Source organism: Copadichromis virginalis, linkage group LG1, assembly GCF_057382275.1.
Source record: "Copadichromis virginalis isolate Kocher_CV1m ecotype Utaka linkage group LG1, C_Virginalis_male_GT1.1, whole genome shotgun sequence".
NCBI lineage: Eukaryota > Metazoa > Chordata > Actinopteri > Cichliformes > Cichlidae > Copadichromis > Copadichromis virginalis.
This window is the reverse complement of record NC_140618.1, coordinates 11,470,958-11,542,321: the sequence shown is the minus strand read 5'-3', so window position 1 is coordinate 11,542,321 and position 71,364 is coordinate 11,470,958. Positions and strand designations below refer to the sequence as shown.

Sequence of the window (71,364 nt, the reverse complement as noted above, 5' to 3'; positions counted from 1 at the left end):
AAATGAAAAAACCCTCAAAACTCACCTCTCTGACCTGATTTTCTTTAACCACATGCATGGTAATGTAGCGAATAGACTCCAAAGCAGCTTCTAGGTTGTGTCGAGTGTAGAGGAGCTGAGTGAGCTCAGGTGTCGAGCTCTTTATCCCTTCCAGTCCCACCGCTTCTCTAGCCCTGGCTACTCCAGCTGTGGCATAACGATCCACATGGCTGCGCATGCATAACAATTTAGGAAGTCGATGCAGGAAAATTTTCCTCACCCAGGGTGCCATACTGTGATGTGTAGAAGAAGAGCGGTGGTGGATGTTGATGGCAAAGACAGTAATAATGATGGAAAGTGTGACAAAGATCATGGTAAAGACCAGGTACTCCCCAATGAGTGGGATTGCTTTTGAAGAGGAGGGGATGATCTCCTCAATGACCAGGAGGAAGACGGTAAGCGACACCAACACTGAGGTGCAGAGAGAGATCTTCTCACCACCATTTGAAGGCAGATAGAAAACAAGAATGGTAAGAAAGGACAAGCCAATGCAGGGAATGATGAGAAAGAGGGTGTAGAAAAGAGGCAACCTGCGGATAATGAAGAAGTAGGTAATGGTGGGATAGGAAGAACTGCCATCAGTCCTCAGACCACGGCTGCCTGTGGCTTTTACTATCTCCCATTCACCATTGTCAAAATAGTCCTGCTTGTCTACGTGGAAGTCCTCCAGAATTATGTCCACCTGTTAAATCAAAAAGGGAATCTAATTAATCAGTGTTTATTACAATATTAATGTACTGCAGATGCTGTTATATAATAGAAATTCACCTGGGAGCCATCATAGGTCCAGGAGCCAAACTTCATTGAGCAGTTCTGGAGGTCAAAAGGAAAGAAGGTGACATCAATGGTGCAGGCTGACTTGTAGTTGGCTGGTGGTGTCCACAATATTGTACCATTGTACTTCACAACGGCCTTGGTGATAGTTCCCTCAAAGCGTCCATCAGAACTATTAAGAAAAATATGCCCACATTTTAGCTAACAGCTTCTTTAAGAGTACTCCTACAACATCCAGAACAACAACTTCCTTTACTTCATTTTAATCTCCCCACTTTTTTTCTTTGCTTTATATACTATGAAAATCATTTGGAAAATTAGGAAAATGTAAGAAAAAAAGAAAAAGCTTTTCATTATATCTTTTAATAACCTATTTATATACAGTACAGTGACATACTTATCATACAGTACAACATCCGGCAGCCATAGCCTGTCTGAGGGGACACGGATCGATGTGATGCCCAGGTATTCATCAGGATTCCATCTGAGTTTCATGTCAGTCCATTCCTACGTGAGGGAAAAGAGTCCATTTAACAATTAAAACCACAACTAATCTATCAATGGGTTGCTAAAATACATATTAAACTTATTTGAAAATTCATATCCTTTCTTGAAAGTCAGTTTTTGTAATAATTTCATGGCACCTGAGCTAGTAGCTGGTTGACTTAGCGCAGAGACTGGGAACAAGGAGGAACCGCTAGTTAGAAGTGACAACAACTTATTCTTTAGACTAGAGAAATTTGGTAGTGGTGGCAAAGAAAATGGAAAGTGATAAGGACTGTAACAAGATGACTGGATAGAAGAAAAAAGGACGGTTACGAACATCTGGTTTCCCTCAAGCTATCATAATGGAGGGAGATGACAGCACAACAAATCCTGTCTTTAGGTAATTGGTATTTGGCTGGTAAGAGGTTCTGAGAAGATAGTTTGGTGGTAGAAATACGATCCAAGCCATAAGTCATTGCCAATTATTATTTAACCAGTTAAGAGATAAAACAAGGAACCATGAATACACTGGGAACATGGCTCCATACAATGAACAGCTATGTCAGTTTTATCTGGCAATGTACCAGACTATGATAAAAATAGAATAGAATAGAATTCAACTTTATTTTCATTGCACATGTCACAGGTACAAGGCAATGAAATGCAGTTTGCATCCATCTAGAAGTGCTTTAGCCATGACTGTCAATATAGATATGTAAATATATTACAGAAATGGGTCTATTATGGTATGTTATAATGTACACGGTATGAAGGTATGTTATGAATATGCTATAACTATAAGTATGTACAGGCTGTAGTGAGTACGAACTATGTATGAACAGGATATAAATATGAAAAACTATGAAATAAAAAAACTATAGAGAAATATGAGATATACAGCTATACAGAAATGTGAACTATGCAAGTTATAAACAGTGTTGAATTATAAATTATTGTATTGTACAGAATGATTATTTACACAGAAGCAGGCGTGTATTCAGCCTCCCCTTACGAAATCAGGTTTATAGGGTGTTAGTATAGCTTGCTGGATTGAGAGTGTGACTCATATGCCTCAAGGCTATTGCAGTAGTCTAGATTCAAATCTCCTTTGGGGCATTTCCCACTTAACTTTCCTGGCTCTCTATCCCAGCTTTCCTGTCCAGTCTATGCTCTTCTGTTATAATACATCCTAAAAAGCCAAAGCAGCCATTCCCAGAGTGAAGACTGCTACTTCTATCCAGTTAATACAAAGTGTTAAGGCCCATGTGTGACCCACCTGTCACTGGCAAACAAACTTCAATACAAGACCACTAAAACTTAGGCCAGAGTAATATCACAACTTAACCACTAACCACCACCCATTCCTCCTGACTATATTCCTAATAGTGTAATTTCCTGCTGTTGGACAACAAAATCCTGAGACTATTAACCCTTCAATCTTAATCTCTACAGATTATAAATATTGCCAAGGTCAGACAGAATATAATAATATAATTGAATGCTGCTACTCATTTAACAATGCAGCAGTTTTCCATCTACATTTAGTACGAAACACGGCAGCAACGCTATTCACAAACACTCAATGCAAGAAACATTTTACTTCAGCTCTTGCAGAGCTACACTGGCTTCACAATTCCTGCAGAATCCAATTTAAGACTGTATTGATTACTTTTAAATCACTAAATGATAGAGCTCCACTTTATATCTCAAAATACTTAACTCTTCATTAAGCAAGCAGATCTCTCAGATAAGAGAATCAATTGCTGTCACAGCTTCCACATTCAAGCCTTAACACAAAGCCGGTGAGTACCTTTACTGTTTTGGCCCAAAGACTGTGGAATAAGCATCCTCCTATTATTATATGCCGTCTTTTTATTCAAGGGCTTTATGTATTTTTTAATATTTCTTGTAAGTTTAGATTAGAAAGGTGCTATAAAAATATTAATGGCGCAACATGATGTTACATCATTTTGTAAGTACAGATATAGAGGTACTTGCCTGTTTCATCCAAACATTAGTTGTCATTAACTGATTTTTCTCATCCTAGAATTGTAAAACAACACATTTTGTACAAAAAACATTCACATTTTATATTAAGTGATACATTATATTTTTAGAGAGCAGAGAACAGAGCAGTGATTTAAATGGCATTTAATCTTTGAACAAACTATTTTATGTCCTTTATATGATTTCTTGGTAACAAATAGATAAACATTATCACAGTAATAATCAGTGCTGATTTATACTCACCACATCAACAAGCTGTGAAATAGCTAGTCCAAACCTCACACGGATTGTCTGGTTTAGGTATTCCACTGGACGAACCCATTTCTGGTAGTTTTTAAAGAGATATTTGAATAGTTTGTCTTCTGCTTTTGCGTAGGTGGAGAGTTTTGGAATACCTAAGAGATGGAAAAGACGTGATTTTTAATATATCTATATCTATCTGTCTATCTAGCTATACTGGTTTATTTTAAGGTAATTCAGAAAATATAGCATTACTTATTAACAGGCATGTTAAAAAAAGTTAAACCATTCCCTGTATGTTTTCAAACAGCACTGCATTTACCTTTCTGAACTTATATTAGTTTTATGTGTAGCGCTTCTGGCTATGACCTCTGCAAACCAAAGTTAGGAACCAAACTCATACTGAATATATAATTAAGATTACTACATCAAAAGAGAATGTATGAAGCCTTTACAATGAGTGCCAAGCATGGTAGCAAATATTTTCTACTTAGCCTTTGCTAATGGAGTGATCAAAAAGAAATGTATTTTTGAATATAGCATTCAAAATACATTTTTAGTGTTTAGCTGGGATGTTCTGGGTGATGATGGGTTAGCTAGAGACAAATTTAAGCAATAGTTTTTTTTCTTTTAGGTTCCCAGTCTGTAAGATGCCATCAGTTAATATTTGCAGAGTATAGCCTCAGAACGATATCCAAATAAAACACTGCAGTTAGACTGTGCTTCATGCACGTGTACTGATGAAATGTATGTCTGCAATTTAAAATGTAATCAGAGGAAGCACTGCAGCGATTTGGCTCAGTTCCTATTTACTTTGTACCATTCCTTCACTAGTGTGAGTACCTGATATGTCTATACACCTTTCTCATCACATCACTGCACTGTGAGTCATATGCAGCAACGATTGTAAATAATGCGGACATTCTCATTTGAAGGATAATCCTATTCAATAAAAGTCACTGCTTTCTAATGTATCCCGCCATCTTTACTGCATATGTAACAAAAGTAAACATAAGATGTGAACTTTTAAACATGACTTGAACTTGGACTGTTCACGGTGAATTGTGGAATTGCTGTTGATGCCAAATTTTAGGAAAATAGTTTTAGGCAAGAATATCTTTAGGCATGAAGTTTTTCTTCAGCTGACTTGTTAAAACACAAACAACTACAGGGTGCTAAAATACACTGAGTGTTTAACAACCATTTTAATTCATCTAATCCTAGTTTGTTCACTATATAAACTAAATTTCTTTATAATCAAAGCACTTATAGAGTGGGTGGCATAGATTGTGGTCATGGCATTAAACCAATTCCACCACATTAAGGGTTCAACTGTTTTACAACTGCTGCATCGCTTTGCTGTATCAGAATACCAGTACAAACAAAAAGCTACTGATTCTTCACTTCCATGGTAATAAACTCAATTTATGGATAGTGAATGTGGCTCCAAATCTACCTCAAGACTGACCACAAATATGTGGTGTCACTCTCAGGCTGCGTGGATCAATAAAGACAAGGCTTCAAACAGCCTCAATCAATGACTGTGTGATCAGCAAATTCATCATCTCTCAGAGCTTCTTCTGCACTGTCACCAGCATCCTGCTTGGGTGAAAAACAGGCAGGAGAATCTTCTGGATTCTACATTCATCACTGATGACTTATTGGTAACCTGGGAATGTGCTCAGTCATAAATGATGTAGTAAAAAGTTGGTGTTTAGTATATGAGAAAAACCTGGAGCTCATTCATTATCAGTGTCAGCAAATGTTGAATTCTATCAGCAAATGATATTTACACATAAATACTGCGTAAAAAATATTTCATGTTAAATCATTTACTCAAATGAATGCTAGCTTCTGCTTGTTCAGTGCAATAGGAAGCATCTCAAAACACTAAGCATGTAATGCAATAAACATGGAATATATAATGTGAGTTGCTGAGGATTCCAGTGATAAATTCTCTAAAGATCACATGCTGCCACAGTCAGGCAAATATGTAAAACATTAATAACAAGAGATCACAAAATAATGGACAAATAAAGTATATTTGTATATACGTTAATGATGGCAGCAGATCTTTCTTCCCTCCCGTTGGTATAGTTTATATTATTATTCCTGTCCTTTCTCACTTTCTACTGTTCCTCACCTGTCCACCAATAACCTCTACTAAGTTAATTCTCCAAGAGTGACTTCAGTTATTCTTTTGTCATAACCAAAGGTTATCTTTTCCATCCACTTATCCACACAGACCCTCTGTTTTCAGTCAATGATAACGAATGAAAACAGAGTGTTAATTATTGATGTAGGTGAAAATCGTGTGTCATAGTAAAAAGTAAGCACTCTGTTTCTTCAGAGGAAGTCTATTTAAAATTGAACAGTCTTTTAGTTACTAGCTTTAGAATTTTTTACATATTTGATCAGTAAGAGGATAGCTAACTTGTTTTTCTAAACTCACAGCAAATGCACAAATTATAAAATGTTATATTAACATGCTGACACAAGTCACTCCTTGTAGCTGAACTCTTGCAATTTTTTTTCAATATTCTGTAGAAAACTCTGCTACTCTGTCATCAGGCATCCCCAGGTCATAAAACACTCACGTAGTGAGTGGCACAGGTAGCACCAGCACACCAATGGCAGCAGCAGTGTGAGAGAGGTGGCTGCCCCTCCTGCTCTCCACATCATATCAGAGGTGGCACTCGATCCACACAGCTGGTACCTTGGGCATCCCAGAGCTGGAAAATAAAATATTCAAAACAATAGTTATTAAAAACCGTGGCTTCTTTATACATCTGGGTAAATAAATCTTGCCTTGGGTAAACGCTCAAATCCCAAGTTATTCGTCTTTATTAAAGCCGAATAAAATCTTATTTAGGGATTTCAGGGGAAAGGCTGTGAAAAACAAATAAGCATCATCTACACTAAATAATAAACTGCAACCACACTTATAACATCCAGAACAACATCTGCATAAGTCAAGAATATGTTCTACCTTCACCTTGCTAAGATGACCCTCTCCAAGATAAAAATGACATTTTAATATGTGAGCATGCAGCTGCTGTATCCATACCTGCTCTGAGGTTGTCCCATTAAGAGTGATTAACAGTGGATGTGAAGGTAGTTAGTGTCCAAACAACAGCGGCAGTGCTGCTGTACTGCTCCTCCATTACATGCAGGTTCTTTCTCTCGCCTTACACAGATGCTGCTTCACTCCCTGCTGCCTCCAATTGTGAACAGGCAACGCATGCTCATCCCCTCCTCCTCCTGTTCCTTAGGAGAGTCCGCCCCCAGCCCCCAGCACCATCACCGTTTTCCATCCTTCCCGTTTCTCTAACATTCTCGTGGTCACTAATAACAGGCAAGAATAATTGCACCCTCCATGCAGCCACCTCATTGCCTCTCCACAGCAGCTAATGGTAAGCTCTGCCACTGCCACTCTGCTTTGCATCTAACCAACAGTTTCCAGATCATTACCTGGTGCCCACTGCCACACATGATGATGTATTTTGTGATACTTGTCCCCCCCCCCACAATTCTGTGTCAATATGTTTGCTTCCATGGTGACAGCATATTGTGGGATGCAGAAATGTTAACATGCAAGGGGAAGATAAATATTAACCAAATTCTGTTGGAAAACCATTTTCCAAAGTCAGTGCAGCATATTTACATTTTACTGTCTTATCTTTTGTTTTATAAAATACTAAATACATAACAAAACACAATTTTGTGTGAGTATGCAGGGCTTATGTGTGTAAAAGCAGTCTTGTTATTTAGTATTAAAACCTGTTAAATATAACCTATTATACTTTTCATAGCATCTGTGAAACGGTAATGGGAGACCTTTCTGAAAAATATCAGAATTATCTGTTACATGCAAATCTTTACAAAAAAAAATCAAATCCTGGAAAAAACATTTCAGGATTTGCAGATGAGCAGAAGACATTCATCTCTTGCAGTTATTTCACAGCCAAAGATTTAGTATGTGCAATAAACCACCATAGATGCACCGACATGCATCTACATAGGCTATATATCGACATATGAAACTCTTATATATTATAAACCAATAAATTTAGAATGGTTGCAAATTTAGAAACGATCAAACCTCATTAGGGTCGCATAACATTTACATGACATTACACAGAAACAAATATAAAGCTAAGAATTAAGAATCATTCAAACAAAATTACAAAATGAATACAGAATGACTTATCCATTAAGAAATGCAGCTTCAATATAAACCTTTCAATGCATAACAAAAAGAATCTTTATAATGGTTAACGCCTACAGACTGTGCTGACAAAACACTGGAATTTAATTCCTTATTCAGTGAAAATGAAAGTGTACAATTTCAGTTAATTCATAAATGACGCACTAACTTTGATCCAGAGTACATAAACACACCTTTGCTTTCCAAGTATCCCCGTCACCTTTGAACACAGATAGATAGGGTTATTACTTCCTGCCTTCCAGGCTTCAACGTGCATCCTGGATTGTGATTCAGTTCTTCTCTATCCTGCATAGCAACATTAATTGAACAGATTTCGTTCATTGGCGCTCTGGAAAACAGGCTCTTTACATTTCTTGTGTGGAGAAACCAAACGTCCAGCAGTAAGTAGAAACGCTCTGTGTTAATGTGACTGTATATACGGGAAATTAACTTAACCTTGCTACTCCACGTAAAAGCTCTGCTCAAATTGCGACTGGAGTTAGTGGCCTACTCTTAAGCTTTGTGGGTTTTTGTGGACCCCCCGCCCAAAAAACGGTGTTGAAAACCACCGAGGGTCTCTGCTCCAGTCCCCGGGTAGTTGGGGCTTCCTGTTTAGCTGCAGAGAGGGTTTATTGTCCTTGGAAGCAGTGTCAAAAATATGTGGTACAACTGGTGTGTGGGCTACGCATGCTTATGCTATTGTTGATCCATCAGTCAGACACGGAGAAGAGCAGAGTTATAGCATACAAAGAGCCGAAGCAGAACGTTGAAAACAATGAAAAGTATCGATTGCAGCCACCGTCTGCACTTTCAATACTGCAGTTTTTAATCTTTATTGTTTGTTTCGTGCTTCTTCCGTTCCCGGTGAACTCTGTCGTAGCTCCGTTCTCTACATTCAGTGGCTCTGCTTCTCTATTTTGTCAAACAATCAACATTCGGTAGACTCTTACGTCATCCGCTTTCAGCAGCTCGCTGTCAGTATCTTTTTATTAATTAAATAAAAAATAAAATAAAAAACCTCCCAATTATGCAGTTACACGCCTTCTTTTTTAAAACGTGCAACCTACCTCAAGCTAATAAATTATCTGCACCAATGACAAAACGTGTACCAACTTCAAATATGTTATTATAAATATTATTACAAATTCAAAAATTTCAGTGATGAAACAGAAAGTTGCTTAATAAATCATGAAAGTGCAAGAGCATATATGGATGGCTTGTGATTGCATCACTCTCAAACTTTTCATTGACAAAGTAAAAAAATGTAGTTTGAAATTTTCATAGTCCGTTTCCACTGTGAACATCTTTTTCATGTCAGTAAATTCATTTTTTTTTCTTCATTTCAGATGAGGGTGATCTATTGCTGCACTGCTTTGCTGCTGCTCATTTCTATTCCCAGAGCCTGTGAAGGAGGTAACATCTTAGTGTTTCCTTCAGAAGGCAGCCACTGGGTAAATATGGATATTCTACTAAAGGCTTTGCACTCTAGAGGACACAGCATAACAATTCTGTGTTCCAGTAAAAGCTGGTACATCAAGGATATTTCCTCTAGTTATAATATTTTAACAGTTCCGGTGGAAAACCCTGTGACTCAGGAGATTATGTCAAAAATGGTGGCTAAGCTCATAGAATCTGAACAAGGTGCTCTTTCCTTGTCAGGTTTTATCCACATGGGTGTAGGGCTGTTCAGCAAATTTGTTGACATTCACAGAACTATAGGTGAACTTGTAACAGCAATAGTAGATGACAAACTGTTGATGAGAAACTTAAATGAAAGCAAGTTTGACGTGATACTCGCTGACCCCTGCTGGGGTGGTGGAGTCATTGTGGCCAAATATCTCAACCTTCCTTTGGTTTATAATGTTCGCTGGGTAATAACTGCAGATGCTCATTTTTCCATAGCTCCATCACCATTATCTTACATTCCTGTGACTGGAACTGGGTATACTGACAAGATGACCTTTTCTCAGCGAGTTACAAACGTGGTTTTACACATCATAACACAAACACAAAACAACCTGATGGCTAAACTAGTATACCAGAAAATAACTGACAAATATCTTGGGCCTGGTTATGATTTTAATGAGTTAATGACTGATGCAGACATTTGGCTGATGAGAGTGGACTTTGTGTTTGAGTACCCACGGCCCACAATGCCTAATGTCGTTTATATCGGAGGGTTCCAGTGCAAACCTGCTAAACCTCTGCCTCAGCACTTGGGGGACTTTGTGCAGAGTTCTGGAGACTATGGCTTCATCCTCATGTCTCTGGGGACTTTTGTGACTGAACTTCCTGCTGACATGGCAAATGAGATCGCTGCAGCTTTTGCTAAACTACCACAGAAAGTGATCTGGAAGTATAAAGGTGACAGACCAGCCGCTCTGGGCAATAACACTTTACTGGTGGACTGGATGCCACAGAATGACCTTTTAGGACATCCAAAATTAAAACTATTTGTGGCACATGGAGGAACAAATGGAGTCCAAGAAGCTATTTATCATGGAGTCCCAGTTGTGGGTATACCTGTGTTTTTTGATCAGTATGACAACCTGCTACGTCTGAAAGACAGAGGAGGAGCTAAGATACTTACATTAACTACAGTGGACAAAGACAACAACTTCCTGAAGGCCATAGAGGAAGTCCTGAATGATCCCTCGTACAGGACGAACATGCAGAGACTTTCCAGGCTACACAGAGATAAGCCAGTAAAGCCACTGGATAACGCCCTCTTCTGGATAGAGTTTGTCATGAGGCACAAAGGAGCAGCTCACCTGAAAGCACAGTCCTACAGAATGCCCTGGTATTCCTACCACTCTGTAGATGTAGTTTTGTTCCTGACTGGAGCTATGCTGCTTGTGCTTTTAACCACTTTCTACTTTATTAGGTGTATATACACTGGGATGTGTAAACGTAAAGTGAAACGTGAGTGATGGAGGATTTCAGTAATGCAGCACTTTGACAAAAACCCCATTGTATTTCTATTGTATTTTATTGAGATTTTATTCAGAATTATATTTTCATAAAATATTTCTGAATGCATATTGTGATTTCATAATAATGAGCACAAATAAAACACTTGAAATGATTTTCCAACCACAAGATTTACTTTTTTGGTAATAAATACTTACTAAATGGAAGCCAGTGCCCTCAGCTTTGCATGTGCCTGCATGGGAGTGGGATCACTGACTGCTGATGCAGATGGTGCATAAAAGTCAACAACACTCTGCTGACTAAGTAACTGCAGGCTTCCAAACCTCCTCTGACATTAGTATGAGCACAAAACTGTAAGCTGGAATGGGTTTCATGGCTGAGAAGCTCATGTAAATATAGTATGTAAGCAGCCTGGTATTTTTTTTAATATAATATATAACACAAAAGGTGGAGCTGAGAAGGAGGTGGAGTGTAAAGTGAATTCCACATATGCCAGCAACTCTAGGCAGAGTAAAGCAGTTTCAATAGTGTAAAGTGTGTACTCTGCATGAGATCTCGCAATGAGATATTTCCTGGGTCATCAGCTACTATAATGGACTTGATATCAGCTATTTTCATTTTACCCAGTGACAGGTGTGATTCTAGGTTCAAGCTTTTAGGGGGGCTCAGCTCACAATCATAATGTCATACATGCCTTGTAATTGATATTAAGGGAATATGCTGATTGAAAATTGAAAATTCACATTTAAAATTGGATACACATTACAATGTTACCTTCCAAAGCAACCTAATTAGTTGGATGGCCTATTGTAGTTTCTAAGAATAATTCTGAGTGAATAATCAGAGATTCCAATCTATTCCATCAGTTTTAGTGTGGAGCCTTTAGTCATCAAACCCAAGGCAAAGGCTCAGTTGTGAAAGAAGTTAAATCAAAATTTGTGGCAAAGCAGACAAGAATAAAAACATGCACAACACTATTTCAGTCTCTTGATCACACAGTTCACCAACTCATCAAGCACTTCAAGTAGCATTATTCAGCACAAACACTGGAAAATCACCCTGCCATTCCATAGACATATACACAGAGCAAACTGGTAATAGAGTTGTTTCATATTAAAATTTTTGAATTCATAAAACACCCTCTCTTTATTATGCAGAGGCATCACAGAGCATCATGTACACCAATGTCGAGAGTGGAGAAAAGATTCTGTCACATCAATATAGTGGCAGCCATCGTGTTCAAGCCATGTTTACAGGGAGTGCAGAATTATTAGGCAAGTTGTGTTTTTGAGGAATAATGTTATTATTGAACAACAACCATGTTCTCAATGAACCCAAAAAACTCATTAATATCAAAGCTGAATGTTTTTGGAAGTAGTTTTTAGTTTGTTTTTAGTTTTAGCTATTTTAGGGGGATATCTGTGTGTGCAGGTGACTATTACTGTGCATAATTATTAGGCAACTCAACAAAAAACAAATATATACCCATTTCAATTATTTATTTTTACCAGTGAAACCAATATAACATCTCCACATTCACAAATATACATTTCTGACATTCAAAAACAAAACAAAAACAAATCAGCGACCAATATAGCCACCTTTCTTTGCAAGGACACTCAAAAGCCTGCCATCCATGGATTCTGTCAGTGTTTTGATCTGTTCACCATCAACATTGCGTGCAGCAGCAACCACAGCCTCCCAGACACTGTTCACAGAGGTGTACTGTTTTCCCTCTTTGTAAATCTCACATTTGATGATGGACCACAGGTTCTCAATGGGGTTCAGATCAGGTGAACAAGGAGGCCATGTCATTAGTTTTTCTTCTTTTATACCCTTTCTTGCCAGCCACGCTGTGGAGTACTTGGACGCGTGTGATGGAGCATTGTCCTGCATGAAAATCATGTTTTTCTTGAAGGATGCAGACTTCTTCCTGTACCACTGCTTGAAGAAGGTGTCTTCCAGGAACTGGCAGTAGGACTGGGAGTTGAGCTTGACTCCATCCTCAACCCGAAAAGGCCCCACAAGCTCATCTTTGATGATACCAGCCCAAACCAGTACTCCACCTCCACCTTGCTGGCGTCTGAGTCGGACTGGAGCTCTCTGCCCTTTACCAATCCAGCCACGGGCACATCCATCTGGCCCATCAAGACTCACTCTCATTTCATCAGTCCATAAAACCTTAGAAAATTCAATTCAATTCAATCTTTATTGGCAGACTTCATGTCCATAAAAAACAAGACAAAAAACACACACACAACACCCCCCCCCCCCCCCCCCCAACACAAGGTATAAACCATTAAACATATATATGTATATAAATAAGTATCTAAAACATTTGTAAAAATATAAAACCATAATATACATAAAACACAATTACTTAAAATAAATCAATAAATACACAAACACTTTAACCAGTGCTTTCTGAGACTGGATGAATAACGGGAACCACTCAGTGTCGGATCTGTAAGTGCTACAATTATACTGTTACTCGAACCATCCAGTCGTTCTCTAAAACTGAACATTAACTTTCTTAAAAGTGCTTTAAAAGTCCAAACACCCACAGCTACAAACATCTGGCTGGCACTACCACTTCTAGGTATCCTGCAAAGGATTCTCATCGCATCATTATATGCAACATGCAGCTTCTGCATGCTACATTGTTTGTAGGATGACCACAAGGGGGCAGTATATAGCGGTGTGCAATACGCTTTAAACAAAGCCACTTTAACTGGAAGTGAACAAAAGCTGAATTTGCGTGCAATAGTATTTGCCTGCACATAGAGCTTACATCGTTGTCTGTATATGTCATCATCATCATTCATATTTGCTCAGTAATAAAGAAAAATCAGTGTGAAGAGAAAATTGTAGAAGGCAAAGGAACTCAGACTCAAGATATCTCATACATGTGCACACATGGACGATCCCCCCCTCATCCCCCGATGCATCCTGCAGCAACGTGTGCAGGACAGATTTGAGAGAGAGGAAAGACCGCCCAGGGCTTTCAGAACTCTCTTTATTTATACTTAAACAAGTTTCCAGGGAAGTAGGAGTGGCAAAAACATTTTCATAAAAGGAGAGACTGTTCGCTTGTCAACTGAAACAGGAGATAACTTTGTATGTATAGATTCCCATATAAGGGGAGCGAGAGAGAGAGCGCGCTAGTTTGTCTGCACAGGAAATAGTGTCGTATGTCACAGCATTCCTCTGCACATACGTCTCCACTCCCCCTCTCTATAGTGGTTCCAATTCACAAGCTCTTCTTCCTTTAAATGAAGCTACAACTAACCATAATCACAAAACTCAAAAATCTTTCATCAATCAGTCTTGAGATATTTCTTGGCCCAGTCTTGACGTTTCAGCTTGTGTGTCTTGTTCAGTGGTGGTCGTCTTTCAGCCTTTCTTACCTTGGCCATGTCTCTGAGTATTGCACACCTTGTGCTTTTGGGCACTCCAGTGATGTTGCAGCTCTGAAATATGGCCAAACTGGTGGCAAGTGGCATCTTGGCAGCTGCATGCTTGACTTTTTTCAGTTCATGGGCAGTTATTTTGCGCCTTGGTTTTTCCACACGCTTCTTGCGACCCTGTTGACTATTTTGAATGAAACACTTGATTGTTCGATGATCACGCTTCAGAAGCTTTTTGAGACTGCTGCATCCCTCTGCAAGATATCTCACTATTTTTGACTTTTCTGAGCCTGTCAAGTCCTTCTTTTGACCCATTTTGCCAAAGGAAAGGACGTTGCCTAATAATTATGCACACCTGATATAGGGTGTTGATGTCATTAGACCACACCCCTTCTCATTACAGAGATGCACATCACCTAATATGCTTAATTGGTAGTAGGCTTTCAAGCCTATACAGCTTGGAGTAAGACAACATGCATGAAGAGGATGATGTGGACAAAATACTCATTTGCCTAATAATTCTGCACTCCCTGTAGAGTGGTATGAATCCTGTAAAATGCTACAATTATTATCAATATTTTTTAAGTTTGCTAGTGGAAAAGCATGCAAAGCACAGATGAAATACATGAAAAATTACTTTGTTAAAAATGCAGGGCTTTTTTTCAGCTAGCTTCATTATTTGTTCACTTGTTCTTTTGGTTCGTGTACAACCTCTCGGGCCTCTCTCTCTGTCTCCATCTTCCTCAGTCGACTTGAATTATAATTGCTGGTGTTATGGATTCAAATATTGGGGATGGATACAAGAGGAAAAAACACAATAACAACACTGCTCCGGCCGGGTTGAGTCAAACGATGATTTTAATGATCACACGCGTGGGAGATGGACACCGTACGCAGACAGCATCAGATCTCAAAATGGTGGAGCATTGATCAAACTCTTATAGCCTCTAGTGGCCCCCACCTAATCATAAAAGCTTAAACATTCACATTCTTTCTCTCACACGGCGCCTAAGCTACGATCTTGGCTCCCTGTTTATCTGCTCCTGCTGAGATGGAGCAGAAAACTCCAGTATGTTCTGTTCTCTTCTAATCAGACAAATAAGGCGATGACTTTCTGCGAACAGTATTTCTTATAACTCAGCAGTATAATGCATCATAAAACAATATTATTCATTCACAATAAATCAGCAGTCTAATGTAATGCAAATCAGTTTAACAAATGCAATAGTTATCACCTTCTTCTAATTCAGGAGCATAATGCAAACTAGAACTACATAATAATTCACAGTCTTTAATTAGGGGTCTAACATGGCATAAAATAATATTATAATCCCACAGTCCCCCTGTTGAGCTCTTTAGAATAAAGAGCTCACCTACACTCTGCAATTCAGTGTGGCCGGGTTCATTTCTTCTTACCCCTGAGGCCCTTTGTCCCCCTGTTGGGTGAACCATATGTGAGATGACCTCTGTGTTTGCGCAGTTCAGATGCAAGAAAAACTATTATTACAACAATAGCAGGTACAGATGACAGTCCCCAGTTCTCCCACAGCTTTATTTTGGTGCTACCTTATACCCTTCAAATGTACTCAAACTAGAACCTCTGTCCGAGGAGCTTTTAGCCTGTATTTCATTTCTGCAGCCACCAGTGTCTTCCATTTGCGTGATCCTCTGCTCTTCTTTCTTCAACCTCAGGGGTTAGACAACCCTTCAGTCGCTGCACAGATCAGGGGATTATTCTGCCCCGATGTCAAACAACAATCTGTGTATCCTCGGGTCACAACTGTGTCCCCCAGAAAAATGAACAGGAACGTGTCCCCCTTTTGACCAAGAGCCTCTCGAACCTCGTTGGTCTGGTGTTCCTGGATTTCCGCCAACCCCTTCATGGTTATTGCTGTGTTTATGGGATCCATTCTTTTGAGGTGACTAATCGGAGCCCAAATGCCATGACACTTGAACCCAGTTTGTGTCTCGGCAGTCACTGTGTCTGTCTCTGCTGCGAAGGATCCTCGTATATCTGTGACCTCGTGACCTGGTGTCTGTTCCTTTCTCTGTAAGAGATAGAAAACCAAAACACCTCTCTTCCTAGCTCTAATAATCTAATGTTGTTCTCTACTGATCTTCTGGTGATTCAGAATTGGTTTAGAATATTCAGAATGTCCGGGAGCCTGGGATTGTTTAGCTAAACGGCCTAAACCGTTTCCCATTCATTCTCTATGGTAGTGCTAAACCACTACGGATGTAATATATTTTTGGCCACTACGGTCTTCCGGCGCTGTTGCGAGTTTGAGATGCGGCGGCACTTTTAAAAAACCTCCTCTTTTACGTTTCGGGAGAGAAAACAAGTAACTCAACGCTCGCAACACACCCCAACGCTCCTCATTTATTGATCAAAGGTAAGGAACGTCGTTTGAAATAACAGTAAGCCAACAGAATACATTTACAGGTGTATATTACAGGTAATAGGCGTGTTGCGATTGCATTTCCGAAGCATCCATCGCTCAGTTAAAGACGGTGGGAGTTTATCTGCTGTTGTAAAGTGGCACGGTAAAAAATGAATGAACGTGATCCTTAAACAAATTGCGTGTTTCACTGACGTGTTTTGCCATTAAATAAACTTTGTAGGTTTCTGACTGCTGTGACACTGACATTACTATAATGTGGTATAGAGCAGGGCGATATGGCCAAAAATATTTATCACGATATATATTTGAAAATTTGCGATAACGATATAACTGACGATATAATTGATGCAAGACAAAATACAACTCCACAACATTACTAGCGCAAAAAGACAACCTTCCATTTATTTTCACTTAAACAAGCTGGTTTTTATGTACATTAAAGCTTTTATAAAAATGTAACAGTGCAAATGCAAATTCCTTGCTGAAAGTTTAACCAAAAGGCATTTCCAGTAGAAATGGGCTGACATATCCTGAGCATAACCATGTATAATATCCACTGAAGTTAAAAAGAGGTGCTTTGCAACATTAAACTGCAGTGTGCAGTACGTATTTTTCGGACCATAATGTGCACGGGATTATAACGCACATTAAGCGAGAGTGTTCCAGCTCCTTTATAAGACGGCAGCTCTGTGTTTCTCGTCGCTGGACCGTTGCCAACCCGCATTCCCTGGACCAACTCCTGTGTTTCCTGAGTGATTGAGTGTGCGAGGAGTGGAGTACGTCATCGTGTTTTCTGTGGAGTGTGGAGAGGAGCGTGAGGAGTGGACGGAGTGCGTGTGGACTTCTAGCGTCTTTTCCCTTTGTGTGTGGACCCCCGGAGCCCGGCTTCCCCCTCACCTCTGTAAATAGATCACCTGGTGTGCTGTAATAAAGATTCTTGTGTTTCCCAACTCAGAGCCTGTGCGTGTGTCCGTTCCATCCCGCTGTGACACTTGGAGGATGACTTTTACGCTGAACATTATTACAGCATCAGGAAAAGACTCCTCATGCCGCGTTTCATTCCTTCCATTCAACGTCTCCTGATCATGTATTCACAGCCACCGAAGGCGCTGTACAGCACCGAGCACCTGAAACACGGACAGTTTGTTGATATTGTAATCAAAAATACAGCCCCGGGAGGGAGGGGGGCATTTTAAAAACGCACCCTCCCTATTGCGCATGTCCCTAAAAGGTATGGCCTTCCAGATTGCCTCAGTTGTATCGTGAGTGTAATTTCAAATAAAATAAAATAAATCTCAGAAGCATCTGTGTGTTGTATTCTTCCTTTTCTTGTTCTTCATCTTCTTCTTCTTCTTCTTAGCATTATTATCATTATTGTGACTATTGTGATTATGCTTCATTTTTATGTACTGGGGTATCAATGACCCCCACACTGCCGCAGCAGCTTCTGTGCGCGGCCCCCAAGTGCTACGTTTTCTTTCCCGATCCCCTGCCGAACCCATTAGAATCGCTCTGGGGCACTCTTCGACCCCAAATGATCGTTCTGTTTTTTTTTCCATTTTCATTCATCTGTCTCTACTGAGGGTGGGGTACTTTGGGACCCCCGGGGTCTGGGGCTGCCCCGAAGGGGAGCACAAGGGTTTAAGTCAAAACTCGATCCCATATCCCAGTTTTCATTACAAATGTAGTACTCTACTGTCAAACATTTAAAACTGCAAAATGGCCAGAGGAAGCTGAGATGGATAGCCTTGGACAAGAGTTTTAAACCAGGACAATATGACAAGACTTTCAAAGAGTGGAGCTTTCAAGAGCTTAAGGACATGTTTGAATTGGAAAACCAGGATTTTTTTCGATATCTACAACTTCAAGATTATTACAATAAAGAGATAGCTGAAGCTGAGATGATTAACCCTCTAATTGAAACAATGTGCGACGCCTACCAGCAGAAAACTACTAAACTAGCATCCAAATTATACTCTAATTTGATGAAGAATCAAAGATTTGCCTCTTTATATGTAAAGACAAAATGGGAACAGGAACTAAAACTATCAATTACAGATGAAACATGGTACCAGTTATGTGGTTCACTTCAAACGTCTACAAATTCCCTACAGTGGCGGGAATTTAATTGGAAATGTCTTATTAGGTTTTTTATCACTCCTCACATTAGGAGTAAGCAGTAGTGATGGGATTTCCGGCTCTTTTTAGAGATCCGGCTCTTTCGGCTCGGCTCACTAAAAAGAGCTGGCTCTTTCGGCTCCGAACCGGCTCTTCAGGTTGTTTTGTTGCTTTAATTAATTTATCATTAACAATAATATAAAATTATGCAGAAAAGGAATTACTAATGTAAAAAAAGTGGTTTTATTTATATATGTTTATATATGGCCCCTAGAGCCAAAGCACATACTGTCATGAACTGGCTGTGTGGAGGCAGATGAGGACCCAAACGCAAAACTCACGGAGACAGGAACTGAACTCAAAATCACTGCTTTATTGCAGGCCTTAAAAACGAAACAGAACTAAACTGGGAATACTAACAGAAGACCGAGGGAACACAGAAAGACACACAGGTTCAGGGAGGAGACATTGACGACGCGACACTGAACTGAGGGAGACATGCACATAAATACACAGAGGGTTAACAAGGGAAGTGGGAGCACACGGGGAACACAGCTGACACAGATAATCGTAACGGGACAGGGCAGGAGTGAACACAACATGACGCATACTGACGAGAGACTGTCAAAGTAAAACAGGAAGTACACAGAGGTGCAGACAGGAGGAGAGAGAGAGCACGGGCATAGTGGGCTGGGGAAACATGGAATGAAACACGAGGGGAGACGAGGGCTCACAGATACATAGAGGGGCACACAGGGGATAAAAGTCACAAGGGGAAATCAAATAAGGAACAAAATACAAAAAGACACGAATACTAAGACTGCTGGGCCAACATGGCCCAGGATCGTGACACATACAAACTCTAAAGCATATACAAACTCCAAAAAGCACGTACAAACTCCAAAACACATTTCTAGCGTCATATTTATTCAAATAATTTAAAAAAAAAAAAGTTCATTTACCTGTTACTACCACACACCAAATCCGGTTGTTGATACTTCCTGGCTTGTGTAGCCACTAGGTAACAAAAGCTCAACACTGCGCCCTAGCATCCTGGAGCACTTCTGTTGTCTTTTGTACGTGATTCTGAGTTTTTACGTGTTTTGGAGTTTGTACGTGCTTCTGAGTTTTTACGTGTTTTGGAGTTTGTACATGCTTCGGGGTTTGTAAGTGCGTCTGAGTTTTTACGCGTTTTGGAGTTTGTACATGCTTAGGAGTTTGTACGTGTTTTGGAGTTTGTACGTGCTTTGTCTCTAAGGGCCACTATAAATATACTTTATTTATTCACTCCACATAAAATGTAATAAATAAATCATATAATACAAAAAACAACTATTTACATTTTAAACTTTTAACTATTTAAACAAATTTAACGTGAAACAACACAAAACACTGCAAACCACAACACAATTAAATATAAATTAAAATATTAAAACAAAAAGAAGATGCACATTATCTGTCATATGGGCCTGCATGATATCTGAATCCTTTATCATCTGCAACTGAAAATAGAGGATGATTACTATACCTTTCTAATGTGACGTCGTTGTCCCTCGCTCTTTTTCTCTCTGGCTCTGTTCCTGTGCTACTGCGAGTGTAACTAACGCCCCTCCCCCCTCTGCCCAGCGCAAAGTACAGGCCGCACGTGCGGAGTTTAGTGGAAAAAAGGGCGAGAGAGAGGGTGAGGCTCGCGTCGTTCACTTCAAAGACCCGGCTCTAAGAGCCATTTCGTTCGCGAATGACCCATCACTAGTGTTTTGAGATACTTCCCATTGCATTGAACAAGCAGAAACTAGCATTGATTTGAGTAACATGAAATATTTTTTACACAGTATTTAGTAGGGGTGCAACGATACTCATATCGATATTGAACCGTTCGATACAGTGCTTTCGGTTTGGTACGCATATGTATCGAACAATACAAAATTTTTAATTTATTTTATCAACTTTTCTTCTGACGATGCTGTCTGTGTTGAGAGGTCAGTGGATCTGCGTTCGACTACTCCGCCTAGGCTGCACTGTTGAGCGCAGATCCACTGAGCACAGCGCAAGCTAGCAAGACAGAAGCTAAACTCGTTGCAACATGGCAAATTGAACCTCCCCCACCCTCATTCAGATCTGGCCTTTGGAACTATTTTGGTCTTCATGTGAAGTATGACCCTGAAGGTAAGCGCATCATGGACAAAAGTAAAACAGTATGTCGGATGTGCCACGCAATGCTCAATTACATGGGTGGGAACTAGTGCGTTAGCGCAGTTAGCTCGTTAACGTGTTGACACCGTCCAGCCCCACGCATGGGGCGATCCGCCGGTAGCTCGTTAACGGAGATTTGCCGTGTTGCGGCGTTAACCTCATTTCAGATTAACGCTGACAGCACTAGTGGGAACACAACGAATATGATTGCACATCATCCTAGTGCAAAGACAAGTGGAAGCAGACAAAAACAACAAGCACGCATGCTACAAACTTTACCCGAGTCATTTAGACAGCCGTTAGCACATGATTCTCCTTATGGGGACCTGATATGTTTAATATGCTGCTGAGAATATAGCCCAGAAGAAGCATATAGTATAGCTTTTATTTTGGAAAGAGCCATTTCTCTGTAATAAACTCTCTTTTCCAAAGGTGAGTGATTCCTCGATCAGATAGATTTATTTTTGTATTACTTTGTTGTTTCAGCAACATTAAATTTAAAAACTGTACTTTTGAGTTAAAATATCTATTTATAATTTTAATAAATGACATTAAAAAAGCATGAACATTTTTTTTGTATCAAAAAAATATCGAACCGTGACACCAAAGTATTGAACCGAACCGTGAATTTTGTGTATCATTGCACCCCTAGAATTTAGGTGTAAGTATCTTTTCTACTGACACTGATAATGAATGAGCTCCAGGTTTTTCTCATATACTAAACACCAACTTTTTACTACATCATTTATGACTGAGCACATTCCCAGGTTACCAATAAATCATCAGTGATGAATGTAGAATCCAGAAGATTCTCCTGCCTGTTTTTCACCCGAGCAGGATGCTGGTGACAGTGCAGAAGAAGCTCTGAGAGATGATGAATTTGCTGATCACACAGTCATTGATTGAGGCTGTTTGAAGCCTTGTCTTTATTGATCCACGCAGCCTGAGAGTGACACCACATATTTGTGGTCAGTCTTGTGGTAGCTTTGGAGCCACATTCACTATCCATAAATTGAGTTTATTACCAGAATCAGTAATAAGGTGAAGAATCAGTAGCTTCTTGTTTTTACTGGTATTCTGATACAGCAAAGCGATGCAGCAGTTGTAAAACAGTTGAACCCTTAATGTGGTGGAATTGGTTTAATGTCATCACCACAATCTATGCCACCTACTCTGTAAGTGCTTTGATTATAAAGAAATTTAGTTTATATAGTGAACAAACTAGGATTAGATGAATTAAAATGGTTGTTAAACACTCAGTGTATTTTAGCACCCTGTAGTTGTTTGTGTTTTAACAAGTCAGCTGAAGAAAAACTTCATGCCTAAAGATATTCTTGCCTAAAACCATTTTTCCTAAAATTTGGCATCAACAGCAATTCCACAATTCACCGTGAACAGTCCAAGTTCAAGTCATGTTTAAAATTTCACATCTTATGTTTACTTTTGTTACATATGTAGTAAAGATGGCAGGATACATTAGAAAGCAGTGACTTTTATTGAATAGGATTATCCTTCAAATGAGAATGTCCGCATTATTTACAATCGTTGCTGCATATGACCCACAGTGCAGTGATGTGATGAGAAAGGTGTATAGACATATCAGGTACTCACACTAGTGAAGGAATGGTACAAAGTAAATAGGAACTGAGCCAATCGCTGCAGTGCTTCCTCTGATTACATTTTAAATTGCAGACATAAATTTCATCTATTTTGGCTCTCGGAGGAGGCGGACGCATCTTTCCCCCTCTCCCTTCCTTGGCTTCCCTGCTGCTTCTATGTGTTTGTCTAGTCTCGTCTAACTCTAACCCTCAAAGAGTTTCTCAGTCTTGTCCTCTAAAGCCTAAAGTAATATGGATTTGATCCAATTGTCCTGTAGAGACGTTTGCTGCCGGATACTCGATGGTCGGTTGCATCGTGTGTCTGACGACACTCGATGGAGGACATTGAACGACGTCTACCTATGTATTAGGAACCACGATAACAGAGTTCGGGCTGATTGGAGCTGGCTTGAACCTGTCTTATCGAAGAACAAGAAGCTGCTACAGCTGTTCAAAATCCCATAAGGCTGGCTGACTTGATAGACGATTGGCAGAGCTGTGAGTACTCAGACTGTGTTTTGAACGCAGTATGGATAAGATCTCGGAGAAACTCATGGCTCTGCAATATGGATAACATCTTGGAGAAGAACAATGGGAACTGAGATAATTGGTGACCAGTGATGGACATTATACCAACTGCAAAAATTGGATGCAGTTGTTCGCACTAAACCCAAACATTCACCATCTTCACTCATGCGGCTATCCCGCTGGCGCCAGCTGAATCAAACCTGTATAAAACATTTCAAATTACTTGTGACTTGTGATTATTATGCTATTCCAAAGTATTTAAAAAGAAGTATAAGAGGCAAAAGTGTAGCCTTTAGCTTTAATAAAAATTGACTTCAGTTTACCTTTAGGTCCTCATCAGCTTTTGAGTTTCTGGCATTACCATCAACATCAACATTGGCTTTCTGCATCCATAACTGCAGGTTGTGAAAATGTTTTTCGACATTGTCACCACTACAAGGACTCCCAAAAACAACTGCAGCACTTTGAACCATGTCACTGAGGTCTTTTAAGGAAGTTGCAGTAGTGAAGACTCCAACAGCGTGCATTGCAAGATGGTAGTTCTTTGGTGCACTGCAGTTTAAGAAGAAATTATCTTTAAGTGTTTCCAAAACAGTAATAAACAGTTTTCCCAAATTGAAAAATGAAATGCCATGTGAAAAATGAAATGCCATGTCACATGTCACAATAAAAAACAAACAAACAAGTGAATACTGTATTAAAACGACTACACTTACTACTTTTTACAGATCTCCTTGGCATTCTTCATAACATAACTAAGGCATCTGTGAAGAATTGGAACCTCGAAGTCTTCCTTGTTTCCTTTCCCCGAAGTGATGTTATAATTATGATTTATTGTGTCCGACAGATTTTTTTTTGCTAAAGCTAAACAGATAGCTTGCATTAGGACCATAGATCCATCACACGTAAGCATTACAGCTGAATGCATGGCTTTGCGCCCAAAGGCCCTTGCAACATCAGTCAGAAATGCTTCCAGAAAATATGTGACCAAGGCAGTGGTATGGTCACATGTTAAATATGTAGCCACTGGTAGGGGAGAGCATGTTTTCCATGGATTCCTTACTACAAGTTCGTAAATACAGAAAGGAGGCAAACACTTTCTTTTTTTCATGATACTTCCTGTAGCATCCAAATAAACTAAGTCCTCCCGACAGCGGCTCTGGAAAATTTCAATGCTCTTGGAAGACCATAAAAAAGCACCTTTTGGATGTAACATCACTTTCTGCAATACATCCTCTGGGTTGTTCTTCTTGTTTGCCACCATTAACTGGAGACTCATAATCTCATTATGATGAAGACGACTTTTCTTTCGGATTTCCAATGCTATGTTTCTCAACACTTGAGGAGTTGGAACTTCATCTCTACACCCCGATTGCACAACATCATCATCCATTTTGCTCATTTTTTCCAGATACATGGCTCTGGGTAATTGTTTTTCCAATTCATGGTCAATTTTATCTCTCTTATGAGCTCTTACTGGTCTTCTTTTCAGTTCATAGTGGTTGTGCACACACTCGAGATCTTGAAAATTGACTTTCGCCTTTAGATCGTCTTCTTTATCTACAGTGACATTGACAGTGACTGGACAATCCTCGAAACTGCAGTAACCCAGACACCAGAAGAAAGGGCCCTTTCTTACTGAGTCCAAAGCCTGGACTCTGTGCCCTTTGAAAGCAAAGGAACAATATGGAAACACTGTCCGTAGTCTGTCTGAAATCAGATTTGTCCACTGTAGTCCCTTGTATCTTCTTTGGGATCTCTTATTTTTTAGATTAGCCCATTCTTTCCTTTTCAAGAAAAAAAAAAAGTTGGTTCAAGTGGAACCCTGATTCCTATGAATCCATCATCAGATGAGTTGCTGTTAGGCTACAAAAGAGAAAAAATTCATTTAGTGAGAAAAAGTTTTGTTCCACGTTACATAACTACTGTAATATCTGTAAATATACTTGAAATACTCGTGTATTTTAAGTATATTAACAGCCAGTGTTTTTAATTTTGGAATATATAGCAAAAATTCATGTCAAGAAGTGTCATTAAATAGAAATTGCATTCTATGTTATAACATTTGATAAAATTCTTTATTTAATTGTATATTGTGTTTTTACAAATATTTTTATGTAATATAACGTGGTCATTTAAAAAATGATACTAGCACCAATCATAACTTATTTGAAAGCATTTTAATGACTGACCTGCTCAGGAGTTAGCTGTCCGTCCTCCTGCAAGGAGATGTCCGGTGTCAGGAAAGCGGCAGATGATAGTTTTTCTGGTTGCTATTACATGAGTTGAGGGGTGTAACTTTAGTGTAATTACATGTAAATGTTAAAGAGAAATTATGATAGTACAGACAGACTGACCTGCTCAGGAGACGGAGATGTCCGGTGTCAGAGAAGTGGCAGCTGATAGTTCTTCCTGTTGAAAATGACATTACCCGTAACAATATTCAGTTTAGGGATAATTTCAACAGTAATAGATTGACTAAAATGTGGTATATCAACATATTTAATAGCAAACACATAGAATTTTATTTATGGAACCTGCTCTGGTGGCTTTTGTCCGTTATCTGAATCCCCTTTGACTGGTATAGACAAGTTCTGCAGAGAACAGCATACATTTTTAATAAATTTCATTTTAACGACATAATTTAATACAATATATTTTTTTTAAAAATTTAAGTGAAAAGAACTAACCTGACGAAATGCAAATTTAAATTTGCAGTTATTATCAAAGGAACACACATAATTGGTTGATAAGAAAGATTAAGACTTAGACAAGAGACGTTCAAAAGAGAGGAAAATACAGAGGGGATGAGGGACGGTGAGACAAGACAGTAAATTCCATTGGATTACCTACTGGAAAAAAAAAACAGAAAAGAAAACAAGCAAAAATATAACACAGTAGGAAGACCACAGCCACAACCTAGATAAGTATAAGTAACAGTAAATAATAAATATTGGTGTCAGCACGGCCCCTGCCGAGAAACCTTATCAACTACATGTATTTAAAATTGAGATGTGGGCACCGGCAACTTAGGAGAGGTTGAATACACAGACCATCCCTTGGACGCCATTCAGCATGCCCAGCACAAGTGATGTTGATGTATAGGTTGTGGAATAAAATTGAGGTACAGGTAGTCAGAAGGGGACACAGGAGGAATGCCTCACCCCCACCTCAGTGAAACAACTGTACCCCAAAGCCCTCCATCTGTGGCGATGTGATGGAGTGGGGATGAGGAGGAGAGGGAAGTGAAGGCAAAGTACTCTCTCGTGGGGTCAGGTCCCCCGCAGACCCCAGTAGGCACCACAGGAAGCCACAAAGGCCCATGTGGATAGGGGCCTACATTAGCACCACCACCAAGCCCCACAGAGCCTGGGGTAGCGGGCGCACATCCTAACCTACCACAGAGGAAAATACATCCACCCAAACATTCAATAATCTCTCTGACTACATAAGACAAAAGACACCACGGTTGAGTTTATTCTCCACCTCTGTACTAATTTTAAAGTTAACTATTGTCTTTTTTTGTGTGTTTTAAATGTGGTGAATACTTGACAAAGTAAAAAGAAAAAAAAAACAAAAAAGAAAATTATAAATTAAAGGGCCTTGGAGATGTCATTCAAACTAATACCATTGCACATCAAAACATATATGTGGATAACAGAAAGAAAAAAAAACAGTTCAGAATAATTCTAAAGTGAAATTATCTTGTGGAAGAGTAGGTCGTATATGGGCAATTTAAAAAGGCCTTTATTTTGGAAAGCAAAATCAGAATGACTTGAAATTGACATGGTAACAACGCAAGGTTGGATTCTGTTGATCTAAAGTGAAATTATCCTGTGGAAACAGCAATTTTCATTTTTGTGGGGTTGTATACTGTCAATACAGAGTGAAATTATCCTGTGGAAACAAGAATTTTTCTTTTTAGAGCATTTTGAAATCGTTACAAAAGTAAGTCAGATATTGGCAATTTGATAAGGCTTTTATTTTGGAAGGCAAAATCAGAATGATATTATATAGATATGGTATCACTGTGGGGTTGGACAATTTTGATCGAAAGTGTAATTGCCCTGTGAAAACAGGAATCTTCCTTTTTACAGCATTTCGAAATCGTAAGAGTAAGTCAAATGTGGTCAATTTGAAAGTGTTATTACTTTGAAAGGCAAAATCAGCCTGACTCAAAATTTATATGGTATAATCGTGGGGTTGTATACTGTTGATCTAAAGTTGAATTATCCTGTGGAAACAGAAATCTTTCTTTTTAGAGCATTTTCAAATCGTTAAAAGAGTAGGTCGTATATGGGCAATTTAAAAAGGCCTTTATTTTGGAAGGCAAAATCAGACTGACTTGATTTTGATATGGTATCACTGTGGGGTTGTATACTGTTGATCTAAAGTTGAATTATCTTGTGGATTAGATGGACAACATTTGTGAATAGCAGTTTTCAGATCTTGCCACAGATTCTCGATTGGATTTAGACACCAGACAGGTCAGAGATAAAGTTATTGAGAAATTTAAAGCAGGTTTAGGTTACAAAAAGATTTCCCAAGCCCTGAACATCCCGAAGAGCACTGTTCAAGCGATCATTCAGAAATGGAAGGAGTATGGCACAACTGTAAACCTACCAAGACAAGGCCGTCCACCTAAACTCACAGGCCGAACAAGGAGAGCGCTGATCAGAAATGCAGCCAAGAGGCCATGGTGACTCTGGACAAGCTGCATAGATCTACAGCTCAGGTGGGGGAATCTGTCCATAGGACAACTATTAGCTGTGCACTGCACAAAGTTGGCCTTTATGGAAGAGTGGCAAGAAGAAAGCCATTGTTAACAGAAAACCATAAGAAGTCCCATTTGCAGTTTGCCACAAGCCATGTGGGGGACACAGCAAACATGTGGAAGAAGGTGCTCTGGTCAGATGAGACCAAAATGGAACTTTTTGGCCAAAATGTAAAACGCTATGTGTGGTGGAAAACTAACACTGCACATCACTCTGAACACACCATCCCCACTGTCAAATATGGTGGTGGCAGCATCATGCTCTGGGGGTGCTTCTCTTCAGCAGGGACAGGGAAGCTGGTCAGAGTTGATGGGAAGATGGATGGAGCCAAATACAGGGCAATCTTGGAAGAAAACCTCTTGGAGTCTGCAAAAGACTTGAGACTGGGGCAGAGGTTCACCTTCCAGCAGGACAATGACCCTAAACATAAAGCCAGGGCAACAATGGAATGGTTTAAAACAAAACATATCCATGTGTTAGAATGGCCCAGTCAAAGTCCAGATCTAAATCCAATCGAGAATCTGTGGCAAGATCTGAAAACTGCTGTTTACAAACGCTGTCCATCTAATCTGACTGAGCTGGAGCTGTTTTGCAAAGAAGAATGGGCAAGAATTTCAGTCGCTAGATGTGCAAAGCTGGTAGGGACATACCCTAAAAGACTGGCAGCTGTAATTGCAGCAAAAGGTGGTTCTACAAAGTATTGACTCAGGGGGCTAAATAATTACGCACACCCCACTTTGCAGGTATTTATTTGTAAAAAAATGTTTGGAATCATGTATGATTTTCGTTCCACTTCTCACGTGTACACCAATTTGTATTGGTCTTTCACGTGGAATTCCCAAAAAATTGATTCATGTTTGTGGCTGTAATGTGATAACATGTGGAAAAGTTCAAGGGGGCCGAATACTTTTGCAAGCCACTGTATGTTGAGTGCAGATAGATATATAGTGTATATAGTTATATAGGTATACATATCATACAACAATCCACCACACTACCACTCTAAACATGGCTTGAACACGATGGCTGCCACTATATTGATGTGACAGAATCTGTTCTCCACTCGTGACATTGGTGTACATGATGCTCTGTGATGCATCTGCATAATAAAGAGAGGGTGTTTTCTGAATTCAAAAATTTTAATATGAAAACAACTCTATTACCAGTTTGCTCTGTGTATATGTCTATGGAATGGCAGGGTGATTTTCCAGTGTTTGCGCTGAATAATGCTACTTGAAGTGCTTGATGAGTTGGTGAACTGTGTGATCAAGAGACTGAAATAGTGTTGTGCATGTTTTTATTCTTGTCTGCTTTGCCACAAATTTTGATTTAACTTCTTTCACAACTGAGCCTTTGCCTTGGGTTTGATGACTAAAGGCTCCACACTAAAACTGATGGAATAGATTGGAATCTCTGATTATTCACTCAGAATTATTCTTAGAAACTACAATAGGCCATCCAACTAATTAGGTTGCTTTGGAAGGTAACATTGTAATGTGTATCCAATTTTAAATGTGAATTTTCAATTTTCAATCGGCATATTCCCTTAATATCAATTACAAGGCATGTATGACATTATGATTGTGAGCTGAGCCCCCTAAAAGCTTGAACCTAGAATCACACCTGTCACTGGGTAAGATGAAAATAGCTGATATCAAGTCCATTATAGTAGCTGATGACCCAGGAAATATCTCATTGCGAGATCTCATGCAGAGTACACACTTTACACTATTGAAACTGCTTTACTCTGCCTAGAGTTGCTGGCATATGTGGAATTCACTTTACACTCCACCTCCTTCTCAGCTCCACCTTTTGTGTTATATATTATATTAAAAAAAATACCAGGCTGCTTACATATTATATTTACATGAGCGTCTCAGCCATGAAACCCATTCCAGCTTATAGTTTTGTGCTCATACTAATGTCAGAGGAGGTTTGGAAGCCTGCAGTTACTTAGTCAGCAGAGTGTTGTTGACTTTTATGCACCATCTGCATCAGCAGTCAGTGATCCCACTCCCATGCAGGCACATGCAAAGCTGAGGGCACTGGCTTCCATTTAGTAAGTATTTATTACCAAAAAAGTAAATCTTGTGGTTGGAAAGTCATTTCAAGTGTTTTATTTGTGCTCATTATTATGAAATCACAATATGCATTCAGAAATATTTTATGAAAATATAATTCTGAATAAAATCTCAATAAAATACTGTTAAGGAATATATTCTAAAACACTTCTTCAGTAAAGACTCAGAGAAGAGAAACACAGAACTCTTGCTAGCAAGGGCAGCCTCCCGACTGAGAGACTCGCGCCTGAGAAACTGCCCCGGTCTTTATTTTATACTTCAGTGAGCGTGTGTGTGTGTGTGTGTGTGTGTGTGTGTGTGTGTGTTTGTTGCTGATCAAAGGGTCATATAACATAAAAGCACAAAAGGTACATCCTTGGTCAGGAAAAGGGTGAGGAAGTCCAGCAGTTACAGCACTTAGACTAGAACAGACGTAGCTACGTTAATCCTACCATAAAACAATAAAACAAGGTACGAGCTCTCATGCTCCCAGGACGTGGGGGTGCATTCCTGGGGTGCACACCAAGCCTGCAGCCTGCTAGAGATCACACATCCTGTCACTACACAATTGATTATACGCCTCTAAGCATACATGGTTAAATATTTCCTAAAACAAATAACTACATGCAGTATTCTACCATATGCAAACTTATATCACTAAAAGATTATACTGACTACTAAATACAATTTTCCATTGACAAATACAATAGAAATACAATGGGGTATTTGTCAAAGTGCTGCATTACTGAAATCCTCCATCACTCACGTTTCACTTTACGTTTACACATCCCAGTGTATATACACCTAATAAGGTAGAAAGTGGTTAAAAGCACAAGCAGCATAGCTCCAGCCAGGAACAAAACTACATCTACAGAGTGGTAGGAATACCAGGGCATTCTGTAGGACTGTGCTTTCAGGTGAGCTGCTCCTTTGTGCCTCATGACAAACTCTATCCAGAAGAGGGCGTTATCCAGTGGCTTTACTGGCTTATCTCTGTGTAGCCTGGAAAGTCTCTGCATGTTCGTCCTGTACGAGGGATCATTCAGGACTTCCTCTATGGCCTTCAGGAAGTTGTTGTCTTTGTCCACTGTAGTTAATGTAAGTATCTTAGCTCCTCCTCTGTCTTTCAGACGTAGCAGGTTGTCATACTGATCAAAAAACACAGGTATTCCCACAACTGGGACTCCATGATAAATAGCTTCTTGGACTCCATTTGTTCCTCCATGTGCCACAAATAGTTTTAATTTTGGATGTCCTAAAAGGTCATTCTGTGGCATCCAGTCCACCAGTAAAGTGTTATTGCCCAGAGTGGCTGGTCTGTCACCTTTATACTTCCAGATCACTTTCTGTGGCAGTTTAGCAAAAGCTGCAGCGATCTCATTTGCTATGTCAGCAGGAAGTTCAGTTATTAAAGTCCCCAGAGACATGAGGATGAAGCCATGGTCTCCAGAACTCTGCACAAAGTCCCCCAAGTGCTGAGGCAGAGGTTTAGCAGGTTTGCACTGGAACCCTCCGATATAAACAACATTAGGCATTGTGGGCCGTGGGTACTCAAACACAAAGTCCACTCTCATCAGCCAAATGTCTGCATCAGTCATTAACTCATTAAAATCATAACCAGGCCCAAGATATTTGTCAGTTATTTTCTGGTATGCTAGTTTAGCCATCAGGTTGTTTTGTGTTTGTGTTATGATGTGTAAAACCATGTTTGTAACTCTCTGAGAAAAGGTCATCTTGTCAGTATACCCAGTTCCAGTCACAGGAATGTAAGATAATGGTGATGGAGCTATGGAAAAATGAGCATCTGCAGTTATTATCCAGCGAACATTATAAACCAAAGGAAGGTTGAGATATTTGGCCAGAATGACTCCACCACCCCACCAGGGGTCAGCGAGTATCACGTCAAACTTGCTTTCATTTAAGTTTCTCATCAACAGTTTGTCATCTACTATTGCTGTTACAAGTTCACCTATAGTTCTGTGAATGTCAACAAATTTGCTGAACAGCCCTACACCCTTGTGGATAAAACCTGACAAGGAAAGAGCACCTTGTTCAGATTCTATGAGCTTAGCCACCATTTTTGACATAATCTCCTGAGTCACAGGGTTTTCCACCGGAACTGTTAAAATATTATAACTAGAGGAAATATCCTTGATGTACCAGCTTTTACTGGAACACAGAATTGTTATGCTGTGTCCTCTAGAGTGCAAAGCCTTTAGTAGAATATCCATATTTACCCAGTGGCTACCTTCTGAAGGAAACACTAAGATGTTACCTCCTTCACAGGCTCTGGGAATAGAAATGAGCAGCAGCAAAGCAGTGCAGCAATAGAGCACCTTCATCTGAAATGAAGAAAAAAAAATGAATTTACTGACATGAAAAAGATGTTCACAGTGGAAACGGACTATGAAAATTTCAAACTACTTTTTTTTACTTTGTCAATGAAAAGTTTGAGGGCGATGCAATCACAAGCCATCCATATATGCTCTTGCACTTTCATGATTTATTAAGCAACTTTCTGTTTCATCACTGAAATTTTTGAATTTGTAATAATATTTATAATAACATATTTGAAGTTGGTACACGTTTTGTCATTGGTGCAGATAATTTATTAGCTTGAGGTAGGTTGCACGTTTTAAAAAGAAGGCGTGTAACTGCATAATTGGGAGGTTTTTTATTTTATTTTATTTTTTATTTAAATAATAAAAAGATACCGCCAGCGAGCTGCTGAAAGCGGATGACGTAAGAGTCTACCGAATGTTGATTGTTTGACAAAATAGAGAAGCAGAGCCACTGAATGTAGAGAACGGAGCTACGACAGAGTTCACCGGGAACGGAAGAAGCACGAAACAAACAATAAAGATTAAAAACTGCAGTATTGAAAGTGCAGACGGTGGCTGCAATCGATACTTTTCATTGTTTTCAACGTTCTGCTTCGGCTCTTTGTATGCTATAACTCTGCTCTTCTCCGTGTCTGACTGATGGATCAACAATAGCATAAGCATGCGTAGCCCACACACCAGTTGTATCACATATTTTTGACACTACTTCTAAGGACAATAAACCCTCTCTGCAGCTAAACAGGAAGCCCCAACTACTCGGGGACTAGCAGAGGCCCTCGGTGGTTTTCAACACAGTTTTTTTTTTTTTTTTTTTTTTTTTGGGGGGGGGTCCCACAAAAACCCACAAAGCTTAAGAGTAGGCCACTAACTCCAGTCGCAATTTGAGCAGAGCTTTTACGTGGAGGTGCAAGGTTAAGTTAATTTTCCGTATATACAGTCACATTAACACAGAGCGTTTCTACTTACTGCTGGACGTTTGGTTTCTCCACACAAGAAATGTAAAGAGCCTGTTTTCCAGAGCGCCAATGAACGAAATCTGTTCAATTAATGTTGCTATGCAGGATAGAGAAGAACTGAATCACAATCCAGGATGCACACGCGGGGGCCCATCTCGTATATGTGTAACGGAGGAAACAGCCAATCAAATCGCAGCTTTTCAGGCATTGGAAAAAAATGGGTTTTTTTTTTACACTGAACTGTCTGAGCGCGGGTTCGAGTCCTGGTTGGGACAAAGTTTGTGTTACATTATTAAAAGTTAAACACCATTTTCAATTTACTTATTGTGGATAACATTTATTTTTCACTTTGCTTTTAATTTTTATTTCATTATCATTTTATTTATATCATATAGTGTTATGGCCTGTGGGGCAATTTTTCTGCATTATGTACCTATACTGTCACAAAGTACATAACTCAGACTAAACTGTATCATCACAGTCTTGAGATGATACATACCAGACATATAGTCTACAATTATGGAGACATCCAACTTTTAATACAAAGACTAAAGCTAAAACTATAATACAGATACATTCTGATGAAAATGAAGCTTATACATAATTTAAACAAGGCATGTCTGTAATAAGTCATCTGTCTGCTTCCTGGTGGCTGTTAGTTTATATCTATTCATTTTCCAGCACAAACTCAGTACTGACATGATTACTTTATTCCAGTCATGCTCTTGCCAGCCTCCACTCTGCATGCTTTAAATCTGTTGCTCTTCTGCTTCTGCCATTCTGCGTTTCAGATCCGCAGCCATGCAGCCCGCCTCCTCTCCTTTCTTCTCCTCACTGTGGTCACTCAGAACCCTGTCCCAGCCTCCATCTTCATCTTCATTACTATCAGCATGTTGACTCTGGGGTGGTGGTTGTGCAAAATCCTGTCACTGCTGGGATTCTTTCTGCTATGATGGGTCATAACTGCCAAACAGTTACATTTATTTCTGTATCTCAATAAATCATGTTGAGTTTTTCCACATGATCTCTCCTTATTGAATTATTTTTGTAGATAAGCTTCAAGCTAGCAAGCAACAATACCTAAATCAAAAATATTATCACCAGAAGTGAGAAACTGTCTGCAGCTTCAGCTGTATGCTGCATGTATTAAAGATAACTTTAGACATTGTGTGGGGGTCATGTCTGAAACAGGCTGTACAATCACACAGATAAAAGACAGCAGTCATGTTTCTAATAATATAAATGAAAACAGAAAGATTATGAAGATAAAAGCTGTGAGACTCCTCTAGAGAAAGGATGACTTGTTATCATTACATGAAGTGATTTAGAAATAATATGTAAGCTTTCAGGGCAGCACTCACAACTTATTAAAACTGATTACCTGATGGTGAGCACACACAGATATATAAACATATAGGTGAACTCTAAGAAGAAAACTGTGTTGATATTTTTGCAGAAAACTATTTATTTACACTTTTATATTTACAATCAGTTTATATTTATATAAACAAAAGAAACATTCACAACTAGAACAAAACTGTCTTATATACAATATCAACTGTTTCTCCCTTATTTACTGTTTTCTTCCACCATACAGCCAGCATACAACTATACTATTAGAGGAACATCACTGGAACGTGGCCAGAACACACAAAAACAAGAACAAGACAATATATAAAAGTTCAAGTTCAGGCTCAGCTTTGCAGAGCAATTCATGGAAAACAATTGTACTCCAGTTCTGAAACCTTTCATTTGAAAACCTGTTTGCTCCTGAAGATCCTCTGGGTGTGGACCCTGCTGCTGCTGGCACAGTGACTAGTAATGCAGAGACAGAGGACAGGGACATATGAGACAGAAACAGACTTAGCCATTATCACTTCTGACATTTAGTAATAACGCAGTACTTACAGCTCTGCAATTGTAGTTTTACAGGTGAGATGCTCAGCATTGTGTCCTCCAGGTCTTTATCCTCATCCATCCCTGTGATGGAGGCAACAATTAGACAAATATGTACTGAATTTATATTTCATGTCAACAATGTTATTAAAATATTATTAAAACAACTTACCAAGAGGTTGTTTAGTTGGGGCGTTTGTAGTAGCAGGCGCAGACTGCTACTTCTTCCGCAGGTACTGCTGCAGCTTATGAGGCCGTGTTCCTTGATTGCAGCTCTTCCTCATGATAAGGTCTGCATAGCCGTCACCTCTGCCGTCCCAAATCTCCTTCCAGGTGCTCTTGGCTAGTGAGCCAAAGCCAACCAGCTGATCATCCTCAGAGGCTTCTGCTGCAACACTCACTCTGCTGGTCTCGTAGCTCAGAAGAGTTTTTATCTCTGCAAAGCTGAGGGCTTACTGTACAAATGAATGCAAGCTCTCCTTGCCATGCCCTTCGCCACAGAGGTCCCTGCAGCCTCTTGCTTCTGGAGATCTTTGATCAGGTACATGGTGTCCCCGACATCATTCTCCAGAAGCCACCGGAAAGATTTCCCTTTATATTTTCCAAACTGCAGGATGTACTCTCCCTGCACTTCCTTCATATCAGAGGCATCCCCTCCTCTCTGATAGATGACAGTCAGAGCATCGTCCTCCCTCACAGGTGCAGACTTGTCCTGAAGCTTGGGGTCATTTTTAATCCTTCGAGCTTCTTTTGACGAGTCCTGGAGAAGGTATCTAAGTCGCCCCTTGCGGAACGCCACAGAGATTTTCCCTGGATATGGCGCAACTTTCTTCTGCATCTTGACATGCAGTGAAAAAATAAACAATTATATTAAACAAAATTGATTCCAAACACAAACAAAGACATTTTAGGTTATAATCTTGCTGCACATTGTGGCTGGGTTTAAACAGCAGGATGCAGGAGAACAATAAAGAGACACAATTGGAAAGAACATTGACAACATTTGCAATAAAAGTGTTTTTTCCTCCAGGTATAACAAACTGTTCTGTCTGTAAATAAAAACCTTTCATGGTTGAATGATTATTAGCATATCTGCAAAATTTGTGGTAACTGCTTAGTAGTCATGGCACATAAGAATTGCTGGTAGATTAACAACATATATGTATTTAAGCTATCGTGTTTATTCATACACGAGTGGGCATTGCTCATGTTATAGAGATATCAAAACAGATTTTCGCATTGATAAGGTGACTGACCATTACAACATGAAAGCAATACATTTTCTTTTAAAGCAGGTTCAGTTATTTAGCATGTCATCTCATAACAAGACACTTATTGGTTATTTAATTGTACCACATTAGGGCTGGGCCATATTATACCGTTCACGGTAATACCGGTATAATGTTAGGCAATGATAGGAAAATGAAATATCGCGATAGAATATGAGTAAAACGCGCATGCGCACATGGCCGATTGTTGAGTGAAACAGATGAACCAGAATTGGTTTGTAAAAATGGTGCAACTTCAGTGATATGGACCTGGTTTGGTGTTTGTCCGTCAGATACACAACAAAGCACATTTTTTTGCAGAACATGCAAGCGGCCGTCGTTATTGTCGTATTTGTCGGACTAAGATGCCCTTAAATCTGGGAGTAATCTGGGTCCTAAACTCCGTAATCTTCAGGTCAAACGAACACTGCAGCATCACTGAGAGTTAAAAACTGTCTAAATTCTTTCATCTTTAATAAAACGATCAGCATTGCTGCTTTACCAGGTGTAACTATGAAGTTTAACTTCCAGGCATCCATGAAAACAAAATTTATTTATGAAAAATTTATTTCTGAAAAAATTCAAATGTACAGCTCTGTAGTGATGGTAAATTTGATTCTTTTTACTGAATCGGGTTTTAATGATCGTGGCTCAAGAGTAATCGGAAGGTTGCCGGTTCGAGCCCCGGCTTGGACAGTCTCGGTCGTTGTGTCCTTGGGCAAGACACTTCACCCGTTGCCTACTGGTGGTGGTCAGAGGGCCCGGTGGCGCCAGTGTCCGGCAGCCTCGCCTCTGTCAGTGCACCCCAGGGTGGCTGTGGCTACAATGTAGCTTGCCATCACCAGTGTGTGAATGTGTGTGTGAATGGGTGGATGACTGGATATGTAAAGCGCTTTGGGGTCCTTAGGGACTAGTAAAGCGTTATATAAATACAGGCCATTTACCATTTAATGAGTCACTCACCAAAGTGAATCGGATTTTTTGAGTCATTTGATTCACTGAGTCAGTTGACCAGAGTGCAAAAAATTTACATTTTCACTCAAACTTAATTTGTTTCTCTTTTCATGTAAATCCCACTGCTAAGATGAATGATTCTAAAAAAACAACAACTATTTTATAGAGCAAAAAAAGAGCAAAAACATTTCTAAAATTAAGCAATTTCCCATCAAAATTGCTTAATAAACATTTATTTTGTTTATTTTAATTTAATTTGTATTTTCCTTAAATGTGTTAAATATATATTTTCTCATCTAAATGTCCACTGAGCTGTGCGCCAGGGGGCGGTAATGCGCCTTAACATTGGTTGCCAACCAAGAAGAAGAAGAAGCTGTGAGCCAGGAGGGAGGGGGTGAGTGAGTGATTCGTTCGCTCGCTCTATGATTCAGCACAGGAGGGAGGGGGTGAGCGAGTCCTGAGTGATTCGCTTAAGCTTACGATTCAGCACAGGAGGGAGGGGGTTAGTGAGTCCTGAGTGATTCGTTCGCTCTATGATTCAGCACAGGAGGGTGGGTTAGTGAGTCCTGAGTGATTCGCTTACGCTTACGATTCAGCACAGGAGGGAGGGTATCCAGCTCTCCTTGTGTGTACGCTACACAATTCAGCAGTAGCCTAACTCCACTTGAAATAACGCGCGAAGTCAGGATGTAGCGTCCAACTCCTTTTAATTAGTAAGTATTTCCTCATGGAGTAAAACTGAAATACAAATAACATAGCTAAAATTAACCTAGCATCATTAGCACAACAAAATTAGATTCCAATACACATCCATTAGCGTTAGCACACAACTATTAAAGTATTCATCTACAGCAAATATTTCCACAAAATATACATAAAATACAATCCTACAATTCAATACAAATGAAAACTTACAGACGGTGGTGTCGATGGCACAAACAAAAGGCAGATGTCGCTGGATCAAATTTCCCCACATGTGATCCGCTAGGAACTAAACAAACATGGCTGACATCCTGTCACTTCCCGAAACTGGTTTTCAAAATAAAACGAATTTCAAAATAAAATTAGCTCATTGCAAAGAGCGCCTATATTGCATTAAATTAAGAGCGGAACAGAGGGGGTTAGTTAGTGATGGTAAATTTGATTCTTTTTACTGAATCGAGTGTTAATGAGTCACTCACCAAAGTGAATCTGATTTTTTGAGTCATTTGATTCACTGAGTCAGTTGACCAGAGAGTGCAAAAAATTTACATTTTCACTCAAACTTAATTTGTTTCCTTTTTCATGTAAATCCCACTGCTAAGATGAATGATTAAAAAAACCAAAAACTACGATTCAGCACAGGAAGGGAGGGGGTGAGTAGCTCAAATGTGTTGTTAGCATGTTAGCAGCGCGATGCTACTCTGAACCGAGGAGCTATTTTCTTGATGTGAGCTTCTACTCAGGGTTTTTTCTTCCAGTTCAGGGCAGAAATGCTTTTGTTACGAAACTGACTGTTGTTTTTCCCCCCACAATTTTAATTATAAGCTAGATATATTTCTACTAATGGAATTAGTTTGCTAACAGCAACAGGGATGAGTCAGTGAGTCAGTTGGGCTTGTGAATCATGATTCACGAGTCAGTAAAGTGATTCTCGAGTATTGAACGATTCGTTCACGAATCGAACATCACTAGGGTTAGTGAGTGAGTGAGTGATTCATTCGCTCTATGATTCAGCACAGGAGGGAGGGGGTGAGCGAGTCCTGAGTGATTTGCTTACGCTTACGATTCAACACAGGAAGGGAGGGGGTGAGTAGCTCAAATGTGTTGTTAGCATGTTAGCAGAGCGATGCTACTGTGAACCGAGGAGCTATTTTCTTGATGTGAGCTTCTACTTCTACACTGTTACATTATAAAAATGTAACAGTGCAAATGCAAATTCCTTGCTGAAAGTTTAACCAAAAGGCATTTCCAGTAGAAATGGGCTGACATATCCTGAGCATAACCATGTATAATATCCACTGAAGTTAAAAAGAGGTGCTTTGCAACATTAAACTGCAGTGTGCAGTACGTATTTTTCGGACCATAAGGTGCACGGGATTATAACGCACATTAAGCGAAACAAAGCAGTCAGATAAATCAAACTTTATTAAACTCAATCTTCTTGCTTCCTCCACTCCCATGTTGTTGCAGTATATTAATGACTAACCTTGTATTGTGGATGGATTATCTCAGTTGTTCTCCTGACTGAAGTTCGGTCTGTTTACAGCATCCTGCCATGCGATTGCATTTGTCTCTAACTATCAGGAACCTTAACGTTAACTTTTATAAGTGGAAAAGTGTTAGTGTTCGTCCTCCAGCTTCACTGTTTATGTTATGCTAACATAGCTGTGTCGCTAGCGATCACGTAGCACATCATTATATACCAGCTAGCCCAACTTCAGTAACCCTACAAACGTCACTGCTGTTTAGTTTCCTGTCTTCATTTATGTTGGAAGTGATAGCAGAGCTGAAGTGATGTTCGATTCGTGAACGAATCGTTCAATACTCGAGAATCACTTTACTAACTCGTGAATCATGATTCACAAGCCCAACTGACTCACTGACTCATCCCTGTTGCTGTTAGCAAACTAGTTCGCTTAGTAGAAATATATCTAGCTTATAATTAAAATTGCGGAGGGAAACAACAGCCAGTTTCTTAACAAAAGCATTTCTGCTCTGAACTGGAAGAAAAAACCCTGAGTAGAAGCTCACATCAAGAAAATAGCTCCTCGGTTCAGAGTAGCATCGCGCTGCTAACATGCTAACAACACATTTGAGCTACTCACCCCCTCCCTTCCTGTGCTGAATCGTAAGCATAAACGAATCACTCAGGACTCGCTCACCCCCTCCCTCCTGTGCTGAATCATAGAGCGAACGAATCACTCACTCACTCACTAACCCCCACCCTCCTGTGCTGAATCAAAGAGCGAACGAATCACTCAGGACTCACTAACCCCCTCCCTCCTGTGCTGAATCAAAGAGCGAACGAATCACTCAGGACTCACTAACCCCCTCCCTCCTGTGCTGAATCAAAGAGCGAGCGAACGAATCACTCACTCACTCACCCCCTCCCTCCTGTGCTGAATCATAGAGCGAGCGGTCGAATCACTCACTCACCCCCTCCCTCCTGGCTCACAGCTTCTTCTTGGTTGGCAACCAATGTTAAGCCGCATTACCGCCCCCTGGCTCACAGCGCAGTGGACATTTAGATGAGAAAATATATATTTGACACACTTAAGGAAAATACTAATAAAATACAAATAAACAAAATAAATGTTTATTAAACAATTTTGATAGGAAATTGCTCAATTTTAGAAATGTTTTTGCTCTTTTTTTCTCTATAAAATAGTTTTTGGTTTTTTTAATCATTCATCTTAGCAGTGGGATTTACATGAAAAAGGAAACAAATTAAGTTTGAGTGAAAATGTAAATTTTTTGCACTCTCTGGTCAACTGACTCAGTGAATCAAATGACTCAAAAAATCAGATTCACTTTGGTGAGTGACTCATTAACACTCGATTCAGTAAAAAGAATCAAATTTACCATCACTAACTAACCCCCTCTGTTCCGCTCTTAATTTAATGCAATATAGGCGCTCTTTGCAATGAGCTAATTTTATTTTGAAATTCGTTTTATTTTGAAAACCAGTTTCGGGAAGTGACAGGATGTCAGCCATGTTTGTTTAGTTCCTAGCGGATCACATGTGGGGAAATTTGATCCAGCGACATCTGCCTTTTGTTTGTGCCATCGACACCACCGTCTGTAAGTTTTCATTTGTATTGAATTGTAGGATTGTATTTTATGTATATTTTGTGGAAATATTTGCTGTAGATGAATACTTTAATAGTTGTGTGCTAACGCTAATGGATGTGTATTGGAATCTAATTTTGTTGTGCTAATGATGCTAGGTTAATTTTAGCTATGTTATTTGTATTTCAGTTTTACTCCATGAGGAAATACTTACTAATTAAAAGGAGTTGGACGCTACATCCTGACTTCGCGCGTTATTTCAAGTGGAGTTAGGCTACTGCTGAATTGTGTAGCGTACACACAAGGAGAGCTGGATACCCTCCCTCCTGTGCTGAATCGTAAGCGTAAGCGAATCACTCAGGACTCACTAACCCACCCTCCTGTGCTGAATCATAGAGCGAACGAATCACTCAGGACTCACTAACCCCCTCCCTCCTGTGCTGAATCGTAAGCTTAAGCGAATCACTCAGGACTCGCTCACCCCCTCCCTCCTGTGCTGAATCATAGAGCGAGCGAACGAATCACTCACTCACCCCCTCCCTCCTGGCTCACAGCTTCTTCTTCTTCTTGGTTGGCAACCAATGTTAAGGCGCATTACCGCCCCCTGGCGCACAGCTCAGTGGACATTTAGATGAGAAAATATATATTTAACACATTTAAGGAAAATACAAATTAAATTAAAATAAACAAAATAAATGTTTATTAAGCAATTTTGATGGGAAATTGCTTAATTTTAGAAATGTTTTTGCTCTTTTTTTGCTCTATAAAATAGTTGTTGTTTTTTTAGAATCATTCATCTTAGCAGTGGGATTTACATGAAAAGAGAAACAAATTAAGTTTGAGTGAAAATGTAAATTTTTTGCACTCTGGTCAACTGACTCAGTGAATCAAATGACTCAAAAAATCCGATTCACTTTGGTGAGTGACTCATTAAATGGTAAATGGCCTGTATTTATATAACGCTTTACTAGTCCCTAAGGACCCCAAAGCGCTTTACATATCCAGTCATCCACCCATTCACACACACATTCACACACTGGTGATGGCAAGCTACATTGTAGCCACAGCCACCCTGGGGTGCACTGACAGAGGCGAGGCTGCCGGACACTGGCGCCACCGGGCCCTCTGACCACCACCAGTAGGCAACGGGTGAAGTGTCTTGCCCAAGGACACAACGACCGAGACTGTCCAAGCCGGGGCTCGAACCGGCAACCTTCCGATTACAAGGCGAACGCCCAACTCTTGAGCCACGATCATTAAAACCTGATTCAGTAAAAAAAATCAAATTTACCATCACTACAGAGCTGTACATTTGAATTTTTTCAGAAATAAATTTTTCATAAATAAATTTTGTTTTCATGGATGCCTGGAAGTTAAACTTCATAGTTACACCTGGTAAAGCAGCAATGCTAATCGTTTTATTAAAGATGAAAGAATTTAGACAGTTTTTAACTCTCAGTGATGCTGCAGTGTTCGTTTGACCTGAAGATTACGGAGTTTAGGACCCAGATTACTCCCAGATTTAAGAGCATCTTAGTCCGACAAATACGACAATAACGACGGCCGCTTGCATGTTCTGCAAAAAAATGTGCTTTGTTGTGTATCTGACGGACAAACACCAAACCAGGTCCACATCACTGAAGTTGCACCATTTTTACAAACCAATTCTGGTTCATCTGTTTCACTCAACAATCGGCCATGTGCGCATGCGCGTTTTACTCATATTCTATCGCGATATTTCATTTTCCTATCGTTGCCTAACATTATACCGGTATTACCGTGAACGGTATAATATGGCCCAGCCCTAATGTGGTACAATTAAATAACCAATAAGTGTCTTGTTATGAGATGACATGCTAAATAACTGAACCTGCTTTAAAAGAAAATGTATTGCTTTCATGTTGTAATGGTCAGTCACCTTATCAATGCGAAAATCTGTTTTGATATCTCTATAACATGAGCAATGCCCACTCGTGTATGAATAAACACGATAGCTTAAATACATATATGTTGTTAATCTACCAGCAATTCTTATGTGCCATGACTACTAAGCAGTTACCACAAATTTTGCAGATATGCTAATAATCATTCAACCATGAAAGGTTTTTATTTACAGACAGAACAGTTTGTTATACCTGGAGGAAAAAACACTTTTATTGCAAATGTTGTCAATGTTCTTTCCAATTGTGTCTCTTTATTGTTCTCCTGCATCCTGCTGTTTAAACCCAGCCACAATGTGCAGCAAGATTATAACCTAAAATGTCTTTGTTTGTGTTTGGAATCAATTTTGTTTAATATAATTGTTTATTTTTTCACTGCATGTCAAGATGCAGAAGAAAGTTGCGCCATATCCAGGGAAAATCTCTGTGGCGTTCCGCAAGGGGCGACTTAGATACCTTCTCCAGGACTCGTCAAAAGAAGCTCGAAGGATTAAAAATGACCCCAAGCTTCAGGACAAGTCTGCACCTGTGAGGGAGGACGATGCTCTGACTGTCATCTATCAGAGAGGAGGGGATGCCTCTGATATGAAGGAAGTGCAGGGAGAGTACATCCTGCAGTTTGGAAAATATAAAGGGAAATCTTTCCGGTGGCTTCTGGAGAATGATGTCGGGGACACCATGTACCTGATCAAAGATCTCCAGAAGCAAGAGGCTGCAGGGACCTCTGTGGCGAAGGGCATGGCAAGGAGAGCTTGCATTCATTTGTACAGTAAGCCCTCAGCTTTGCAGAGATAAAAACTCTTCTGAGCTACGAGACCAGCAGAGTGAGTGTTGCAGCAGAAGCCTCTGAGGATGATCAGCTGGTTGGCTTTGGCTCACTAGCCAAGAGCACCTGGAAGGAGATTTGGGACGGCAGAGGTGACGGCTATGCAGACCTTATCATGAGGAAGAGCTGCAATCAAGGAACACGGCCTCATAAGCTGCAGCAGTACCTGCGGAAGAAGTAGCAGTCTGCGCCTGCTACTACAAACGCCCCAACTAAACAACCTCTTGGTAAGTTGTTTTAATAATATTTTAATAACATTGTTGACATGAAATATAAATTCAGTACATATTTGTCTAATTGTTGCCTCCATCACAGGGATGGATGAGGATAAAGACCTGGAGGACACAATGCTGAGCATCTCACCTGTAAAACTACAATTGCAGAGCTGTAAGTACTGCGTTATTACTAAATGTCAGAAGTGATAATGGCTAAGTCTGTTTCTGTCTCATATGTCCCTGTCCTCTGTCTCTGCATTACTAGTCACTGTGCCAGCAGCAGCAGGGTCCACACCCAGAGGATCTTCAGGAGCAAACAGGTTTTCAAATGAAAGGTTTCAGAACTGGAGTACAATTGTTTTCCATGAATTGCTCTGCAAAGCTGAGCCTGAACTTGAACTTTTATATATTGTCTTGTTCTTGTTTTTGTGTGTTCTGGCCACGTTCCAGTGATGTTCCTCTAATAGTATAGTTGTATGCTGGCTGTATGGTGGAAGAAAACAGTAAATAAGGGAGAAACAGTTGATATTGTATATAAGACAGTTTTGTTCTAGTTGTGAATGTTTCTTTTGTTTATATAAATATAAACTGATTGTAAATATAAAAGTGTAAATAAATAGTTTTCTGCAAAAATATCAACACAGTTTTCTTCTTAGAGTTCACCTATATGTTTATATATCTGTGTGTGCTCACCATCAGGTAATCAGTTTTAATAAGTTGTGAGTGCTGCCCTGAAAGCTTACATATTATTTCTAAATCACTTCATGTAATGATAACAAGTCATCCTTTCTCTAGAGGAGTCTCACAGCTTTTATCTTCATAATCTTTCTGTTTTCATTTATATTATTAGAAACATGACTGCTGTCTTTTATCTGTGTGATTGTACAGCCTGTTTCAGACATGACCCCCACACAATGTCTAAAGTTATCTTTAATACATGCAGCATACAGCTGAAGCTGCAGACAGTTTCTCACTTCTGGTGATAATATTTTTGATTTAGGTATTGTTGCTTGCTAGCTTGAAGCTTATCTACAAAAATAATTCAATAAGGAGAGATCATGTGGAAAAACTCAACATGATTTATTGAGATACAGAAATAAATGTAACTGTTTGGCAGTTATGACCCATCATAGCAGAAAGAATCCCAGCAGTGACAGGATTTTGCACAACCACCACCCCAGAGTCAACATGCTGATAGTAATGAAGATGAAGATGGAGGCTGGGACAGGGTTCTGAGTGACCACAGTGAGGAGAAGAAAGGAGAGGAGGCGGGCTGCATGGCTGCGGATCTGAAACGCAGAATGGCAGAAGCAGAAGAGCAACAGATTTAAAGCATGCAGAGTGGAGGCTGGCAAGAGCATGACTGGAATAAAGTAATCATGTCAGTACTGAGTTTGTGCTGGAAAATGAATAGATATAAACTAACAGCCACCAGGAAGCAGACAGATGACTTATTACAGACATGCCTTGTTTAAATTATGTATAAGCTTCATTTTCATCAGAATGTATCTGTATTATAGTTTTAGCTTTAGTCTTTGTATTAAAAGTTGGATGTCTCCATAATTGTAGACTATATGTCTGGTATGTATCATCTCAAGACTGTGATGATACAGTTTAGTCTGAGTTATGTACTTTGTGACAGTACATAATGCAGAAAAATTGCCCCACAGGCCATAACACTATATGATATAAATAAAATGATAATGAAATAAAAATTAAAAGCAAAGTGAAAAATAAATGTTATCCACAATAAGTAAATTGAAAATGGTGTTTAACTTTTAATAATGTAACACAAACTTTGTCCCAACCAGGACTCGAACCCGCGCTCAGACAGTTCAGTGTAAAAAAAAACAAACCATTTTTTTCCAATGCCTGATAAGCTGCGATTTGATTGGCTGTTTCCTCCGTTACACATATACGAGATGGGCGTGTGCATCCTGGATTGTGATTCAGTTCTTCTCTATCCTCCATAGCAACATTAATTGAACAGATTTCGTTCATTGGCGCTCTGGAAAACAGGCTCTTTACATTTCTTGTGTGGAGAAACCAAACGTCCAGCAGTAAGTAGAAACGCTCTGTGTTAATGTGACTGTATATACGGAAAATTAACTTAACCTTGCTACTCCACGTAAAAGCTCTGCCCAAATTGCGACTGGAGTTAGTGGCCTACTCTTAAGCTTTGTGGGTTTTTGTGGACCCCCCCCAAAAAAAAGAAAAGAAAAAGAAAACTGTGTTGAAAACCACCGAGGGCCTCTGCTCTAGTCCCCGAGTAGTTGGGGCTTCCTGTTTAGCTGCAGAGAGTAGGGTTGCCAACTTCCTGAAAAATAAATAAGGGACACCTCGTGGCCAGGGCCGGGCGACCCAGTTGTCTTCACCCTTCCCAGTGTGGTGAATTTTCTAGCTCTTTTTTTGTGTGTGAAATTATTTTTTTTAACCCTTTGACTTGAATTTGATTTAAGTAGATGTGTATTCTTTGTGATATGAACACATGTGAAACAAATGATCATTTAGCCATTTATTTTTAGCTCAAAATGACAACATTAACACAGTAAAACAGGTCTCTTTCTTAAACAGAAGCCTGCCATGCTTAACTTTTGAGAATATAAGTAAATCTTTCTTTAAAAGAACTCTGTCCTGCTTAACTTAAAATAATAGAAAACAATAGAAAGAAAAATATTCTTGTAACAGTGCACATTTAGTGCATTTAGTACAATTGGCTTCAGCTGAGGTATTATTTCAGCTTTTCTAATGCTAATCAGCTGCTCCCGTTTGAAAACCCGCTTGTTCCCATGATTACGCATCTTAACTCATCATCATTATTCATCTATGTATTACTTTTATGTATTAGTCATCTATTTGTTGTAATCATCTATCCTTGCAGTCGTTTATTACACAAAATAAATTATATTATCACACTTCTGGCCACATAGCGCTGATATTCACTGCACATGCCCATATTAACGTTTTCCAGCCAGGTGTTTTCCTTTTCCCATTCTTCCCTTTCTCTGAGGGGGAACAAACATTGCTGCTCTAACGCTGGGCTCACACTGTGCGGTTTTAGGCCCATTTTGAGCCGATTTTTGAGTGATCGGACCGATTTTGGCCTTCATCGTGCGTCGTGTAGTATACGTGGGGTAACGAGAAGTGATTAACACCTCACGACCAGCTCCCGATCATCAATCGCTCGTGAGCCGCTCACACTGCTCGCGCGCAAACACGTAAACGCCGTGAAAAAGACGGCGCAGCACGGCTGTGCAGCGTGTGATCTGGACACAAGCGATGGAGGCACAACTTGTAGAACTTTGAAAAGCTCATCCGAGCCTTTTCGATGTGGCCTCACAAAATTATCACGACCACAACAACCGTGAAAATAGTTGGATCTACATCGCTGCTAAATCACAGCTGCCTGATCATGTTTTTCATTAGCAATTTAGAAAAGTTGATGGTGGTGGTGTGTCTGTGTGAGTGAGAGACAGAGAGAGCGAGCGACAGATTTTCTGTTATAACCTTAATTTTATGGACGCACAGTGTGAGCACTCAGGTCGCATCAGAGCATCGGGCGGTATAGTGTGAGACCTGCATCGTGACCTACCAACTTCTAACCCCTGCGAGTCAATCGTGCAGTTTGAGCAGGAGCTGAATAACGCGACTGAAAAAATCGCACAGTGTCTGCCCAGCTTTAGGTGTACTGTCGTCCGAGACTTGCACCGCAGTGACGGCGTTTGTTCCCCTGTTGGCCATGCTTCTTGTTGTGGTCATCTGTTGTCTTCCGGTATTTTCTCCGTAAGCGACCTTTCCTCGACCAATGAGATGAGCGATAATCTGACTTGTCATACTCGAATTGTCATAAGTGTGCTGTCAGCGCATTGGTCACAAAGCAGGAGAGGGGCTGGGAATTATGTTTTCAAACAAAGCGTTAATTCCATTAACATTTATAGACTACTTTTGATTCTCACTGTATTACGGGACAAAGTGCGTCCCTTATTAGCTCAATACGGGACGTGTACTTTTGTTTCTAAATACGGGACGATTCCGTATTTTAAGGGACGGTTGGCAACCCTAGCAGAGAGGGTTTATTGTCCTTAGAAGTAGTGTCAAAAATATGTGGTACAACTGGTGTGTGGGCTACGCATTCTTATACTATTGTTGATCCATCGGTCAGACACGGAGAAGAGCAGAGTTATAGCATACAAAGAGCCGAAGCAGAACGTTGAAAACAATGAAAAGTGTCGATTGCAGCCACCGTCTGCACTTTCAATACTGCAGTTTTTAATCTTTATTGTTTGTTTCGTGCTTCTTCCGTTCCCGGTGAACTCTGTCGTAGCTCCGTTCTCTACATTCAGTGGCTCTGCTTCTCTATTTTGTCAAACAATCAACATTCGGTAGACTCTTACGTCATCCGCTTTCAGCACTTCGCTGTCAGTATCTTTTTATTAAATAATAAAAATTAAAAAAAAATTAAAAACCTCCCAATTATGCAGTTACACGCCTTCTTTTTAAAACGTGCAACCTACCTCAAGCTAATAAATTATCTGCACCAATGACAAAACGTGTACCAACTTCAAATATGTTATTATAAATATTATTACAAATTCAAAAATGTCAGTGATGAAACAGAAAGTTGCTTAATAAATCATGAAAGTGCAAGAGCATACACTGTATATGGATGGCTTGTGATTGCATCACCCTAAAACTTTTCATTGACAAAGTAAAAAAATGTAGTTTGAAATTTTCATAGTCCGTTTCCACTGTGAACATCTTTTTCATGTCAGTAAATTCATTTTTTTTTCTTCATTTCAGATGAAGGTGCTCTATTGCTGCACTGCTTTGCTGCTGCTCATTTCTATTCCCAGAGCCTGTGAAGGAGGTAACATCTTAGTGTTTCCTTCAGAAGGTAGCCACTGGGTAAATATGGATATTCTACTAAAGGCTTTGCACTCTAGAGGACACAGCATAACAATTCTGTGTTCCAGTAAAAGCTGGTACATCAAGGATATTTCCTCTAGTTATAATATTTTAACAGTTCCGGTGGAAAACCCTGTGACTCAGGAGATTATGTCAAAAATGGTGGCTAAGCTCATAGAATCTGAACAAGGTGCTCTTTCCTTGTCAGGTTTTATCCACATGGGTGTAGAGATGTTCAGCAAATTTGTTGACATTCACAGAACTATAGGTGAACTTGTAACAGCAATAGTAGATGACAAACTGTTGATGAGAAACTTAAATGAAAGCAAGTTTGACGTGATACTCGCTGACCCCTGCTGGGGTGGTGGAGTCATTGTGGCCAAATATCTCAACCTTCCTTTGGTTTATAATGTTCGCTGGATAATAACTGCAGATGCTCATTTTTCCATAGCTCCATCACCATTATCTTACATTCCTGTGACTGGAACTGGGTATACTGACAAGATGACCTTTTCTCAGAGAGTTACAAACATGGTTTTACACATCATAACACAAACACAAAACAACCTGGTGGCTAAACTAGTATACCAGAAAATAACTGACAAATATCTTGGGCCTGGTTATGATTTTAATGAGTTAATGACTGATGCAGACATTTGGCTGATGAGAGTGGACTTTGTGTTTGAGTACCCACGGCCCACAATGCCTAATGTTGTTTATATCGGAGGGTTCCAGTGCAAACCTGCTAAACCTCTGCCTCAGCACTTGGAGGACTTTGTGCAGAGTTCTGGAGACCATGGCTTCATCCTCATGTCTCTGGGGACTTTAATAACTGAACTTCCTGCTGACATAGGAAATGAGATCGCTGCAGCTTTTGCTAAACTGCCACAGAAAGTGATCTGGAAGTATAAAGGTGACAGACCAGCCACTCTGGGCAATAACACTTTACTGGTGGACTGGATGCCACAGAATGACCTTTTAGGACATCCAAAAATAAAACTGTTTGTGGCACATGGAGGAACAAACGGAGTCCAAGAAGCTATTTATCATGGAGTCCCAGTTGTGGGAATACCTGTGTTTTTTGATCAGTATGACAACCTGCTACGTCTGAAAGACAGAGGAGGAGCTAAGATACTTACATTAGCTACAGTGGACAAAGACAACAACTTCTTGAAGGCCATAGAGGAAGTCCTGAATGATCCCTCGTACAGGACGAACATGCAGAGACTTTCCAGGCTACACAGAGATAAGCCAGTAAAGCCACTGGATAACGCCCTCTTCTGGATAGAGTTTGTCATGAGGCACAAAGGAGCAGCTCACCTGAAAGCACAGTCCTACAGAATGCCCTGGTATTCCTGCCACTCTGTAGATGTAGTTTTGTTCCTGGCTGGAGCTATGCTGCTTGTGCTTTTAACCACTTTCTACCTTATTAGGTGTATATACACTGGGATGTGTAAACGTAAAGTGAAACGTGAGTGATGGAGGATTTCAGTAATGCAGCACTTTGACAAAAACCCCATTGTATTTCTATTGTATTTTATTGAGATTTTATTCAGAATTATATTTTCATAAAATATTTCTGAATGCATATTGTGATTTCATAATAATGAGCACAAATAAAACACTTGAAATGATTTTCCAACCACAAGATTTACTTTTTTGGTAATAAATACTTACTAAATGGAAGCCAGTGCCCTCAGCTTTGCATGTGCCTGCATGTGAGTGGGATCACTGACTGCTGATGCAGATGGTGCATAAAAGTCAACAACACTCTGCTGACTATGTAACTGCAGGCTTCCAAACCTCCTCTGACATTAGTATGAGCACAAAACTGTAAGCTGGAATGGGTTTCATGGCTGAGAAGCTCATGTAAATATAATATGTAAGCAGCCTGGTATTTTTTTTAATATAATATATAACACAAAAGGTGGAGCTGAGAAGGAGGTGGAGTGTAAAGTGAATTCCACATATGCCAGCAACTCTAGGCAGAGTAAAGCAGTTTCAATAGTGTAAAGTGTGTACTCTGCATGAGATCTCGCAATGAGATATTTCCTGGGTCATCAGCTACTATAATGGACTTGATATCAGCTATTTTCATTTTACCCAGTGACAGGTGTGATTCTAGGTTCAAGCTTTTAGGGGGCTCAGCTCACAATCATAATGTCATACATGCCTTGTAATTGATATTAAGGGAATATGCTGATTGAAAATTGAAAAGTCATATTTAAAATTGTATAACCATAATAATGTTACCTTCCAAAGCAACCTAATTAGTTGGATGGCCTATTGTAGTTTCTAAGAATAATTCTGAGTGAATAATCAGAGATTCCAATCTATTCCTGTCACGGTTTGCGGGGCAAGCCGTGTGGATTTGTAGTAAGGACCAAAAGGGCGGCAGTTCTGGTGCAGGTGAGTGTTTATTTATGATAGTGGGTCAATACAAACAGCAAGGGTGGCAAAACATGAAACTAGAAACCTAAACTGGGTAAACTAATAAGACAAACCAGAAACGAAGATGCAGGGAGGTCCGGGGAAATACATACGGAGAGACGCAGGGAGACCGAGGGGAAACAACACAGACGAACCAGCAATTACTAAGACAGAAAATACAACTTAAATACACTCAGAGAACACAGGGAGATTACACACAGGTGGGAGACACAGCTGGGAGTGATTAACATGACGAGACCAGGAAGGCAAACTGAAAACACTCACATAAGACGCAGACCTTCACAATAAAACAGGAACACACGGGGGGGAACAGGGTAAACACCAATTAGAGGAGAACAGAACCAAAATCGCGAAGAGAAAACACAAAACGCTGGGTCAAAAGGACCCAGGATCATGACAATTCCATCAGTTTTAGTGTGGAGCCTTTAGTTATCAAACCCAAGGCAAAGGCTCAGTTGTGAAAGAAGTTAAATCAAAATTTGTGGCAAAGCAGACAAGAATAAAAACATGCACAACACTATTTCAGTCTCTTGATCACACAGTTCACCAACTCATCAAGCTCTTCAAGTAGCATTATTCAGCACAAACACTGGAAAATCACCCTGCCATTCCATAGACATATACACAGAGCAAACTGGTAATAGAGTTGTTTTCATATTAAAATTTTTGAATTCATAAAACACCCTCTCTTTATTATGCAAGAGGCATCACAGAGCATCATGTACACCAATGTTGAGAGTGGAGAAAAGATTCTGTCACATCAATATAGTGGCAGCCATCGTGTTCAAGCCATGTTTAGAGTGGTATGAATCCTGTAAAATGCTACAATTATTACCAATATTTTTTAAGTTTGCTACTGGAAAAGCATGTAAAGCACAGATGAAATACATGAAAAATTACTTTGTTAAAAATGCAGGGCTTTTTTTCAGCTAGCTTCATTATTTGTTCACTTGTTCTTTTGGTTCGTGTACAACCTCTCGGGCCTCTCTCTCTGTCTCCATCTTCCTCAGTCGACTTGAATTATAATTGCTGGTGTTACGGATTCAAATATTGGGGATGGATACAAGAGGAAAAACCACAATAACAACACTGGTCCGGCCGGGTTGAGTCAAACGAGGATTTTAATAATCACACGCGTGGGAGATGGACACCGTACGCAGACATCATCAGATCTCAAAATGGTCGAGCATTGATCAAACTCTTATAGCCTCTAGTGGCCCCCACCTAATCATAAAAGCCTAAACATTCACATTCTTTCTCTCACACGGCGCCTAAGCTACGACCTTGGCTCTCTGTTTATCTGCTCCTGCTGAGATGGGGCAGAAAACTCCAGCATGTTCTGTTCTCTTCTAATCAGACAAATAAGGCGATGACTTTCTGCGAACAGTATTTCTTACAACTCAGCAGTATAATGCATCATAAAACAATATCATTCATTCACAATAAATCAGCAGTCTAATGTAATGCAAATCAGTTTAACAAAAGCAATAGTTATCACCTTCTTCTAATTCAGGAGCATAATGCAAACTAGAACTACATAATAATTCACAGTCTTTAATTAGGGGTCTAACATGGCATAAAATAATATTATAATCCCACACTGGAAAATATCAAAAATATAATCATATAATAATTATTATACGAGCAGGTCTGGGGTTTTAAAACTGTTCAGCACACTGCTAAATTATGCAAAATCATCATCAGTGAATGTGGGTAAAACAGAAGCTACAGCTTTATAATTTTTTGGTGAATTTGACTACATGTCACATATTAATGATAAAGGAACTGACCTCCCAGCCCATTCTTCATTCAGTGCTGCTAGTTTCAGTCATTGTGCAATGTACTGTTTATAAAAATGAGGAAACCTGCAGTCAGCTGAGACTGAAGATGTCACTTGGATGAGTGACGAAACGTTTCTCCCACTGAAAACGCTACGTCCAGATGAACAGAATCAACCTTTTGGGATTGACTACATGTCCACTCTTTGCTTCTGTTTGTTCTCTCTTTTTGCATTCTTGATCCTGCTTTCTCCCTTTCTCTCCTCCTCTTTCAATCTTTGTGGCATCACCCAAAAGTTAAATATTGCAGTAAATAAAAGGCATAAACTGATCCATAAACTTCATCCATCAGGCTGTCAGGAAGCTTAACTCCCTCCCGATTCTGCCCCCTCTCCCCTCCACAGTCTCACTGAACTCTGTCTCACACACACACACACACACACACACACACACACACACACACTCTCTGACTCACTCACTGGCCTGCACCAGTTACCAGTCACTTTGTGGAGCATTGGACTGCCATTACCTCATAAGACTTTGTTGTTACACTATCTCTTACCGCATACTACTAAATCTCCATTTGCACTATTTGCCTATTTGCACTACTATGCCTCCTTACTTGAATATTGTATATTGCATAGCTTTTTTTTTTTTGTTATACGTAAAATTGTATTGTATTTATTTAAATTTTTACTTTTTAATTATTTTATTTGCATTTTTTAATCACTAGGGTTTGAGAGTAACGAAATTTCTATTCTCTGTATGTCCTGTACATGTGGCAGAATGGACAAATAAAGTTGACTTGACTTGACTTGATATCAGTCTTTAGCAATATTCAAACTGATTACAGCCTGCTGCTGGACATAGACAGGAACCATCATTTTGACTTACTGTCACCTGGATTTGGAGCTGTACTATAAACAAACACTGAAACCTAATTCCTAACCAGAATAGGAATAGAAAATTTTAAAAAACTAAAATAACAGCGCACATCAGCTAATAATTAACTAATAATCCCTAGTGATTTAAGTTACAACAACTAACACTTTTGATGTTATCTAGAGATAAATAAAAATAGGCATATACTTTATAAGATACAGCAATGTCCCTGCATTATTAGAATAGTTTGAACTTTTGCTATAGTTCAGTAAAAGCCTGTTTCAAAACTGCATCACTGATTTGTCTCATGAGATTACCTCTTAATCTTCTGTCTGCCAGCACAACGAAAGTATAATTAGTCTACTGATGACAGACCACGCTGCTGAAACAGCAACATCATGACATAGGACAGAAAACCTGTTTTCATGCTGCCCTGTAATGTTGTTAACTTGAATGAGTTTGGGATTGTGTTTAAAAAAATGCTTAATGACAATGCATTGAGCCATAAAGCCTAGTAGACAAAGTACTCACATAAGCAGATGTAATTGTCAACATGCACTTCGATCTAGGTATAAAAGTCAATAAGTAACTTCATTATCACGAACAAATTACCTGTTGCTTCCGGAAACTCACAGATACTGGGCTTTAGTGCATCTTGCATCGGATGCACCGAGGTTTAGCTCCTCCGCTACGGACTACATAATTACATACAGCTCGGTTTGTCGCTACACAAAGCAGCCCTCTTAACACTGACCTTTCCAAGAGAAAGAATGATATGATCACAGTAAGTAAACCTGGGTTAATGTGTTACTGGCTTTATGTTGGCTGAGGAATGTTGCTGGAATTTACAAGTTAACTTTGCAGAAAATGGTGCTCAGAACGTGGATAGTCTGGGAATCACATTTAAACTTAATAACTAACAGGCTGCATTAATCAAAGTAATAATAATTATCAAGGACACGAACTGTTAGTGTGTTTTAGGGACTAGTCCTTTTAATAAGTGTTTTTAATGCGCTACTATTTGCATAATTTTAAAGCTCGGATACTCCTTTTGGCAAGGACATCCCCTTTCGAAATCGGAAAATTTACAACGGGGAAAAATGAAGAAGTAATTTTATCTATTTAATGATATAATGAAATTGCAGCCAAGTTAGAGGAAAAAAAACCCTATTTGAAAAATTATTGAAAATTATTTTGTGAAAAATACAGGGTTTTTTTTTTAGCCAACTTCACTATTTGCTCACTTGTTATTCCTGTTCTTGTACAACCCTCAGTCCTCTTTCTCTGTCTCCATCCTCCTCAGTCAACTTAAATTGCAGTTGCTGCAAAATATCAAAAATATAATCTTATAATAATTATTATAAGAGCTGGGGTTTTATAACTGATAACAGTATAGCACAAGTTATGTGAAATTACCATCAATGAAAGTAGGTAAAACAGAAGCTACAGTTTTATAATTTTTTGATGAATTTGACTACATGTCCACTCTTGTTTCTTTTTCTTCTCTCTCTTTGCTGTCTTCATCCTGCTTTCTCCCTTTCTCTCCCCCTCTATCCTCCTCTCTCAAGATTTAAATATTACAATGAATATAAGTTATAAACTGATCCATATCAGTCTATAGCTATGTTCAAACCAAATATAAGCTGCTGCAGGAAATAGACAGGTACAACTAATTAGTCTACTGATGACAAACCACGCTGCTGAAGCAGCAACATCATGGCATCGCAACAGGACAGAAAACCTGTTTTGATGCTGTCCTGTACTGTTGTTAACTTGAATAAGTTTGGGAATGTATTAAATAAAGGCTAAAGAGATAAAGACTCGTAGAGAAAGTTTTCACATAAGCAGACGTAAATGCTTAGCATGCACCTCGAAGTCAGTCAATAAGAAACATCAGTATCACGAACAAATTACCCGTTGCGTTCGAGTACCTCAGAAATATTGTTTTTTACTACGTCTTGCGTTGAGGTTTAGGTCCTCCCGTACAGACTACATACACCTCGGTTTTACTGGTGTCAAGCCAGCCTCCAATTCCAGCATTGCAGTCAAGCTAGCCTCCACTTTGTTTTACATTCCCTGTGTATTCTGATGGCAAAAGATGTGAAAACCTGATTTCAAAATAAAAGCTCAATTAAAGCCATCTCCTTTTGGATTTCAAAGTAAAAGCCCTCTGAATGTTTATTTTTGAACTACTGTTTTAATTAATTCAGAATGGAAAACTCACGTTTCCACAGACTAGTTGCAGTCTATATTGACAGTATACAACCCCATAATGATATCATGTCAATATTAATCATTCTTGTTTTGCCTTTCAAAATAATGGCCCTTTCAAATTGACCATATATCAGTGTGCATTTTCCATGAATTCAGAAAGCTCTAAAATGGAAAATTGCTGTTTCCACAGAATAATTACTGTCTATATTGACAGTATTCCATCCCACAGTGATACCATGTTGATCTCAAGTCATTCTGATTTTGCCTTTCAAAATAATAGCCCTTTCAAATTGTCCATACGGGAAATAATCTTTCAATGAATTCTGATTTCTCTAAAAATATAAATTCTTGTTTCCATATCATAATTTCACTCTAGATCAAGAGTATGCAACCCCACAATGATACCATGTCAATATCAAGTCAGTCTGGTTTTGTGTTTCAAATTAATGGCTCGTTGAAATTGCCCATTTAAGACCTACCTTTCAGTGATTTCAGAATGCTCTGAAAAGGAAAATTCCTGTTTCCACAAGATAATTCAACTTTAGATCAACAGTATACAACCCCACAGTGATACCATATCAAAATCAAGTCAGTCTGATTTTGCCTTCCAAAATAAAGGCCTTTTTAAATTGCCCATATACGACCTACTCTTTTAACGATTTGAAAATGCTCTAAAAAGAAAGATTTCTGTTTCCACAGGATAATTCCACTTTAGATCAACAGTATACAACTCCACGGTTATACCATATAAATTTTGAGTCAGGCTGATTTTGCCTTTCAAAGTAATAGCACTTTCAAATTGACCACATTTGACTTACTCTTACGATTTCGAAATGCTCTAAAATGGAAGATTCCTGTTTTCACAGGGCAATTACACTTTCGATCAAAATTGTCCAACCCCGCAGTGATACCATATCTATATAATATCATTCTGATTTTGCCTTCCAAAATAAAAGCCTTATCAAATTGCCAATATCTGACTCACTTTTGTAATGATTTCAAAATGCTCTAAAAAGAAAAATTCTTGTTTCCACAGGATAATTTCACTCTGTATTGACAGTATACAACCCCACAAAAATGAAAATTGCTGTTTCCACAGGATAATTTCACTTTAGATCAACAGAATCCAACCATGCGTTGTTACCATGTCAATTTCAAGTCATTCTGATTTTGCTTTCCAAAATAAAGGCCTTTTTAAATTGCCCATATACGACCTACTCGTTTAACGATTTCAAAATGATCTAAAATGGAAAATTCCTATTTCCACAAGATAATTTCACTTTAGAATTATTCTGAACTGTTTTTTTTTTCTTTCTGTTATCCACATATATGTTTTGATGTGCAATGGTATTAGTTTGAATGACATCTCCAAGGCCCTTTAATTTATAATTTTCTTTTTTGTTTTTTTTCTTTTTACTTTGTTTGTCAAGCATTTACCACATTTAAAACACACAAAAAAAGACAATAGTTAACTTTAAAATTAGTACAGAGGTGGAGAATAAACTCAACCGTGGTGTCTTTTGTCTTATGTAGTCAGAGAGATTATTGAATGTTTGGGTGGATGTATTTTCCTCTGTGGTAGGTTAGGATGTGCGCCCGCTACCCCGGGCTCTGTGGGGCTTGGTGGTGGTGCTAATGTAGGCCCCTATCCAGATGGGCCTTTGTGGCTTCCTGTGGTGCCTACTGGGGTCTGCGGGGGACCTGACCCCACGAGAGAGTACTTTGCCTTCACTTCCCTCTCCTCCTCATCCCCACTCCATCACATCGCCACAGATGCAGGGCTTTGGGGTACAGTTGTTTCACTGAGGTGGGGGTGAGGCATTCCTCCTGTGTCCCCTTCTGACCACCTGTACCTCAATTTTATTCCACAACCTATACATCAACATCACTTGTGCTGGGCATGCTGAATGGCGTCCAAGGGATGGTCTGTGTATTCAACCTCTCCTAAGTTGCCGGTGCCCACATCTCAATTTTAAATACATGTAGTGGATAAGGTTTCTCGGCAGGGGCCATGCTGACACCAATATTTATTATTTACTGTTACTTATACTTATCTAGGTTGTGGCTGTGGTCTCCCTACTGTGTTATATTTTTTCTTGTTTTCTTTTCTGTTTTTTTTTCCAGTAGGTAATCCAATGGAATTTACTGTCTTGTCTCACCGTCCCTCATCCCCTCTGTATTTTCCTCTCTTTTGAACGTCTCTTGTCTAAGTCTTAATCTTTCTTATCAACCAATTATGTGTGTTCCTTTGATAATAACTGCAAATTTAAATTTGCATTTCGTCAGGTTAGTTCTTTTCACTTAAATTTTTTTTTTAAATATATTGTATTAAATTATGTCGTTAAAATGAAATTTATTAAAAATGTATGCTGTTCTCTACAGAACTTGTCTATACCAGTCAAAGGGGATTCAGATAACGGACAAAAGCCACCAGAGCAGGTTCCATAAATAAAATTCTATGTGTTTGCTATTAAATATGTTGATATACCACATTTTAGTCAATCTATTACTGTTGAAATTATCCCTAAACTGAATATTGTTACGGGTAATGTCATTTTCAACAGGAAGAACTATCAGCTGCCACTTCTCTGACACCGGACATCTCCGTCTCCTGAGCAGGTCAGTCTGTCTGTACTATCATAATTTCTCTTTAACATTTACATGTAATTACACTAAAGTTACACCCCTCAACTCATGTAATAGCAACCAGAAAAACTATCAGCTGCCGCTTTCCTGACACCGGACATCTCCTTGCAGGAGGACGGACAGCTGTCTCCTGAGCAGGTCAGTCATTAAAAATGCTTTCAAATAAGTTATGATTGGTGCTAGTATCATTTTTTAAATGACCACGTTATATTACATAAAAATATTTGTAAAAACACAATATACAATTAAATAAAGAATTTTATCAAATGTTGTAACATAGAATGCAATTTCTATTTAATGACACTTCTTGACATGAATTTTTGCTATATATTCCAAAATTAAAAACACTGGCTGTTAATATACTTAAAATACACGAGTATTTCAAGTATATTTACAGATATTACAGTAGTTATGTAACATGGAACAAAACTTTTTCTCACTAAATGAATTTTTTCTCTTTTGTAGCCTAACAGCAACTCATCTGATGATGGATTCATAAGAATCAGGGTTCCACTTGAACCAACTTTTTTTTTTCTTGAAAAGAAAAGAATGGGCTAATCTAAAAAATAAGAGATCCCAAAGAAGATACAAGGGACTACAGTGGACAAATCTGATTTCAGACAGACTACGGACAGTGTTTCCATATTGTTCCTTTGCTTTCAAAGGGCACAGAGTCCAGGCTTTGGACTCAGTAAGAAAGGACCCTTTCTTCAGGTGTCTGGGTTACTGCAGTTTCGAGGATTGTCCAGTGACTGTCAGTGTCACTGTAGATAAAGAAGACGATCTAAAGGCGAAAGTAAATTCTCAAGATCTCGAGTGTGTGCACAACCACTATGAACTGAAAAGAAGACCAGTAAGAGCTCATAAGAGAGATAAAATTGACCATGAATTGGAAAAACAATTACCCAGAGCCATGTATCTGGAAAAAATGAGCAAAATGGATGATGATGTTGTGCAATCGGGGTGTAGAGATGAAGTTCCAACTCCTCAAGTGTTGAGAAACATAGCATTGGAAATCCGAAAGAAAAGTCGTCTTCATCATAATGAGATTATGAGTCTCCAGTTAATGGTGGCAAACAAGAAGAACAACCCAGAGGATGTATTGCAGAAAGTGATGTTACATCCAAAAGGTGCTTTTTTATGGTCTTCCAAGAGCATTGAAATTTTCCAGAGCCGCTGTCGGGAGGACTTAGTTTATTTGGATGCTACAGGAAGTATCATGAAAAAAAGAAAGTGTTTGCCTCCTTTCTGTATTTACGAACTTGTAGTAAGGAATCCATGGAAAACATGCTCTCCCCTACCAGTGGCTACATATTTAACATGTGACCATACCACTGCCTCGGTCACATATTTTCTGGAAGCATTTCTGACTGATGTTGCAAGGGCCTTTGGGCGCAAAGCCATGCATTCAGCTGTAATGCTTACGTGTGATGGATCTATGGTCCTAATGCAAGCTATCTGTTTAGCTTTAGCAAAAAAAAATCTGTCGGACACAATAAATCATAATTATAACATCACTTCGGGGAAAGGAAACAAGGAAGACTTCGAGGTTCCAATTCTTCACAAATGCCTTAGTTATGTTATGAAGAATGCCAAGGAGATCTGTAAAAAGTAGTAAGTGTAGTCGTTTTAATACAGTATTCACTTGTTTGTTTGTTTGTTTTTTATTGTGACATGTGACATGGCATTTCATTTTTCAATTTGGGAAAACTGTTTATTACTGTTTTGGAAACACTTAAAGATAATTTCTTCTTAAACTGCAGTGCACCAAAGAACTACCATCTTGCAATGCACACTGTTGGAGTCTTCACTACTGCAACTTCCTTAAAAGACCTCAGTGACATGGTTCAAAGTGCTGCAGTTGTTTTTGGGAGTCCTTGTAGTGGTGACAATGTCGAAAAACATTTTCACAACCTGCAGTTATGGATGCAGAAAGCCAATGTTGATGTTGATGGTAATGCTAGAAACTCAAAAGCTGATGAGGACCTAAAGGTAAACTGAAGTCAATTTTTATTAAAGCTAAAGGCTACACTTTTGTCTCTTATACTTCTTTTTAAATACTTTGGAATAGCATAATAATCACAAGTCACAAGTAATTTGAAATGTTTTATACAGGTTTGATTCAGCTGGCGCCAGCGGGATAGCCGCATGAGTGAAGATGGTGAATGTTTGGGTTTAGTGCGAACAACTGCATCCAATTTTTGCAGTTGGTATAATGTCCATCACTGGTCACCAATTATCTCAGTTCCCATTGTTCTTCTCCAAGATGTTATCCATATTGCAGAGCCATGAGTTTCTCCGAGATCTTATCCATACTGCGTTCAAAACACAGTCTGAGTACTCACAGCCCTGCCAATCGTCTATCAAGTCAGCCAGCCTTATGGGATTTTGAACAGCTGTAGCAGCTTCTTGTTCTTCGATAAGACAGGTTCAAGCCAGCTCCAATCAGCCCGAACTCTGTTATCGTGGTTCCTAATACATAGGTAGATGTCGTTCAATGTCCTCCATCGAGTGTCGTCAGACACACGATGCAACCGACCATCGAGTATCCGGCAGCAAACGTCTCTACAGGACAATTGGATGAAATCCATATTTCTTTAGGCTTTAGAGGACAAGACTGAGAAACTCTTTGAGGGTTAGAGTTAGACGAGACTAGACAAACACACAGAAGCAGCAGGGAAGCCAAGGAAGGGAGAGGGGGAAAGATGCGTCCGCCTCCTCTGAGAGCCAAAATAGATGAAATGTATGTCTGCAATTTAAAATGTAATCAGAGGAAGCACTGAAGCGATTTGGCTCAGTTCCTATTTACTTTGTACCATTCCTTCACTAGTGTGAGTACCTGATATGTCTATACACCTTTCTCATCACATCACTGCACTGTGGGTCATATGCAGCAACGATTGTAAATAATGCGGACATTCTCATTTGAAGGATAATCCTATTCAATAAAAGTCACTGCTTTCTAATGTATCCTGCCATCTTTACTACATATGTAACAAAAGTAAACATAAGATGTGAACTTTTAAACATGACTTGAACTTGGACTGTTCACGGTGAATTGTGGAATTGCTGTTGATGCCAAATTTTAGGAAAAATGGTTTTAGGCAAGAATATCTTTAGGCATGAAGTTTTTCTTCAGCTGACTTGTTAAAACATAAACAACTACAGGGTGCTAAAATACACTCAGTGTTTAACAACCATTTTAATTCATCTAATCCTAGTTTGTTCACTATATAAACTAAATTTCTTTATAATCAAAGCACTTATAGAGTAGGTGGCATAGATTGTGGTCATGGCATTAAACCAATTCCACCACATTAAGGGTTCAACTGTTTTACAATTGCTGCATCGCTTTGCTGTATCAGAATACCAGTAAAAACAAGAAGCTACTGATTCTTCACCTTATTACTGATTCTGGTAATAAACTCAATTTATGGATAGTGAATGTGGCTCCAAAGCTACCACAAGACTGACCACAAATATGTGGTGTCACTCTCAGGCTGCGTGGATCAATAAAGACAAGGCTTCAAACAGCCTCAATCAATGACTGTGTGATCAGCAAATTCATCATCTCTCAGAGCTTCTTCTGCACTGTCACCAGCATCCTGCTCAGGTGAAAAACAAGCAGGAGAATCTTCTGGATTCTACATTCATCACTGATGATTTATTGGTAACCTGGGAATGTGCTCAGTCATAAATGATGTAGTAAAAAGTTGGTGTTTAGTATATGAGAAAAACCTGGAGCTCATTCATTATCAGTGTCAGTAGAAAAGATACTTACACCTAAATACTAGGGGTGCAACGATGCACAAAATTCACGGTTCGGGGTCGAAGAGTGCCCCAGAGCGATTCTAATGGGTTCGTCAGGGGATCGGGAAAGAAAACGTAGCACTTGGGGGCCACGCACAGAAGCTGCTGCGGCAGTGTGGGGGTCATTGATACCCCAGTACATAAAAATGAAGCATAATCACAATAATGCTAATAATAATAAGAAGATGAAGAAGAAGATGAAGAACAAGAAAAAGAAGAATACAACACAGACGCTTCTGAGTTTTATTTTATTTTATTTGAAATTACACATATGATACAACTGAGGCAATCTGGAAGGCCATACCTTTTAGGGACATGCGCAATAGGGAGGGTGCGTTTTTAAAATGCCCCCCTCCCCCCCTGGGGCTGTATTTTTGATTACAATATCAACAAACTGTCCGTGTTTCAGGTGCTCGGTGCTGTACAGCACCTTCGGTGGTTGTGAATACATGATCAGGAGACGTTGAATGGAAGGAATGAAACGCGGCGTGAGGAGTCTTTTCCTGATGCTGTAATAATGTTCAGCGTAAAAGTCATCCTCCAAGTGTCACAGCGGGATGGAACGGACACACGCACAGGCTCTGAGTTGGGAAACACAAGAATCTTTATTACAGCACACCAGGTGATCTATTTACAGAGGTGAGGGGGAAGCCGGGCTCCGGGGGTCCACACACAAAGGGAAAAGACGCTGAAAGTCCACACGCACTCCGTCCACTCCTCACGCTCCTCTCCACACTCCACAGAAAACACGATGACGTACTCCACTCCTCGCACACTCAATCACTCAGGAAACACAGGGGTTGGTCCAGGGAAGGCGGGTCGGCAACGGTCCAGCGACGAGAAACACAGAGCTGCCGTCTTATAAAGGAGCTGGAACACTCTCGTAATGAGCCACAGGTGCGTGATGGCGACCGGGTGTGTGGACCAAGGGCAGAAGCCCACAGGTGAGCTCCGCCCTGGCAGAGGGAGGAGGGAAAGAGAGGAAGGGAGAGAGCAGGAACAAAATGAAAAACATATGTAGCCATACTGAGCCGACCGGGTAGGCACAGGGACCCTGACACCAAGACTCACAGACACTCGTGTTGTCTCTGGCTGGGGTGGTTGGTCTTGCACCCGTTGCATGCTTCGGTGCGGTACTCGTTGATCACTAGGTTGAGTAGGTGATACACCTATGCAGTTTTCACGGTATCGACGAGTAAAGAAGACGCCCAACCGTCAAGCTCGGCGTCTTTAACTGAGAATATCCAAGGGCTCCACCAAGCCCCATGAGAACATAAGATGTAAAGTACGCTCCTGTGCCAAATAATCCCAGGGAAGCGAGGCGGAAGAATTCACACCGCTCCTTCAATTCGATCCTCTCCTCTTCTTCCCTTTTTCTTTGTTCTTCCTCCTTTCTCCTCTTCAGCCTTTCTCCTTCGAGCTTCTTCTGGGCCGCCTTATACATCTCGTTGGTGTAGTGGTTTCCTCCATTGAAATCCACCATTTCATCCAAAAGACAGCCCCAGAGTGTCGATCACAGCGATATTTCTACCGCCTTCGCCCTCTGCCTCTTTTCTGAGACAGCCGTCGGTGACAGACTCAGGCGAAACGTCTTCTTTGAAAGCGTTCGCATCCCCCAGGATGGTGTTTCCGGATGCACTCTTTCCCGATCCTGTTTTACCGACCAGAAGGAGTCTCAGTTCTTCACGGGTCGCAGAGCCTGCGGGGTTGGGGAAATGATAGTAACATTTGAATTATTCTAGAAAAAAAAAAAAACATAAAACACTACGTTACACTAGGCTATTCTTTTGTTATCTTTGTATTGATGTTGACAGCAAGCAGTTTGTCCACATAAAGCGAGTACCACAAGCAGCACACAACCCTGGGATTGCACTTTACCTTTGTATCGATGTTGACAGCGAGCAGTTTGCCCACATAACGCCAGTAGCACAAGCAGCACACATCCCTGGATCTGGCCTTTGGTCGCCAACATTTTCAGTAAGCTAAGAAAAGAAGAAAGAAAAAAGAGGTGAAATTAAGGCACATTCAAGGAAAGTATTTCAGATCAGATTAGCAAGTTAAACCACACTGAAAATACACGTTGAATAAACCATGGCCCCAAACTGGTCGGTTGTCCCATGTGTTTCCCCCGTAGCTGCTCCAGACGCACACACAATGAGCCCTGGTTTCGCGACACAGGCGTAGCAACAACCTCCTTCTACTCCTCACTGCCTCCTGTATGTGTGTGTGTGTGTGTGTGTGTAGGAGGTACTGGGCTCCTCACAGACGGTGGTGTTCGCGAAACCCACTAGGGGTGGGTTTTGATAATCGATTTATCGATTAAAATCGATTCTGGCTTGGATAACGTGATATCGATTCATTAAAATCCTGAATCGATTTTTTAATATAATATAATATAATATGTTTTGGGCATATAATATAATATGCCCGAAACGCCAGAATCTCAGGTTAAACCTCACAAAATTTCAAGAACCACCAAACAGCTAAAACAGTAAATGAGAGCAGGTACACAGATTCTGCACAAAGATGTACAATTTGTACGTCAATTTTGTACTTTTTTTTTACATTAGTAATTCCTTTTGTGCATAATTTTATATTATTGTTAATAATAAATTAATTAAAGCAACAAAACAACCTGAAGAGCCGGTTCGGAGCCGAAAGAGCCGGCTCTTTTTAGTGAGCCGAGCCGAAAGAGCCGGTTCTCTAAAAAGAGCCGAAAATCCCATCACTACTACATAGGCTATATATCGACATATGAAAGTCTTATATATTATAAACCAATAAATTTAGAATGGTTGCAAATTTAGAAACGATCAAACCTCATTAAGGTCGCATAACATTTACATGACATTACACAGAAACAAATATAAAGCTAAGAATTAAGAATCATTCAAACAAAATTACAAAATGAATACAGAATGACTTATCCATTAAGAAATGCAGCTTCAATATAAACCTTTAAATGTATAACAAAAAGAATCTGCATAACTAATGCTTAATAGCATGTAAAGTATAAAAACATCTTTCCAGATTATGCAGATTATTTTTCATAAAACACACCAACACTACATCTGAAGACAACAAGGATTAACGCCTACAGACTGTGCTGACAAAACACTGGAATTTAATTCCTTATTCAGTGAAAATGAAAGTGTACAATTTCAGTTAATTCATAAATGACGCACTAACTTTGATCCAGAATACATAAACACACCTTTGCTTTCCAAGTATCCCCGTCACCTTTGAACACAGATAGATAGGGTTATTACTTCCTGCCTTCCAGGCTTCAACGTGCATCCTGGATTGTGATTCAGTTCTTCTCTATCCTGCATAGCAACATTAATTGAACAGATTTCGTTCATTGGCGCTCTGGAAAACAGGCTCTTTACATTTCTTGTGTGGAGAAACCAAACGTCCAGCAGTAAGTAGAAACGCTCTGTGTTAATGTGACTGTATATACGGGAAATTAACTTAACCTTGCTACTCCACGTAAAAGCTCTGCTCAAATTGCGATTTGAGTTAGTGGCCTACTCTTAAGCTTTGTGAGTTTTTGTGGAGAACACCGAGGCTCTCTGCTCTAGTCCCCGGGTCGTTGGGGCTTCCTGTTTAGCTGCAGAGTTGTTTACAGCGCTGTCGGCCGCTGTTTTTCCCCCTTTTATTTACTTCCGTGTGTGTGAGTGTGTGGTTATAAGTAGTGTAACGTTCACAAGAACCAGACGGTTGGGGTCTCAGTTTGTCCGTTTATTCGGCACATAAGCCAGCGGGTTGTTAACTCAGGGGGAAGCGCTCTCGAACTACACCTCTCTTCAGCCTGGCACCCACACAGAACAACCAGGTCCCCCCACCCCTTCCTGTACACCACCCTCACTACTTCCTGCAGCCCAACCAAACATGAATCTTAAAGGAACAACAACAGTGTGCAGAGAAAACCAACATGTCACTGTCCAGTAACACTTAACCATCGTTACACTGCCCCCCCAGCAATAAGTTCCTCGTCCCCGAGGGAACGACACAGTCTCTGAGGCAGGGCGGTAGCCTACGTTCCCTCCTTGACCTCCTGAGCCCCTGAGGAGGACGCGGAGCTTCGGGGCTTTGGGGTGAAGAGTCCGAGGGGGGGGAACGCAGCCCCGGTCGGGGGCCCCTCTGAGCAGGGTCATGGACGCTCTGTACACGTCCCTCTGGAAAGGAGGGGAGGGACTGTCCTCTGTAGGGGGCCATCCGGTCTCTGTGCAGCGCTACTATCCTCCCCCTAGGAGGCAACTGCACCCTGTAAACAACCTCCCCCACTCGCTCTAGGACGCTGCAAGGCCCCACCCAGCTGCTATTCAGTTTAGGACACCGTCCCTTCTTCCTCTTTGGGCTGTAGACCCACACCAGCTCCCCAGCACGGAAGTGCCTCCCTTTAGTGGTGATGTCGTAATTCCTCTTTTGGCGCAGGCCTGCCTTCGCCAGCTGCTCTCGGGCGTAGGAATGTGCAGAATCCAGCCGGTCCTGCAGCTTCCTTGCGTAGTCCCGGCCCGGTGGTGCCTCTGGCGCGTCCGGGGGTTTCCCAAAAGCCAACTCTGCAGGAGTTCTCAGCTCTCTCCCTAACATGAGCAGGGCAGGCGTACATTGGGTGGAGTCCTGCACTGCCGACCTGTAGGCCATGAGGGTAAGGGGAAGATGGTAATCCCAGTCCCGTTGGTGTTCTGAGGTAAGGATGGCTAGCTGCTGGGCCAGCGTCCTGTTAAACCTTTCCACCAGCCCATCGCTTTGGGGGTGAAGTGGGGTGGTGCGGGTTTTCTTAGTCCCAAGGCGTTCACACATGGCAGCAAATACCTTGGATTCAAAGTTACGCCCCTGGTCACTGTGGAGGGTCTCTGCTGTTCCAAAGCGGCTGAACATCCCCTCCACTAATACATCAGCGACCGTCTCAGCCTCCTGATCTGGGATGGCGTATGCTTCCGGCCACTTGGTAAAATAGTCCATGGCCACAAGAACATAGCGGTTTCCTCTGTCTGTGCGAGGAAATGGGCCCATGACGTCCACAGCTACTCGCTCCATTGGGGCTCCTGCTGGTTGCTGCTGAAGCTGAGCCCGGGACTGGTCTTGTGGCCCTTTGTGTGAGGAACATGCATCACAGCTGCGGCAAAAGTCCTCCACATCCCTCCGCTGTTGACCCCAGTAATAGCCCTGGCGGAGGCGGCGAAGAGTCTTGGAGACCCCAAAGTGGCCAGAGCCAGTGCTCCCATGGCAGGCTCCCAGCACAGCTGACCTCAGCGACCTTGGCACCACAACCTGCCACCTCTCCTCCCCCGTGGCAGGATCCTTCCAGGCACGCTCCAACACCCCCTCCTTCAGCCTGAGAGCTGCAAACTTGGCCCACAGCCCCCTGGTACAGATGGAAAACCCAGTGACCTCATCCCAAAGGGGTTGCTCCCCCTTCTCCAGCCACTGCAGGACCGGCAGCAGGTCTGTGTCTTGTTCCTGCCGTGCCCTCCACTCCGCTGCATCCACCACCAGAAGAACCCTGCAGGCGAGCTGTGCTGCTCCGTCTATTGTCGTGAGTTCCCGCTCTATTTCCTCTCGCTTCTCACAGTAACGGCAGCCAGCTGCAGCACATGGGCGGCGAGAGAGGGCGTCTGCGTTAGAATGGTGCGTCCCTGCTCTGTGCTCCACGGTGAAATTGAAGGCTTGGAGCTCCTCCAGCCAGCGAGCCACCTGTCCCTCTGGCTCCCTGAAAGACATCAGCCACTGAAGGGCAGCATGATCAGTTCTGACAACAAATGCTGTGCCGCACAGGTAGGATTTTAAAGTGTCTCACCCCCGCCACCACAGCCAACAGCTCTCGTCGTGTGACACAGTAGCGCCGCTCGCTCCTGTTCAGGACCCGGCTGAAGTACGCCACCACCTTCTCCCCTTCCGGTCCAACCTGCGACAACACCGCTCCCAGCCCCACATTACTTCCGTCAGTGTCCAGGACAAAAGGCAGGGCGGGGTCAGGGGGGGCAAGGACTGGAGACTCTGTCAGCAATCTGCGGAGGGTGTCGAACGCCTGCTGACAGTCCTGGGTCCAGATGAAGTCACGGTCCTTCTGCAGCAGGTGGAAGAGTGGTGCGGCTATGGAGGAAAAGCCCTTCACAAACCTCCTGTAATAAGACGCCAGTCCTAGGAAGCTTTTGAGCTGTTTCTGGTCTGCTGGTGTGGGCCACTCGGTAATGGTGTGAATTTTTTCCTCCAAAGTGCTGATGCCCTCACGACCCAGCTTGTGGCCCAGAAACTCCACCTCCCTCCTCATGAAGTGGCACTTGTCGGGATGCAGCATCAGGCCTGCAGCCGCCACCCTCTCCAACACTTGTCTCAGGGCATCCAGGGCAGCATCAAAGGAGCTCCCGTGCACTAGAAGATCATCCAGGTAAACCAGACACCGTTGCCGTGGGACGCCAGCCAGCACACTGTCCATGAGCCTCTCGAAGGTCGCAGGAGCGTTGCAAAGGCCAAAACTCAGGACTTTGAACTGCCATAGTCCCCTGTTAGTGCAGAAGGCTGTCTTCGGTCTGGATTCCGGGGACAGTGGCACCTGCCAGTAGCCACTCCGCAGGTCCAGGGTGGAAAACCAGGAGGACCCGGCTACTAAGTCGAGGGACTCATCAATCCTGGGAAGGGGGTAAGAGTCTTTCTTCGTCACTTTGTTGAGTGGTCTGTAGTCCACACAGAAACGCATCCTAGGACTTTTTTTCTTAGGCACCATCACCACCGCGGAGGCCCACGGGCTATCAGATGGTTCTATGATGCCCGCCTTCATCATTTCACACAGCTCCCTGTCTGCAGCCTCCTGATGAGCCAGGGGCAGGCGGCGGGGGCGCACTTTAATAGGCTGGGCATCCCCAGTCTCAATGACGTGCTCTACCAAGTGTGTCAAGCCAACATCACTTTCTTTCAGGGCAAAAATGTCACTAAACTCTTTTAGTACCTGCCATAGACTCTCTTGCTGCTGTGGAGTCAGCCCCTCACAGTTCTTTGACCAGATACTCCTCACTGCTGAGAGCCTCTCCTCCTCCTCCTCCTCCGCTCGCTGTTCTGCTGGCGGGTCTGCAGGGGTCTCTGCGGTGGAGGTGGACGCCGCGGCAGATGCTGTGCAGACCGGGGGAGGAATAAGCGGCACCTTCTTCCCATCAGAGAGTACGAGGAGGCCTTTGCCTAAGTCCAGTACACCACCAATGGCTTGTAAAAAATCCAGCCCAAGGATGCAGGCGTCCTGCACGTCAGCCACCCAGGCAGCATAAGACACACCGAGGTCCCCCACCTTGAACTGGAACACTCCCTTCCCTCTCATTGGGGCCAGATCACCGGTCACAGTCTTAAGTTGCACGTTAGTCGGTTGTACAGCAGCTCCGGTTGGGACAATATCGGGTCGGACCAGCGTTGCATTGGATCCCGTGTCCAGCAGGGCCGTACAGGACACCCCCGCAATCGTCACTGGAACATGGCAAAAGCCGCCAACCTGGGTCCAGCCCACAGTGATGGCCGCACCGGGTGGAGGTGGCGGTGGTGTGGGGATGTCGTTCTCCCAGGCCCGTGTACTCCCGCCTACACGGGCCCGTGGGCGTTTCCCTGAACCGCTGCAAGCTTGGGGCACTGCCTGATGAGGTGTCCGACTTGTCCACATCCCCAGCAGCTCTGAGGTCGGCGGTGTGGGCCAGCCCGAGGGGAAGGCGACTGCAGCGAAGCTGTCTGCACCAAACTGCACAGGCCCGCTGGCGTCTCCATCTGTTCCACAGGTGCTGACACAGCCCTCACCACATGTGCGTCGTCAGCGCCCCCAGAGGATCCTGCAAGCATCTCCCTCTCCAACGCTAGCTCCAGGGCTGCACTGTGTGGCCGGCCGAGCAAGCTGAGTTTGCATGCGGAGCTCTTTAGGGTTCAGGGCCTGCAGGAACTGGTCCCGAGCTAACTCCGCCTGCACTGATGGTGGCATGCTGTCATACGCCCTCCGGCAAAGGCACTCGACTTCATGGGCCAAAATGCGGAGGGGCTCACCTGGCAATCTGCGTCTGTTGTGGAACTCCGACCTCAGCAGCACTGGTTGGTTATACTGCCCGAAGCGCCTCTGAAGTGCTCCGACCAGAGCATTATAATCTCCCCTCTGCTCCTCGGTCAGCAGCAGCAGGCATGCAGCTGCATCCTCACACAGGCACAAAGCCAATTGGAGAGCTTTATGTTCCTCAGACCAGCCAGCTGCAACAGCTAACAGCTCGAACTGTGCGATAAACACTTCCCATGGCGTCTTGCCGCTGAACTTAGGCGTTTTTATATTCGCTGCAGCTTGCTGGGCGCCGCCATGTTTGTTTACATCACGTGACGGCGCGCCAAGCGAGGTCGACTCCTTCCCGCCGGAATCGCGGCCGCTGTGCGAACAGTTCCCGAGCCTAGTCAAACCTGGAGAAAATCCAGCCTCGGCAGACAGCCGCAGCGCCGTTTCCCTCACTCCATGGGCGGGCGAGCGCGGACGAACCTCCCTCTCCTCCGTCTCCTTCTTAATCCTGCCCGGCAACATCCTCGTCTCGTAACGGCAAGCGTCGCCGGCAACAGGGTCTCGGGCGTTCTGGGGTTCTTTTTTCTTTCTTCACTTCTGACACCAATGTAACGTTCACAAGAACCAGACGGTTGGGGTCTCAGTTTGTCCGTTTATTCGGCACATAAGCCAGCGGGTTGTTAACTCAGGGGGAAGCGCTCTCGAACTACACCTCTCTTCAGCCTGGCACC

At 40.9% G+C, this 71,364-nt stretch overlaps 4 protein-coding genes, 1 long non-coding RNA gene and 5 pseudogenes across 9 annotated transcripts in view; 4 read left to right on the top strand and 6 right to left on the bottom strand.

The window, feature by feature from the left end:
- chrna5 (cholinergic receptor, nicotinic, alpha 5) overlaps positions 1-6,825 on the bottom strand; it is a 7,658-nt gene extending 833 nt beyond the window's left edge. The window contains exons 1-7 of the mRNA XM_085450892.1: positions 6,614-6,825; positions 6,144-6,278; positions 3,550-3,701; positions 3,298-3,342; positions 1,211-1,320; positions 808-985; positions 26-721 (exon numbers count right to left, since the gene is read on the bottom strand). Of these exons, the coding sequence (XP_085307018.1) occupies positions 26-721; positions 808-985; positions 1,211-1,320; positions 3,298-3,342; positions 3,550-3,701; positions 6,144-6,228 (1,266 nt within the window). The 5' untranslated portion in view covers positions 6,229-6,278; positions 6,614-6,825. The remainder of the gene's footprint in view (positions 1-25; positions 722-807; positions 986-1,210; positions 1,321-3,297; positions 3,343-3,549; positions 3,702-6,143; positions 6,279-6,613) is intronic.
- Positions 6,826-7,986: 1,161 nt separating this feature from the next.
- On the top strand, positions 7,987-10,838 carry LOC146718362 (UDP-glucuronosyltransferase 2C1 pseudogene; annotated as a pseudogene). Its single transcript, XR_014918811.1, has 2 exons — positions 7,987-8,154; positions 9,100-10,838. The product of XR_014918811.1 is annotated as a UDP-glucuronosyltransferase 2C1 pseudogene (transcript).
- Positions 10,839-22,468: 11,630 nt separating this feature from the next.
- Positions 22,469-24,567, bottom strand: LOC146718361 (uncharacterized). The gene has a single exon (XM_085450854.1). The coding sequence runs from the start codon at positions 24,345-24,347 to the stop codon at positions 23,646-23,648; it is 702 nt and encodes a 233-aa protein (XP_085306980.1). The 5' UTR covers positions 24,348-24,567; the 3' UTR covers positions 22,469-23,645.
- Positions 24,568-24,737: 170 nt separating this feature from the next.
- LOC146718360 (uncharacterized) lies at positions 24,738-25,744 on the bottom strand. Its single transcript, XR_014918809.1, has 4 exons — positions 25,468-25,744; positions 25,288-25,342; positions 25,123-25,203; positions 24,738-24,796 (listed from the first exon to the last, which is right to left on the bottom strand). It is a non-coding gene; the product is annotated as an uncharacterized LOC146718360 (long non-coding RNA).
- A 4,234-nt stretch (positions 25,745-29,978) lies between these two features.
- LOC146718359 (UDP-glucuronosyltransferase 2A2 pseudogene) lies at positions 29,979-33,259 on the bottom strand (annotated as a pseudogene). The gene is made up of 2 exons (XR_014918803.1): positions 33,074-33,259; positions 29,979-32,107 (listed from the first exon to the last, which is right to left on the bottom strand). The product of XR_014918803.1 is annotated as a UDP-glucuronosyltransferase 2A2 pseudogene (transcript).
- Positions 33,260-34,508: 1,249 nt separating this feature from the next.
- On the bottom strand, positions 34,509-38,314 carry LOC146718358 (uncharacterized; annotated as a pseudogene).
- A 2,413-nt stretch (positions 38,315-40,727) lies between these two features.
- On the top strand, positions 40,728-44,568 carry LOC146718357 (uncharacterized; annotated as a pseudogene).
- Positions 44,569-45,886: 1,318 nt separating this feature from the next.
- On the top strand, positions 45,887-50,809 carry LOC146718356 (UDP-glucuronosyltransferase 2C1 pseudogene; annotated as a pseudogene). Its single transcript, XR_014918795.1, has 2 exons — positions 45,887-45,993; positions 48,734-50,809. The product of XR_014918795.1 is annotated as a UDP-glucuronosyltransferase 2C1 pseudogene (transcript).
- A 5,915-nt stretch (positions 50,810-56,724) lies between these two features.
- On the top strand, positions 56,725-60,840 carry LOC146718355 (uncharacterized). Its single transcript, XM_085450801.1, has 4 exons — positions 56,725-58,602; positions 58,728-58,782; positions 58,867-58,947; positions 59,275-60,840. Exon 4 carries the CDS (start codon positions 59,723-59,725, stop codon positions 60,422-60,424), a length of 702 nt encoding a protein of 233 aa, XP_085306927.1. The 5' UTR covers positions 56,725-58,602; positions 58,728-58,782; positions 58,867-58,947; positions 59,275-59,722; the 3' UTR covers positions 60,425-60,840.
- Positions 60,841-62,907: 2,067 nt separating this feature from the next.
- Positions 62,908-66,348, bottom strand: LOC146718354 (GTPase IMAP family member 2-like). 2 transcript variants are annotated; one of them, XR_014918793.1, is made up of 4 exons: positions 65,834-66,348; positions 64,498-64,601; positions 63,691-64,318; positions 62,908-63,575 (listed from the first exon to the last, which is right to left on the bottom strand). XR_014918793.1 is itself a non-coding variant. In XM_085450783.1 (3 exons), exons 1-3 carry the CDS (start codon positions 65,914-65,916, stop codon positions 64,104-64,106), a joined length of 402 nt encoding a protein of 133 aa, XP_085306909.1. In that variant the 5' UTR covers positions 65,917-66,348; the 3' UTR covers positions 62,908-64,103. The 2 variants fall into 2 exon arrangements, 1 of the variants encoding a protein (XP_085306909.1); XM_085450783.1 differs by having other exon boundaries at positions 62,908-64,318.
- Between the last annotated feature and the right edge of the window lie 5,016 nt (positions 66,349-71,364).

What these genes read in the sequence shown, in the direction of transcription:
- LOC146718361 (XM_085450854.1), bottom strand. Translation starts at nt 24,347, where the DNA reads ATGTATCTGGAAAAAATGAGCAAAATGGATGATGATGTTGTGCAATCG.
- LOC146718355 (XM_085450801.1), top strand. Translation starts at nt 59,723, where the DNA reads ATGTATCTGGAAAAAATGAGCAAAATGGATGATGATGTTGTGCAATCG.
- LOC146718354 (XM_085450783.1), bottom strand. Translation starts at nt 65,916, where the DNA reads ATGCACGTTGAAGCCTGGAAGGCAGGAAGTAATAACCCTATCTATCTG. An exon ending in GGGATACTTGGAAAGCAAAG is followed by an intron (nt 64,602 to 65,833) that starts GTGTGTTTATGT and finishes TTCTTTTCTTAG; the next exon opens with CTTACTGAAAATGTTGGCGA. An exon ending in CTGTCAACATCGATACAAAG is followed by an intron (nt 64,319 to 64,497) that starts GTAAAGTGCAAT and finishes CCAACCCCGCAG; the next exon opens with GCTCTGCGACCCGTGAAGAA.